Genomic DNA, 72,089 nt, shown 5'->3' with positions numbered 1-72,089 from the left:
TGGTAAAGTTCTTCAACATGTTAGCAAGATGATTTCCATGGGGTGTTGTGTGTATTTGTTTTCACTTTCCTGGACATTAAACCTAGACTTCTTCATTTTCTTTAACAGTGTACATTTCAGCTCCACTTTCACTAAGTACTTTGTACATTAGCATAATACCATGCTACTGCAGTTTGAGATGTCACTAAAAACAACAGAGGTGGATTGCATTTCTTAATGCCTTACTGTCATGGTGACTATGTGGCTCTCTATATGGCTGTTCCCTGTGGTCAATTGATATCACAGCTTGTTTCTGTATTTTGACTTGTACTGCTGAGACAGGTTGTAGCTCTATGCACACACAAACATGGTAAAAAGGTACGGAGAATATGTGGGTTGGGTGAAAAAATATATTATTTATATTCCCATATATAACATGTAGAATATTCCATCCATCCATCCATTTTCCAACCCGCTGAATCTTAACACAGGGTCACAGGGGTCTGCAGGAGCCAATCCCAGCCAACACAGGGCACAAGGCAGGAACCAATCCCAGGCAGGGTGCCAACCCACAGGACACACACAAACACACCCACACACCAAGCACACACTAGGGCCAATTTAGAATTGCCAATCCACCTAACCTGCATGTCTTTGGACTGTGGGAGGAAACTGGAGCGCCCGGAGGAAACCCACGCAGACACATGCAAACTCCACGCAGGGAGGACCCGGGAAGCGAACCCAGGTCCCCAGGTCTCCCAACTGCGAGGCAGCAGCGCTACCCACTGCGCCACCATGCCGCCATGTAGAATATTATACATATTTTATAAGCAAAGTATTCATTGATCATAATGTAAGTATAATGATTGCATTAAGAATACAAGGATTAATTCTACAACGTTCTCCGTCCCAAAATCTTGTCGTATTGTCTGGGAACCATACAGTGACTAAAAATCGAATGCCCACTTTATACATAGAGGAAATTACTTACAAAGAATGAAAAAGACAGGAAAGGGATATCATCATTAAGTGCAAGCCAGGTATTATCACAGAGAACATTCACAAACACACCCATAGTGTGAATAATTTATAAGCTTCAAATAACTTAAGATTCGTGTCTTTGAGGTCGGCATGGTGAAGCACTGGGTATGGCTGCCATTTCATGCCATAGATGGTTCAAATCTCAAAGCCTCGATTGTGTCCTTCTGGAGTCTGGATATTCTCGCTGTGTTTGCACTGTTTTTCCTCTGGGTACTGTGTTTTTCTCGTGTATATCCCTAAAGACATGTGCAAGGTGAACTGGCAACTCTGAATTGGTCTTGTGTGAATGCAAATCTGGGTATGTACGTAAGTGGGACCTGTAATGAACTAGCACCCTGTACTGCCAGAATAGGCTCTGACCATCCATGACCCTAATTTGGGCAAATCAGGTCTAAGAATGTTACACTGTGTATTATGTCTTTGTGAGAAGCACAATGGAATAGTGATTAGTGTGGCTGCCTCAAGGCTCTTGTGTGCTAGGTTTGAATACTATACCCAGTCGCTCCCAGTGTGAACTTTGCATGTTCTCACTGTGTGTGCATGGATTTTTCTCTGAGTACTCTGTGTTAGGTTGACTGGCAATTTCAAACTGGCCCTGTGTGAGAATAGGCACAGAACCTCTGCACTCCTGAACTGGATTAAGGAAATATGAGTATACTATGCTCCATAACTTTGGGATGTGGGTGAAAAGTAGAAGTACTTGGCAAAGAACCCAGGCAGACACAGAAAGAAAGTGTTAAACTCAACAAAAATGACTGGGCAGTGGTTGGAGCAGATGACGCTGTCAAGCAGCAGCACTACTATGAATAAAAAAAATAACACTTAATAAACAAATAACACACACTGCACTAAGCATAGAATGCAAAAATAAAGAGTTATAACTGTGCTCCCCATTCTTGGGTGGTCAGGAAATGTGAAGAATGCCTACTACCAAGTTCCAAATGAACAGATTCACACAGGCAACCTGCAATTAGGACCTGCATAATTTTAATATTAAGCAGTACAATAAAATACAGCAAATATTGTTAGTGTACTCACAAATCCCTTGCACACTAAGCAATCCAAACAAACAAAAAAAATCTTGTAGATGACTGTGGTCTTATAAGAAGTACTGCTTGTAAAGGCTTTCATTGTTTATTATTTTCCTCACCCACACTGCTTACTAAAACAAGGCATTTACCCAAAATATGACTGTGTCCACACAACAGTGAAAACAATGAGAGAACAACAGCAGACTGCTGCCCGCTGTTTACCCTTAACATATGCAAATAAGCTTGCAGAAAAGAAAGATATGCTGAGAAGCTGAAAGTCAGCCCATGCTTGAGGCAGGTTCACAAGTGACATTAACTATTAACTAAGGCAGTACTATCAAAGTTCACCAGAATGGAAGAAAAGAGTCATCCAAGATATAGGAGAATGGTGTCAGGCATGCCTGCTCCTTGCAAATCCTCTAAAACATGAAATCTGATAACTGATCGAATAAAGCACTAGGTTCAAAGGTCTGTCTCTTCTTGAGTAATCTGCAGGAAAACACCTTCACATAAAAGTTTCAGCTAATGAAAATCCTCAATACTTTTAATAATATAAACAAAAATGAAAAATGTAATAATAAATTAATTTTGAGATTAAGGAGGACTGAAGCATTGAGGTAAGGTATAAAACTTACGCTCTCTGATGCCATGCTTATTGATTAGTGTGTACAAGTAAAAATTTCAATGTACTCTTTAAATGTGACAATAATGACCCCATAAACTATTTGAACATTTCTCTACTTAAATAACTTTATTATGAAAATTTTTCAACATTTTAACTGCATGTCTTATAAAGCCATTGAGGTCTGTTGCAGCATGCAGCCTGTCATTTTTATTGCTCCCCTCTAGTGGATCACTAGCCTTGCGCTGATGCTTAGTGTAGAAATGGAAATCCAGAGTTAATCAGGGGCAGCTCAAGTAAATCATGGTGACCTAACCTTTACCTAGAGTGCCAAAGAAAGCAAATGGAACATGAGCAGATAAAAGAGGAGCTTACTGTAGAAAATGCTTAGAGAGAGAGAGAATTTGGCTAAAGTCAAAAACAAGCAGACACTGGTTTTAGGCTGGGTTTTCAACAAAGAGAGCCCAGAATTCTACTATGAAATTTAATAAAAAAAAAGGCCTCCAGGAATTCTCCAAGAGGATAGCAAGACTTAACTGCTTTTAATTTTAAAGTTAACAAAGAGAAAGTCAAAAGTCAGTAAACATACTGTATGGCATCTTATTCAGATTAAACCAGATGTGGCCTTCTACTACCTACACAGCAGAGAAAGAAAAAGCTTTAACATGAAGTAAGCTGATACTGAAATATCTAAAAAGACTTGCTACAGTTCAACATGCTCAATTACGTGAAGACAACATTAATAAATGTCGGATGGAGTCTAAAGAAATTTTGAACAGTCACTAATCAAATGTATGTTCTTACTTTTTAGTAAAATAGGATGTTGCTTATCAATACAAAATGGCATAAAGCATAAGTTATAACAATAGAGTGTTCCAGTAATGTCCCATTGGGTGTCTCCCTAAAGCGAGTTGCCAGAGGACTAAGGATTATTGTGACTCCAAGACTGTCTGAAAAACAAGCATTTTTTTCCCCCAATAAGGTCACAGCATGGGAAATTGTTTCTCATTTTATAGGTTCCTGCAGTAATTACAACTTAAAAGAGAATGACTACCATTTGCACCTTTGTCCTTTAAAGCAACTGGTTACAAAGTTCCACCTGTCACATGTGTAAAACTCAAAGTTTTGTAAAATGTTTCCTGTAGCGCTACACTAGTTAGATACCCACACTTAACAGTTTATGTACTTTAACCTAATGGGCTCCTGCTACTTTCTGCCAAGTTGTATTTTTTTTTCTTAAATGAGACATAACATTACAGTACCCAAAAAAATAGGATACTTAAAAAAATAAAGAAGTAACTTCCTTGAATATGTAAATGGTTACACCAGATACTGGTATAATGGATAAATAAGATCGTTCAACTTTCTTTCTCAAATTACTTTTTAATTAACTTCCTTAGTGTTTGCTTTACAAAAACCGCCTTTATGCTGATCACACAGTTAATACCAGGTACTGAAAGTCAAAGTTCACCTCTTCTGTAATTTATCTAAAATGACAAATCCTGACATCATGCAAACATAAGCATGCAAAGGGATATGTTAACACATGATGTCTCCTGTTGTGTCAGGTGATGAAGTTAAACAATAACACACAGTCCAACTGTGAATCCCTACTACTACTACTACTGCCAGTTCTGCTACTACTACTTATACCACCAGCCAGGCATGTTATGGAAGGAAACACACTGGATGTAGTTAACAAAAAAAGAACTTGTAGTTTTTTTTCCAATGCACTTAACTGTGATGGTCATCACTATGGATCACACTGACTGATATTAAGGGAAAATGTTTGGACCAAAACAACCTTCTTGTCTTATGTTCTCCAAGTGGTAACAAACCACAAAATGAATGCATCCTTTTGTGTGCAAGGTGCTCATTCTGCCAACATTTCAAGATCCTTAAGATGACAAATTCCTGTAAAGTAGTTAAGTAGTCTGAAAAGCAACACAATTTCAGGGAAATTACAAATTCCTAAGCAAAACAAAACAGCTTTGCACTTATAAACTATAAAACACTTAATGCAGTACAGTAGATGTGAAACCATAATTACAAACAAATAATGCTTACATAACACTTTAAATATAACACACCCAGGAGAACAGTCCTCACTAAGTCACGCACTAGGCCAGGTGTAAAGACTGGAAGTAACATCATTTGCATTTAAAGTCCATCTCCTCTTTCCACAGGCTTGATGGACTACTTTTAAAAGTTTTGTTAGAGGATGACTCATTCCCCCCCTATCTGCTGAGGTCCAAGTGAGTAGTGTCAGATTCACATGTACAGTATGCTTTATTATGCAGAGTGATATTTCGTGACTAGCTTGCATGGTGGAAAACAAATATGCTTTTGACCAACCAATCAATTGTCTCTTTATTTTTTTTAACAGTGAGATACTGTGTATTGGGTACTTCACAATGTGCCTCTCCCCTTTTTGGCCATTTAATTTATCTTTACTATTTGAAATGTTTACATGAAGTTGATAGTCACGAAAAGCTAAACATTCACAAATGTATCCAGTTTTCTCAAACCAATAACCAGTACTCAATCAAAAAGATTTTTCTGGTATGGGGATACAAGGCAGAAACCAACCCTTGAAAGAAAACAATAGTTCATTACATTCATTCATACCCTGTCAAGTTAATTTTATGTGTGCCTGTAACTTAAAAATATATGGAATCAAAAAAAGATGCAGTCAACCCATAAGAAATGTACTGCATTCTGACTACAAGATAAACAGCAGTTTCCATATAAACATATGAGAAATAAGAAAACTCCACAAAGAAGGCATGCTTGGCAGTAACTGCTATGAGGCAAAAAAGTTACTAGTTGCACCAAATCATAATTATTTTAACATTAATTATTGTATTATTATTTTTTGTTCCATTAATTATTTTACTATTAATTACTTTACATTTTAAAAGTTTCGGAAAAAAATGATAGTCTAGGTCACTCTGCATGTGAGGAATTAAATGACAACAACCACAAATTGTGGCTTCAAGATAATGAGTCCAAATCAAATATTAGCAGGTGTGTTGGAGTTAGTGAATTTATACAGTCTAACAAATACTGTATCTCACGTAGAAATAGTGGGGTGATGGAGGAAAGACTGAAAAAAATGAAGAGAATGCAGTGGGGTATGGGGCCAAAAGCTCACTTCCTAAATGAACACACTGCTGTGCAAGGTGACAAGATGACAATGGACGACAACAACGCACATCAGCGTGACAGAAATCGCCAGAGCTCACACTAGTTGGTCAAATGTAAATTCATGACAAATGGTGTGAAAAGTCAGCGCAGATCGATCGCGGAGAATGAGCTAGAAGCGACTCCACTCCGTTGTTTAACTTAATGCATTTATGTTAGTTGCAGAAGTTAAAATAGCATATTTCCATTTCCGGTTGAAACAGGGTCGCCTGAATGTTTTGATCTTTTAAAAACACACCAAACTTAGCGAAATATCACAAATGTCAAGCCTACTACTTGCTAACTTCAGATAAGACTGCGGGTCATTAACAAAAGAGGGTTGAGGTGCACAGGATTTGCTGGCAATGTCCTCAAGTGTAAGATCAAGAGATGTCAAAAAAATTAAAAAGCCTATTGCCACAACCCAAGTAATGCAGTTTTATGGCAGTTTAACGCAGGGACTTCTCGCTTCCGAGTTTTCCACCCATCTGACGTCTCAGCCCCCCCTCCAGCACCTTCTAAAACCAACCCAGTCCAACAGACCTACCGACTCTAAGGCTGTTGCTCACTCCCCCGGAACCTTTCCTCCTCTTCGGTTGGGATACCTCCTTCCAAGTCATGTATGCATTAGTTAAGGTAACTTCAAAAGGTTTGTTTTTCAGAAACAGCTGAGAAGTCAACACCAGGCTTTGTAGTTCCATCTTTCTATGTGCTTTCTGTGGCTGTCTTTGTGCGTAACGGAACCAACCCCGCCGATCTAAAACAAGCAGCAGGTGTTCCTTTCTTAGTTTCCGGTTTATTATCTTGTGCCCTTCATCCCAATGATTTTTTTCAGCGACGGGCAGCAGCGAGATGTCAACAATGAAATTGTTTCAGAGTGTTGCGAAGCTCCATTCCGAGTCAGCTGCAACAGACCGCTTAGCGGTTTTCTTTCCCATTACCAAGGGGACGCAACAGAGAGCGTGAGGGTGCGTCTTACGTCATTGCGTATGCAAATATTTCCCGGGAGGCTGTTGGATAATTATATCCGAGGGCTTGATCGGAGCGCAGAGGTCCTCGATTTGGTAGTCCTTTCTGTGACAGTATTTGTAAATATGTGAAGTTAGGAAATCAATGTATTTGAAGTTCAGATACGTCGTAGCTCAAAGCCCTTGTTATCCAGAATTGGATTAAGCAAAGTTTTGAAGGTTCTGTGTTTCTGTTAGATTTTGTTCCTTTAGTCGTGCAACATAGTGTATGTGAGTGTTTGCAGGCTTTTTAGTTTGAACTTTTACGCTTTTTTGAGTAATTCTACACAGATATGATTTGCTTAACAGACGTTTAGTGTGTCGTTGAGCAGTGCAGCGCTGCCGTCGTACGGACAGAGCGTCCTTGGTACGAATCTCGTTACCGGTTTGCCTTAGTCAAGTTCTCTCGTTATCCAAGTGTTATTAGTTAGCGTTCGTGTGTGTTGATTTCGTTGTAAATTCCAAATTGGTCCCTGTTTCAGTCTTTGTGAACGAAGCAGCAATGGACTGGCTAACGGAATAATTATAACAATGTATTTTATTTATATAGCAGGCTCCGACTCGGCACGACCCAGATTTGACAATGTCGTACAACTGAGTTAATAGAGTTATAGGTTTATTTTGATAATTTACTTATAGTATTATTTATGTATTATCCTAGTTAATATTCTATTAAATTTATCAGACTTAATATGTGATCGTGAAGGCGATGTGTCATGGTGGTGCATAATTTATTTAATATTAAAGTGACTCTCATAAATTATATGTATGCATCTAGCGTGAATGATAAAGAGATTTCATACAAAATGTATTCCTAATGTGAACACTCATGAAATTATAATACCCGGAGACTTTAATTGTGTTTTATATCCAGACCTGGATAGGTCTTCAGCTACAGCGGCAATAACATGTAATACTGGAAAAATAATTACACAGTTTGTAATGGATCAGAACTAATCAGACCCATGGAGGTTTTTAAGTCCTAACTTTAGAGCATATTCCTTCTTCTCACAAGTTCATCTTTGTTTCTCAAGAATTGATTATTCATTCATAGTCAATAATTTTTTGCCCATTATCAAATCTTTTAAGTACAAAGCTATTGCAATCTCCAACCACACCCCTCTGATCATGGAACTTTAATCACAATTCCCTGCACACTCATCTTGTAGCTGGCCTCTTAAACCCATCTTTAGCTGATGAGAACTGTGCAGAATTCCTATCCAAGCAAATTGATTATTTTCCGGGGACAGACACATCCCCAGAGGTCTCTTCAGGAATACTCTGGGAACCTCTGAAGGCACTTTTAAGAGGACAGATTATTTCATATCTTTCTCACAAAAATAAATTGGAAACTACTGTATAAAGGCATCTGAGTTAATAATTGGAATTACCAGAATAGATCTAGAATACACCAGGTCTCCAAATGAGTCACTTTATAGGAAAAGACAGGTTTTGCAATTTAACCTCTTGACTACTAAAAAAATGGAACAGCTCATCTTTAAATCGCAATTACATTATTATGAACACAGAGAGAAGGCCAATAAGATTTTAGCTCAACAAATCCACAAACAGGAAGTCTGGAAAGCAATAACAGCAATTGCCAACACAGATGGAGATAAAATCATAGACCATAGAAATATAAGCCACACATACAGAGTACTATAAATCCCTATATTCTACTCAGTCTAAGGAAGATAAGACGCAATCAAATGAGTTCTTTGGCTCATTTCAGATACCACAGCTAGATACTCTTAGTGCTGTGGAACTGGATAAACCTCTCAGAATTGCTGGATGTTATAAACTCACTTCAAAGTGAGAAAGCAGCTGGCACTGTGGAATTTTATAAAAATTTTCAAATAAGTTAGCTCCACTATTATTAGCAGTGTTTACAGAAGATAAAGACAACAAAATTTTACCTCAAACTTTTTGCCAAGCATTAATTTACGTATTTTCTAAGAAAAATAAAAACTTACTACAATGTACATCATACAGACCAATCTCACTCCTGAATAATGACATTAAGATACACTTTGATGTTCTGTCTAGAAGAATTGAGAAATTGCTTATTTCTGTAATATCACAAGACAAAACCAAATGTTTTAAAGGCAGACACTTAGCTTCAAATCTTTGATGTTTGTTTATTATAATATATTAACCTATTAATCTAGCACTTTCTTACTTTCTTTGGATGCAGAAAAAAAGCATTTGACATACCTGTAGTTGAATGGTATTACCTATTCACCACATTGAACAAATCTGAATTTAGCCCAAACATATGTGCATGGATCAAACTACAATATACCAGTCCAGAAGCCTCAGTAAGCATTAACAACATTACTTTGGACTACTTTATACTAGAACGCAGTACTTGGCAAGGATGTCCCCTATTACCATTGCTCTTTGCAACTGCTGTTAAGCCATTGGCTGTTTAATGTCCAAATGCATCAGAGATAAAGTGGATTCTCAGAGAAGGACTTGAACAGAAAATATCATTATATGCAGATGATATGGTACTACAGTATATATATATATCTGACCCACAAAATTCTGTGCCAGCAGTCCTAAAAGCACTAGCAGATTTTCAAAAGATATCTGGACTAAAAATTAATTTGAATAATAGTGTGCTTTTTCCTCTGAACTCTCTAGCGCACAGTACTTAACTGGACCCCTTCCCATTTATCTTAGCAGATCAGTTTAAATATCCACGGGTAAATATCACAAGTAATTATAAAGCTCTTTTAAAACAACATTTTGCTGTCTTTGTGGTAAAAATTAACCAACATATGAATATATGGTTCACCCTTCATCTCACATTAGCAGGTAGAATCAATACTGTTAGGATGAACGTCCATCCGAAGTTTCTTTTTCTATTTCAAACCACCCCCATATACATTAACAAATTCTTTTTTAAGAAATTAGATTCAATTATAACCTAAATTATTTGGAATTCTAAAATCCAAAGAGCAACTCTACAATGACCTAAAGCTGAAGGGGCATGCATTACCTAACTTAAAATTTTATTACTGGGTGGCAAATATACAGGCCATAAAGACCTGGGGCCTCATGTATAAACGGTGCGAACGCACAGAAATGTTGCGTACGAACATTTCCACGCTCAAATCACGATGTATAAAACCTAAACTTGGCGTAAAGCCACGCACATTTCCACAGTACCTCAAACCCTGGCGTACGCAATTTCTCCGCTCGGTTTTGCAGACTGGCGACACCCAGCGTCAAAGCAGTGCTACTGTTCCTGTGTGGTTACCCTTTCTTTCTTAGACCCACATTCCTGCCGCGGCTTTATAAATACACTGAAATTAACTGCATATTGTTTATTAGTGTAATGCATCTGATTGTAATTAACCTGTAGCAATATAATGGTCCAGGGAATAGCCATAGTATTCCAAATACCATAACTGCTTTAGCGTTGTTACTCTCAATGCATCATCTTCCTCTTTCAGCTGCTCCGGTTAAGGGTTGCCACAGCAGATCATCTTTTTCCATATTATTCTCACTGCACCACTCGGAGTATTTATATCACTGTATCTGAGTGGGGAATCACAGCAGCAGCTGATCGGAAAGAGAATTATCGGTATACAGTTTCAAGCACACACTACCTCAGCCACGGCAAAATGCGTCAAAGCCTTTCCTGTACAGACCTCGCGTTTCAGAAACAGTTTCATCCCAAGAACTATAAACGCACTCAATCAAGTGCTCCTTGTAGAACTGTTTGTACTTATAAGTACAATTACCCCACTGTAAACTTGCACTACAGTTATAATATTGCACAACCTGCGCCACTTTATAAAGCGCGGATGATGACAATATCATTTTTATGATGAAATGCAGCAAAATATGTTGCTTATAGTATACAGATAAAACTTTAACTTCATTTAAATAATCAGTATTGTTAATAATTAAACATGTGATGACACAGTGCCGCAGCGCTAGCTAGTTCACGGATAGCTCCTGCATTGCACTGTGTTATTGCTGGTGCTGACGCGACACTGGAAGGATAGACAGATAGAATAATTAAACATGTACTACGAAGATATTTCAATGTTCCTTAAAAGTTTTGAAGAATCAGCGTTCTAAGCTTACAGATGGCTTAACGTCTATTACAGAGCTGATTGTGTAGCGATTGGGTATTTGGAGAAAGAAAAGTAAGGACAGGAATTGGAGGTTAGTACGTTTGAAAGAGACAGTACTTCTGTAATAAATTATTTCATCAAAGGTCGCGCATGGCGCAGCAAGCCTCTTGCGTGAGATATGAACAATCACCGCGCCACCATGTTCCCATGTTTAATAACATGCTTTCATTCCTATCACCATGAACAAGATAACACGTATACATCTCAGTATTTTAATTATTCAGAGAGCTCTAATATCACGAATGTAATGGATTCTGTGTTCTGTCGGAGAAAGAGAAAGAACGGAAGCACGTAGTAATTCACACACATAGAGCACATAGAAGATCAAACACAGAACAAAGCATTTAACATGCCACTTTAGTTACGATGGGATTTGAGAAACTAGTAAAATAAACGATTTTAAGATGAAGTTTATGATGTTCTACTTTAATGACAAAATAAACTACGTGATTAAAGTGGAAATTTCGAGATTAAAGGTGACATTTCGTGCTTTTTTTCCCACTGTGTGCCTATTTTTTTTCTCTGTACCCTAATAAGCTTTCATATGACACTCAGATGGTCCGCTACGAGTCGCCTTTTCACGCCGACTTTAATATGTGACAACTTCTTTTTTATTTCAGGCACTGTGTGACTTTGTGAACTTGAGCTTTCGAGTTTCTCCGACACTCTGTCACTCGATCAACTTCCTTTTGTTGATTATACCACTGTTTAAACCAACAAATTGTACGTTTTTCCTTTGCCTCCACTTGGTATTCGCTGAAATTCTTATATTTTCCCCCGTGCTTTTCCCATTGTCTTTTCACAGAAGGCTATTTATATTGATTTGCATATTCAAAGAGGTGTAATTCTGGGAGGAGTTGGGGTGGGACAGAAGGAACGTGCACGTGCGTTACTTTTCACGCTGATCGGGATTTATGTAGCGGAAGAACGTGGAAGTTTGCGTACGTACAGATTCCTGCATCTGGATTTTTCTGTGCGTACGCACATTCCCACTTTTGTGCTTACGCCATGTTATAGTGTGAGTTCTACGCACGGCGTTATACATGAGGCCCCTGGACATCAACACAAATTGATGAATATACACAAGCATGGTCTGCAATAGAATTAAAATCTTGCAGTACTTCTTTATATTCCCAGCTCTGTGCCCCAGTAAATAGAAATTATCATCAAAATACTAAAAATCCAATTACCCTTTATTCTCTCAGAATATGGAATCAATTTAGGAAGCACTTTAAAACAGAGAAGCTCTTACCTGTTGTACCTCTAAATGATAACTAATCACTCTTTTCCATCCTCTCAAACATGCACAGTATTTAATACTTGGAAAATGTCTGGGATTAAAACATTTAGAGACCTGTACATAGATAAATGTTTTTCCATCCTACAAGCAATTAAGCTTCAAATTTAACTTCTCATCAACACAATTTTTCCACCACTTTCATGCTAGAAACTTTGTTAAATTAAACTTGCCCAATTTTCCTCACCTTCCTTGTATTTCTGTTCAAAAGAAATATTGATCAGTCTTGAAGACGCAGATAGTATTTCCACAATTTATAAAAACATTTTAAAGTTCTTTCCTTTCCAAGATCTCAGGGCACAATGGGGAAAGGGTCTTTCACTTAACATTTAAAAAAAGAGTGGAAGGCAGCCATGCACAGAATACTTTCTAGCTTCATATGTGCAAAACACTCAATTACTCAACTTAAAATCTTCTGTCAAGCACATTTATCTCAATTAAAACTATCCAAAATGTTTCCAGGGCAAGATTCAACATGTGGAAGTTGCAGTATAGCTCCAGCCTCATTGGGCCACATGTTTTGGGCATGCACCAAATTAACATAATTTTGGACCAAAAACTTTAAATGCCTCTGAGACAGCCTTGGTATCACAGTACCTCCTAACCCATTAACAGCTGTGTTTGGTATAGTCCCAGATGGCCTTAAAGTGAAGACAGACAAACAAACTGTAATTTAGATGTAGACATAGACTTATCTTGCTCAACTGAAAGAATCCCAACCTACCAACTTTAAGTCAGTGAGTAAAACTTGTTTAAATTATGGCAGGATCTAATCAATAACATTTTAGAATAATCTTCTATATCAGGGAAAAGGATACTCTTCCTTCATTGGTGCTTCAAAGATTTGCTTTGTTGGCTGGCTCTCATCTTTCTTTTGGGTGGGGGTTGAATTTTGGTTTTGTTAAGTTTCATGTGATTGTCTGAATTGTTATTTGCTTTTAATTAAAATCAGTAAAAATAAAAAATAATTTTATATTAAGTTCAATTCACAACTTTATGAAAGTCATGCTGTTTTTAACTGTTCCCAATTATAAAAATGAAAGCTTCATCTTATACAGTATCTTTCTACAGCGAACAACACTCCTAGCCACAACTGTTAGGACAACTATTTACATGTATGTTTTACATTTAAAGCACAGGCAAGCTCACTGACTTATTATGGATTAGTTTAGCACTCAGTTCCTTGACCCCAACAACACTCTCTTGTCCATTTATATTTATCCTTATGTTTTCTAATTGGCTTATGCAGTTCTCAATCACGGCAAGTCAGTGGCGGGTGGAGTATTGTTATATGCTATTTTGTGGTTACTGATCACGAATATGATAATTTTAATAATTTAATTCTTTATCGGTAGTCCTAGCCTTCTAAGAGCCACTCCTAGAAGGTTATAAATAACACATTTCAAACATAACCATGTGGGGGGTATTGTTGTAGACTTTTTCCAAGGACAGTGATTACAAATATGATGTTATTTTTGATCCTTTACAAGGGATCTAGCCCTTTATTCACCTCTATCAGAGAGTGAAACATGACAAATTTCTATTACAATCAAGAATATTTAGACTTTAATCATTTAAATTGAAGCATATATTTCAATATTTCAAATATTTGATAAAATATTCTTGTTTACTATGTATTTCTAGCTAATGAAGTAAATCATTACATTTCTTATGAACATTCTGATTTACAGAGATGTTTATGCAAATTCAGGCTTTTTTTAGAACTTTCATATGCATTTTTCACAAACAATCAGTAGCACCATTTTCTGTAATGTCTCTTTAAGTCAGGAAAAACAAGTCATTGTTGTTTAAAGTATGCTTACAGTATTTTCAGCATTTCATTTACCACCCTAGTGTGAAGCTTAGCCAGGGTGACTGTTTTGTGGAGTGGTCCTCACACTAGTGTCATCTAGGGCAGTGGTTTGGAGTGGTGGCTCTCTAGCTAAAGGATTTGTGTTGGCACTGTACACCAAGCTACTCTAGTCCTCTCAGTGTGTCTTTGGAGAGTACGTTGAAATATACCAAAATGATAAAATCCTGATGCAAGAAATTATATATGGTAAATAAAGTGAATTATCATCACCATTCTCAAGTTTAGTTTTGGAAGCTCCCTGTCAATGTATATTGTTATCTTAAACAATTTCTTCTTTTAATTGGACACCTGTTTTAATTAGGCAAGTGGTTATTTCCCAGTCTCTATATTTTTTTGTATCAGTCCAAGAATATAAAACTGATTATGCAATATTTTTACTGGATGAAGCGAGAATTTCTGTTTGTTAGATAACTATGAATTATGTTTCTAATGTTTTTTTTTTCTTTTTTATATTCTTGTTACACCATTTTTTACTAATAAGCACGAACATGAGTAACATGAAATAGCTGCCCTTTAGCATTCAGCATTGTTTGAAATGCGGTCTGTTCTGCTTGTTATTAACTTCAGTATTTGAATACAATTTTGAGAGCAAAGTCCATAGAAAAAGTGAATTAACAATAAAAATAAAAAAAAAACAGTTAAGCATTTAAGAATATGGTAAAAATAGATATTTATTAATTTATTCTAAATTTAAATCCCACACTACTGTACTTTTTTGAATGCAATATTAAAAAGGCCAGCTAATTACACAATGACATTAGAGGTTAAATAAATCACTGGTTGTGAAACTGGTTAGAACAAAAACCTGAAGCCACAGGGTTCCTCACAGGATTAAACTTGAGAACCACTGCTGCAGGGTCTTCAGTTCTATACCACAGTTCACAGATGTGGTCAGGTTCATTGGCAGTTCTAAAATGGTTTGGAGTGCATGCATAGGTGTGTCTTGTAGTGGACTAGCCTCCTAGGCAAGGATGGTTTCCACCTTCTGCCAGATGTTGCCTACTCTGACACATTTCAGACTGGTCACAGTGAGATGCATCCATACTTCTCAGCCTTTTTTTATGTATAATTCTGAACTAAGTATTTTATGGTGAGCAGCACTGTAATGGAGTGCTGTTGCCTCACACAAGTCCAGGGGTTTGGTTTGATTTCTGTTATAGCCACTGAATGTGTAGAATTTGCATGTTGTACCAGTGTCATCTTAGCCCTTGTCTAGAGACTTCAGTTTCCACCAGTGTTTTAAAGAAACCTTCCTAAGGTTAATTAGCATCTCAAAATAGTGTGAATGAGTGTGAGCACATGAGTAAGTCAGCCCTAAAAAAGACCGGTGCCCTCATTTGCTGGTTATTGCTTTACACCAGTGCACCCCAGGCAAGTTGAGAAATTGATTGGATGGATTTTGTAAACTTTCATTTTGAATAGTTTCGAAGTTTTATATCTGGGCTTGAGTCAATAAACAATTGGAGTGAAATTTAAAAATACATTTTAATTGTAATCATTACACTACAAGTGTGACACAAGTAAAAACAATATGACTCCACAACTCAAAAAGATACTGCAATGTCTTTGTTAACATAATAGAATATCAATGAAAATTGGCTTAAATACTGAACAGAATTACAGTTATTTCAGTTTTAGAAATGTGCACAAGTACTCAGAGTTATCGGCCATTAGAAAGTATACTTATTTATGTTACCTATTGGATGGAGCTATTTGTGACTCCAGCAAGTCCTTCACTTCAGTGGACAAAGTCCAATGTGAAAGAGCTCAAGTGAAGTAAACCTGTTACAAGTAAGCACCCATAGTCAGAATGATATAGTCAGAATGATATAGCCACTTAAAGGAAAGAAATATTCCTTAGCTTAGTGGGCACTTGCATTTAATTCTACATAATGATAAGACCAGAGCTAATGTCCTGAAAGGGTAACAACTCATGGCAGAAGTACGAGAAGTAAAAAATAAAACTAGAATGGCCTGCTCCTTGTATATTAGGTTCAAGCAGCTGTTCTAGTTGATGGAGTTTAAGAACCTCAAGGTTTAGTTTAGAGTAAGGTAGATGTGCTCAAGACATTGAGAAAACTGTGGCAACAAATGTAATGAATCTGTGCCAGGTGGCTTTGTGCAGAATTTGCAGTTTACCATTTGGTTCACATATCAGTCTTCACATATGCTCATAAGCTCTGGGTAATGAATGACAGTAAGCTTGCAAATATAATTTGACAATATTAAGTTTGCTGGGCTTACTGTTTGTGGTAGGGTTATAGGCTCTGCAATATGGGAGGATTTTAGAGTAAAACCATTGCCTCTCTGAATCAAAAACAAAAAACTTGATGTGGTTTGGGCATGTAGTTAGGATGCCCACAGGGTGCATATTTTAAGAAGTGCATCAGGCAGAACTCACTGGAAGAAGAACTGAGGCACACCAAGGATACATTGAGGGATTATATCTTGTAACTGGCCTTTTAGAATCTTAAAGTTCTCAGGATAAGGTGTTGGCTTGGTCTGTCCAGCTTGGAATAAAGCCATTGTAATCCTGTCTGGGAAAAGTAAAGTAAACATCATTGCAACACCTAAGACATGAAAAATGAAACAGAGACTAAGAACATTTTTTTTTAATTTTACATGGCATATTTACAGTTATACATAGTATTTATAAACAGAAGCATTAGACCAACAGACATTCAGCCAGTTGTGTGATCAATTATGAAGAATTAGTTTCAGTGTAAATAGTTTTATTATTTAAATTTGCTTAGTTTTTTTCCTAAAAATTAAATTAACATTCAGGTCGTCTTCACTTTAGGAAACATGTTAGTTGTTTTCTGCTTTCCACCCAGTTCCAGCCATCCACGCTGTTGAATTTAGTGGGTTTGTGTATGTTTGTCTTTTTCATTTTGCAGGTGTAGCTGCGTTTTTCCAAAATTGTCAAAGTTCAGCAGCTCTAACTTAAAAATGGGATTCAACAAAAGCCTGACACACCGAAATGATTCCACAGACAAAATATCTTCGTTTTTAAAAGTTTTAATTAAAATTCAAAGTAAAACAGTTCACACAAAAAGAATATTAAAATAGCAAAAAAAAAAGAGAAAAATTCTTGTTAAGAAAAGTTCTGTTCAAAGCTTAAATCTTGTTACATTTCAAATCGTTACTAATCACTTAACGTTTCTGAACCATTTCTAAATGGTCAGAAAACTGCATGCCTATCCCATCTCTGAGTTGAAAATGGGTCTTTCAAGTCCCAGCTTACTGACACAATTATCACACTGTATCTCAGTTATAGCAAGAAAGTTCTATTTCTTACTAGCTTACAGAGGGAAGACCAAACCATTGTCTATCACTATGAAAGGAATTTATATTCTACTCAAATTAAGCAAACACTAATATGAGTTTAACTGAAAGCTTTTAACGTTCTAAGATTGGCTCTTACAGCAGAGGTATGTTAATTGAAGTTGCTTCAAGTAAACTAAGCAACTCACAAATTTATTTCTAAACAAAATTTATCCAATGTAAATTTATAATAGTTTTTGATAATTTTGATTATATTTGTCCTGTCCTTTTTTTTCACTCTGTACACCACATACTATAAAAATAACACCAGGGGCCTCATGTATAAACGGTGCACACAAAAATGTTGCGTATGCCTGTTTTCACACTCACATCACGATGTATAAAAACTAAATTTGGCGTAAAGTCGTGCACATTTTCACACCAGCTCAAACATTGTGTACGCATGTTTTCAGCTTGGTTTTGCAAACTGGCAGCACCCAGCGACAAAGCAGTGCTACCTTTCCTGTGTGGTTTCCCTTTATTTTTTAAATTCACATCCCTCACGCGGCTTTATCAAATACACTGAAATTAACTGCTTATCGTTTATTAGTTTAAAGCATCTGATTGTAATCAACCTGTAATGGTCCACAGAATGACCAAACTATTCCAAATACCATAGCTGCTTTAGCATTGTTACTCTCGGTGCACCACTCCGAGTATTTTAACCCACTGTATCTGAGTGTGGAATCACAGCTCTACAGCAGATGATTGGAAAGCTCTACGGCAGATTGTGTCGAGAGCAGAGAGAATTATTGGGGTACAGCTTCTAGCACACGCTAACTCAGTCATGAGCACAGTCTGTTTCAGTCTATTTTAACTTCCTCCATTCGGCAAACACTTCAGAGCCTTTCCTGTAGGGACCTCCCGGTTCAGAAACAGTTTCATCCTAAGAGCTCTAAACACACTCAATCAGCCCATCAAGCACTCCCGGTAGAATTGTTTGCACTTAAAAGTACAATTACCTCACTGTAAACTTGCACTACAGTTTTAATATTGCACAACCTGGGCCATTTATGCGTTCATATTATATATTTTTCATTGCTTTTTATCGTATTATTATTATTATTGTTGTTGTTGTTATTGTTATGGTTATTTTACCATTTTATACGAAAATAAGTTTATGGATGATTTGCATATTGAATCTCATTGTACCATACAATAACAATAAAGGAATTTAATTCAATTCAATTGAAGAGAGCATGTATTTACAGAGGGCGGCACAGTGGCACAGTGGTAGCGCTGCTGCCTCGCAGTATGGCAACCTGGGTTCGCTTCCCATGTCCTCCCTGCGTGGAGTTTGCATGTTCTCCCCGTGTCTGCGTGGGTTTCCTCCCACAGTCCAAAGACATGCAGGTTAGGTGGACTGGCAATTCTAAATTGGCCCTAGTCTGTGCTTGGTGTGTGGGTGTGTGTGTGTCCTGTGGTGGGTTGGCACCCTGCCCGGGATTGGTTCCTGCCTTGCGCGCAGTGTTGGCTGGGATTGGCTCCAGCAGACTCCAGCAGCTCGGATTCAGTGGGTTGGATGGACGTATTTACAGATGATAACGACTGGCTTCTAAGTCCTTTCGGAGCTCTTGATATCTTTTTTAAGATGAAATGCAGTAAAGTGTATATATTAGATTATACAGTGTGATATGTGGCCGGCTTTTCATTCCGGCCAATACCCCCAGGCCGCCAGGTGGAGCCTTCCCTGCAGCATGGACATGCCCTGAGTTCCAGCAGGGACTCATGGACTATGTAGTTTTTATGCACAGCCCTGCTGGATGCCTTGGGGACCACCAGGAGTCGCTGTAGGGAAGCTCGTGGACTCTTACATGCCCCATAACCCAGAAGTGCGTCATAATCCCATGACAGGAAGAAACGGCGTGCTTCCGGGTTGAAGAAAAGGACTGTTGACCCTGACCCAGGAGGAATAAGGACTTGTGGGTTGTGGAACAGGAAACACTTCCGGGTCAGGGAATATAAAAGGACGATGGGAAATCCCAGACGTTGAGCTGAGCTGGGTGGAAGGGTGGCAACGTGTCTGGGAGTGGAGGATTGGTTATTGGTTTATTGATTTATATATGAGTATTGTGGAGAGAAGGGTGCTTAGTGCACATTATTATTGTAAAATAAATAATAATTGGATTTTTATTTGGTGTCTGACGTCTGATCAGAGGGTTCAAGGGGTCACGGAGACCTCAATCTATCACAGTGGCATAGTCTTGGCAGGATTCTCTGGCCGTCAGTTTTTGGCAGAGGACCTGAATTTACAAAAATTTCTGTGGACAGAGAACCCTAAGAAGGTAACGTTGGAGCACCCAAAGGTTGAAGAAACACTCCATTTCAAAAGCGCTGCAACAGTGAGCCTTATACAGACCATGATGGGGAAGAAATCGGGAAAGAAGAAGGGCAATCCCGACTGGGTAAAGAACATGACAGAAGCCGAGATGACCTGGACTTACCTGACTGGGAGTGAGGAGGACTGGGCACTGATAAAAGCCGAGCAAGCTCGAGTGGCCCAGCAGCAGGAACGCTATCGGCCATCGGCCGTGTTGGAATCCCAAAAAGGGTTGGGAACCCAGCTGCCAAGTGTGGAGGTATGTGCCGGGAAAACGCCCGAAGTTTCGGGTATATTTTTTTCCTATTTTTCAGAGACATGCTTCCAGAAAGCAGACGGTGCATCGGATGCCTGCGTCATACCTGGGCAAGATGGCCGCGATACCCAGAAGGCAGGCCAGGCTAGGAGTCGACAATCAACAAGCCCATTCGAGGATCATGACCACGTGACCTCGCGCGATGGATTGTGGGAAGGAGGTCAACTCCGGTCCATAGGTGAGGTCGTCGTTTCCCCAATGGAACAAAGCTCCCTGAGAGGGAAAGGGGAGGCAAACGAAGCAGCGCTAGCCATAAATAAAGGGAAAGAGGAGAGGGACGTGACTGAATGGGCTGCAGACAAATTTGAAAAGGCAGATCGCAGTCAGCCGCTGGAGGCTACCCGATCCTCTTCGGACTCCAACTCCCAAGAGTCTTCATGTGACACTGAGCACGTGCCGACAACGGACGTGCCCATTGGCTCTCGGCCGGTAGCAGCGCCCAGGCCATCTAAACTGCGAGACTCAAATGCCCAGAAGCCTCCGCGAAGCCCAGCAGAGCACGTGACAGGAGCGGACGTGCTCACTGGCTCCCGGCCGGCAGGTGAGACGAATGCGGAACCGAATTTACCTCCGGTCGAAATAAATAATATTTTGGACATACGGGATCTCGAGAAGTTGCTCGGGCCCGTGAGTCTGTTTTTGCAGGAATTGAAAGAGCTGAAAGAACGCCTGGAGGAGCTGGGAGCTACAGCCGAGGCGCCGCTAAAGGGACTGATGGAATACCTGCGGCGATTAGGCCGAGAAGCCCCGGACTCGCGTGATGCAGCGGTACAGGTAAGCCCAAGCCATACCGAATATAATAAAGGGACACAGTGCGATCCGGCACCGCGGTTAATAAGTAGCGGCTGCCAAAGCGATGTGTGCCTGACAGTTGAGCATGGCATGGTGACTGAGTGGACGGGTGAAGGTCTGATTGAACCGGGACAGCGGTACAAGACGGCTTACCGGAGCGTTACGGACCTCGAGACCCCGACCCGCGTGAAGAGGGAGTTGTCGCTAGTTAATGGAGGGGCGGAGGAAGTGGCAAGCAAACCGGGGCAGCTGAAAAGTGCTGTTACCCGGGGCGAGGGGGTACTAATGACGCCGCCTCCTATATTACATAGGACAACGGGCGTGCAAACAGCAAAGAGGCTGTCTCTTCTCCATAGAGAGCCTCACGCTGTACACAAGCCCCAGAGTAAGCAGGAGATCCACAAGCTGAAACACGGGTCTCCTGACAAGAGGGAGAAAAGGGTAGAGAGCAACGAGGCGACCATAAAACCCTCCTTGGCGGAGAAAGGGGCGGATACGGAGCCAGACGTTCCATTGCAGTTCCAGTCTCACGGAGGAAGGCGACCAGGAGGACGGCGGATTTGCTATAATTGTCGTCGGCCGGGACACCTATGGCGATGTTGTCCTCGGAGGACGGGATCAGAGGGATTCTCGTTATAACGTTCCCCCAAGGTTCTCCGGGGAGGCTAGACAACCATGCCAAGGACCGGCGTACGGATCCTCCTGGGGGAAAACGTCCCTCACGGGGCTGGACACTCAAAACCGTGTTTTTTTGCTGGGGGAAGCGTACTGTGATATGTGGCCAGCTTTTCATTCCGGCCAATACCCCCCAGGCCGCCAGGTGGAGCCTTCCCTGCAGCATGGACGTGCCCCGAGTTCCAGCAGGGACTCATGGACTATGTAGTTTTTATGCACAGCCCTGCTGGATGCCTTGGGGACCACCAGGAGTCGCTGTAGGGAAGCTCGTGGACTCTTACATGCCCCATAACCCGGAAGTGCGTCATAATCCCATGACAGGAAGAAACGGCGTGCTTCCGGGTTGAAGAAAAGGACTGTTGACCCTGACCCGGGAGGAATAAGGACTTGTGGGTTGTGGAACAGGAAACACTTCCGGGTCAGGGAATATAAAAGGACGATGGGAAATCCCAGACGTTGAGCTGAGCTGGGTGGAAGGGTGGCAACGTGTCTGGGAGTGGAGGATTGGTTATTGGTTTATTGATTATTGATTTATATATGAGTATTGTGGAGAGAAGGGTGCTTAGTGCACATTATTATTGTAAAATAAATAATAATTGGATTTTTATTTGGTGTCTGACGTCTGATCAGAGGGTTCAAGGGGTCACGGAGACCTCAATCTATCACAACAGATAAGTTATAACATCATTTAAATAATGTATACTGTTAATAATTAAATGTGTGGACACATTGGACAGTGGTAGCGGTGAGTTGGCGCTCCATTCAGGGATTGTCCCTGCCTCTCGCTATATGCTTGCTGGGACTGTCACGACCCTGGATGGCTAGATGGATGGAATAATTAAACATGTACTACAAAGATATTTCAATGTTCCTTAAATGTTTTGAAGAATCATCGTACTAAGCTTTCAGATGACTTGACATTTATTAAAGAGACGACTGTGTGGCAATTAGTTACTTGGAGAAAGAAAAGGAAGGACAGTAATTGGGGGTTAGTACGTTTGAAAGAGACAGTACTGCTACAATAAATTATTTTATCGAGGGTCACGCACAATACAGCAAGAATCTTGTGGGAGGCAGGAACAATCTCTGGATGGGGCGCCAGCTTGTCACTACCACTGCGCCACCGTGCCCACATGTTTAATACGTGCTTTAATTCCTGTCATCATGAAAATGATATCAAGTATACATCTTAGCATTTAAATTGTTCAAAGAGCTATAATATCATGAATATAATGTATTCTGTGTCCTGTTGGCGTAAGAGAAAGCCCGTTTAAGAAGCATGTAGTGATTCACACACATAGAGTATATAGAAGAACACATAGAATACACAGCATTTAACATGCTACTTTAGTTACGATGGGATTTGAGAAACTAGTAAAATAATTGATTTCAAGATTAAATTTATGACGTTCTACTTTAATGACAAAATACACTATGTAATTAAAATGGAAATTTTTACCTTTTTTCCACTCTATCCCTGTTTATTTTCTTTTCTCTGTACCCTAATATGCTTCCATATGACACTCAGACGGTGGGCTACAATTCACCTTTTCACAGCGACTTTGATATCTGACCTCTTCTTTTTTATTTCTGAACTTGAACTTTCGAGTTTCTCCACTACCCTATGTCACTCGATCATCTTCCATTTGTTGTTTATATCACTGCTTAAAGCAACAAATGGTACATTTTTCCTTGCCTCCACTTGGTATTCTCTGAAATTCTTCTTTTTTCCTTGTGCTTTTGCCATTGTCTTTTCACAGAATGCTGAACTTAAGGGCTATTTATATTGATTTGTATATTCAAAGAGGCATAATTCTGGGAGGAGTTGGGGTGGGGCGGAAGGTGTGTGTGTTACTTTTCACGGATTTATGTAGCGGAAGAACATGGAAGTTGGCTTATGCACAGATTTATGCATCTGGATTTTTATGTGCGTAGGCACATTTCTGTATGCCATGCTTTAGTGTGAATTCCACATATGGCATTATACATGAGGCCCCAGGTCATGTAACTTACAGAAATTCTCAGATGATTCTGCACTTATGGGGTGTACTGATAAGGGGGATGAAACAGAGTATAGGAGTCAGGAGGAGAACTTTGTTTCTTGGTGCAAAGAGAATTGTCTGCATCTTAACATCAGCAAAACCAACAAACTAGTTATTGACTTTCGCTGCACCAAAGATCTTCAATGTCCAGTCATTATTCAAGGAATGGATGTGGAGGAGGTCGTCTCCTACATATACTTGGGTGTCCACATTAATGACAGGTTGGACTGGTCTCAGAGCACAGAGGAACTATATAAGAAAGAGCAGAGGAAGCTCTTTTTCCTTAAGAGATTGCATTTCTTTATTGTGAGAGATCTTTTCTGTATTCTATAACTCTGTGATTGATGGTCAGTGTGATTTTCTCCTCTATAGTGTGCTGGGCTGGCAACATCACTTGAAGAAATGCCCACCAAATCACAAGATAATTAAACAGGCAGACTCAGTTAATAACAAGGACCCTAGACCCCTGTAGGAAGTAGCAATGGAAAGAATTAAAACAAAACTGAGTGCAATTATGAGAAATGCTGCACATCTTCTCTCTGACACACTAACACTGAGTACTATCAGACAACAAATTTTTCAACGGAAGTGTGTCAAGAAACACTATCTATCTATCTATCTATCTATCTATCTATCTATCTATCTATCTATCTATCTATCTATCTATCTATCTATCTATCTATCTATCTATCTATCTATCTATCTATCTATCTATCTATCTATCTATTTGTATTTAGTACTGCTAATGAAAGCAGGAAAAGCCTAGAGTGCTGTCTTAGTACTTATACAATCCATTTCTGTTTGGCCATCCATCCATTGTCAAATCTGCATAATTTAATTTAACATCCATCTGGACAGGTTGCCGGGACATCAAGGGACACAATCACAAACATCAACAAATTCTAAGCCAATTTACAGTTATCTATTAACCTCTTTAGCATTATGTTTCACCCTGGAAAACAGGTCAAAAGTGGTGAATTTGTTTCAGCAAGAAAAAATGTTATTACATGGAACAAAAAAACAAAATATCAACATAAATACAGTTTGAAAGGTTTCTCTAGTGTTCACAACTATAGTGATGCAGATTTAGTATACATACTTGGTATAATATGTTTTGAGACAGTCACCAAGGCACAGCCCATTGTTACAATCAGTACATACACTCATAAGTTTTTGACCTATAGGAATAAAGAACTCTAACAGTGCATATTAATAATCAGAAAACTCTGGGGATTAAAGAGTTCTCCATCTGTTGCTCATGAGCCTTGGGATATGCAGCCTGATGCCAACAAACAAATTTTAGAAGACAGAAGAAGGCAACTGTCTGACAGAACTGAGTTGGCTGCCTTTCTGATTTTTTTGTGATACAAAGCAGCATGAGAGGATTGCTGCAAACCAGTAATTATGCTACTAATTTTGAAAGTGTTGTTAAAACATTTTGTTTTTCTTAATAATAAGGTTCCCAAACCAGCATATAGAAGCAAATGTGATCTTAAATAACTAATTTAAGTTTTCTTTCCCAGATGGTTATTCTTGTAGGTAACTTAATATGCACATTGATGATCCATCGTTTAACCTGACAAATGCATTCCTATGCCTACTGGACTATTTTGACTTGGTGCAGCATGTTGGATTTTTGTACCCACTATGGTGGTCACATATTAGAACTGGTCTGTATCTGTTGGCAACATTCACAGCACTGATTTGGGTCTCTCTGACCACAAAGTAGTATTTTTCACAGCCTCAATGCCTCTTTCCGCTCTTAAATCTAAACATCGTATTTCCTTCCGAAACCTTAAAAATATCTGTCCCTATATCTTTACTGGATCCATTTCAGATCTACTTCTATCTTCCCCTACTCCATCCACATTAGATACTCTTGCTGACTATTGTAACTTGGCCCTTCATTCAACACTAGATAAAATAGCTCATTTAAAACACAAGGATGTTTCCTTTAAGATTTCAGCTCCATGGTATAATTCAACATTACCATCTATGACAGCAGCTGGTCAATGCCTTGAAAGAGTGTCACTTAAGACTGGCCTCACTGTGCACATCTTAGCTCTCTCTGACATTCAGAGAGCTTGCAGAGATGGCACAGCAGCCAAGAATACACACCATGGCACAATAACAGAGAGTAGCCATGGTTTAATTCTCTGTGGTTATTAAACTACTTCACCCTGCATCTGGCTCTATCACCTCTTCCACTGAAGACTGTGAAAAATTCCTTCACTTTTTCTGTGATAAAATAAAAAATCTTAGTCATTTAACTAATGCAAATACTTCCTCCTTTTATATTTTTCCATATCTTTCTTATCCCTCCAACTCCTGTTCATTGTTTTTCATATTTTCACCATGAGTTACAGTATATGAATTAATGACTTAGTTTGTAAGATGAAGCCTGCTGCTTGTGTACTGGAGCCCATCTCCACCACACTTCTCAAATCCTGCCTAATGTTATAATCCCAACAGTTACGACACCAGTAAATACTTCCCTTGACACAGGCTGTATGCCAGCTCCTTTGAAAATCGCTTCTATATCCCAACATTAAAGTCTGGTGTTGATGTTGACAATCTCAACAATTTTTGTCCTGTCTCTCAATTACCTTTTCTGTCTAAAATTCTTTAGTATTGTGGCCTCCAAACTCACCAGTTACTTAACTTGTAATAAGCCAATTAAACCCTTTCAGTCTGGTTTCAGAGCCCAAGACAGCTGTGATGCCACTCCGCTTCAAGTAACTAATTATTTGCTTATGGCAGCAGACTCTGAGCTAACCAGCAAATTAATTCTGTTAGACCTCAGTGCAGCATTTGACACTGTCAGACATGACATTCTACTGTCCAGAATGGAGAACATTCTGGTTATCCCTGGCACTGCCCTCCAGTGGTTTAAGTCCTATCTGACTGATAGGCAAGAGTTTGTTAGTCTTAGCTACAGCAGGTCCAGGGAGTCTTTTGTAAACTTCCCTGTGATGTTGTGATCTGTGAAAATGGCTGTATGAAATAAAGTATGCTTTGTTCATTGAATGTCTGCTGAAAAACGAATAGGACCTGAACCATGATAGTGTTATGCAGTATATAGTTCTTTATAAACAGACAACAATATACATGAATAAATTGTAAAGAAACTACAGTCATGGATGGAGTCCTGGTCAAACTATGGCAGTTTTTAGGCATACCTGTGTGTGTGTTTTTAATTCTTACTTCAATCTGAATTACAAGACTAAAAAGTGAATAGGCGTTACATTTGGATTTGACATTGGGTAAACACATTATTTTTACTGTAATGTTAATTGATACACAGAACATAATGTTATTAATCCAGTGTTCCATTTAAGAAAATCTGCACTTGATTTTGTTCCAATGTAGGTGTTGATAAAGATTGTGCTGGAATTCCATTGATGTTATCAAGCGGGTGCCTACCATCCGCAATGTTCGCTAATTGGTTCACATCGCCTCAGGTAGATTCAGCAGTAAGGTCTGGTGCCCCAGACCCACCCCTGTCAATGCAAGTGCAGCCCTCTTATTTACATGCCAGAATGGAACAATTATGCTTGATCCATAGCCACTGACTGCTTCTCTCTGCAACCTCCAACATTTTCTTGATTGTTTGGTGCAGGACTTGACCACTGATCCCCAGGTCCTTTAGAAGTCATGTCATGCATGTTGCCACAAAGTCTCTACAGCTGACTTTAACTGGATATATCTTAATTCTCTGCTTCCTTCAATTCAATGTATCACAGCTTCTTCTGCTCAAAAGCTTCCTCCAAAGCATCTTCCCCGGGGACTGTAAGTTCCACGGAAAATACAGTGTATAGTAATTTGAACCATAGCACCAAATCACATCTGAAGCTGGTTATGGCTATTACAGTATAAGCAGCTGACCTATACCCCATGCACTTCTCAATCATGAGCTGTATCTAGTTGACCAGACCCGGTCCTTGGCAGACGCTTGTGCTTGTGCAGACTTTGTACCCCCTCTTGGATAGAAAACATTTGCTGGGTTGGGCTGGGTGTTCTTAGCAGCAGGGGATTTGTAGGTTTTCTTTTAGATATGATAGTGATGACCAGGCTTTGTGTAACGTCCTTGGAAGAGTTTCACCTTACAGTCAGTGAGGATGTGTCTAAGTGTTCCTGATGTTGAACATAAAAGGAGCATGATGGATCTTCTCCCAGCCATTAGTTGAGATTGTTGGAAGTAGGAAGAACATCATAGGTTGCTTGTATATGGAAGATAATCCTACTTGATTCCTTCTCCAAAATGTTCTTTCAACTGATCCTCCTTTTCTCCACATTCTCCCATCTCACAAGCTGAGCCTATGATATCGCCTTGGCACACTGATGGCAAACCACAACCATCCTTCACAGTTCTGATACAGATGCTGTATTCCAGGGTGGTTGTGTTTTGCTAAGACCCTCCCTTCCATGATGTACTTTTCCAACAGTGCCATTGTGGCAAAGATCTAATATAGCCTGCTCTATCGTGTTCTTAACATGCTATTTGCTTATGATTTTTTGGGGTTGGAGCAGCCACTTGAAATACTGTGTTTCTGCACTGATGCCCTCATCCAAGACGACTTACAGCATGTAAGATATGATTGGTTGCATTTCTTTAGTTTTTCCAATTGGAGCACAGGCAGGTGAAGTGTGTTGCACATAATAATAACAGTAATAATAATAGGTTACATTTATTGAGCGCCTTTCACAAACCCAAGGTTGCTTTACATACAGAGTAAAAAAAAAATTACACAGATGACAAAAGTTCATAGAAGAGGAAAGTTTTCAGCTGCAATTTAAAAGTGCAGAAACGGGAACAATCTTGGAGAGACTGAGGAAGAGAGTTCCAGAGTTGAGGTGCTATAGCACTGAAGGACCTGCCTCCCAAGGTGGAGAGTCTAGTGCATGGGACAGTAAGGAGATTACTGCTCGAGGATCTGAGAGAGCAACAAGGAGTGTAAGGAGCTAGCAGCTGAGTGAGGTAGAGGGGGGCAAGGTTATGTAGGGCTTTGAAGGTGAGAAGCAGAATCTTGAATTTAATCCTTGATGGAACTGGTAACCAGGGAAGCTGGGAGAGAACAGGGGAGATGTGAGCAAAACGCTTTGTGTGGTTGAGGACTCTGGCTGCAGAGTTCCGAATATACTGTAGCTTCTGTATAGATTTTGCAGGGAGGCCAATGAAGATGGAATTACAGTAATCAATAAGAGACATTATGAAACAATGAACCAGAGTTTGTGCATCAGACAAGGACAGAATTGGACGGAGGCGGGCAATGTTACGGAGATGATAGAATGAAATTTTGGAAAGTTAAGTGATGAATCAAACAAAACACCAAGATTTCTGACAACAGGAATAGATTTGGCAAGTGTACCATCAACAGAAACAGAGAAACTGAATGCCTTAGAAAGTAGGGAGTTTGGGCCTACCAGTAACATTTCAGTTTTATTGGCATTAAGTTTGAGAAGTTATTTTCCATCCATAGCTTAAGATCAGTGATGCATTCCTTGAGTGTGCTGGGAGGTTAATCTGTAGGGGAGTCTGTACTAAGATATAACTGTATATCGTCTGCATAACAGTGGAAGTTAAGGCCATGTCTGTGAATAATCTGACCCAAAAGAAGGATATAAAGTAGAAAAAGTAATGGCCCAAGGACTGAACCCTGAGGGACACCACGCGACACAGGTGGAGGATTTATATCGGCCGAGTGTGACAAACTGTTGCCTATTAGAAAGATATGATGTGAGCCATTGAAAGGCTAAGCCAGAGATGCCTACAGCAGAGAGATGTGACAGGAGGATTTCATGGTTAACAGGGTCAAATGCTGCACATAAGTCAAGAAGGAGGAGAATATTAAGGGAACCACAATCTGCAAACCGGAGAAGATCATTGACTACACGGAGAAGAGCTGTCTCAGTGCTGTGCTGTGCACGAAAGCCAGACTGAAAAGGCTCATAGAGTTTATTATCTAGAAGAAAAGCATGGAGTTGTGTAGCAACCACATGTTCCATCACCTTAGCCAAAAAAGGGAGATTAGAGATAAGCCTGTAACTGGAGAGAGAAGAAGGGATCCAGGTCAGGTTTTTTAAGGATTGGGGTAACTGCAGCAGTTTCGAGGGCAGTAGGGACAGAACCTGAAACAAAACAGAGACAAAGACAGAAGGGAAGCAGCAAACAAATCAGAATTAACAGACCTAATGTTGCGATAGGAGACAGACTTTTCTTGACAGATGTAGTGGTCACACAGTGTCAGTAGCAGGGGTTGAACTGATAAGCTCAGGGGTTGAAGTCTAAAACTTTAACTACTAAGTCACACTGCCTTCCAAATATAACTGTTGCATCTTTTAAAGTGCTTAATTTTTGACATTGAGCACTTAGTTTTTGGAACATTTTCATCCTTTTTCAGAACATAAAAAGGGGCTTTCTCAAGCACCTAGCCTTTACTTAAGAACAGAGGGGATGTGGAGTAATTATAAAACATAAAAGAAAAAGTAAAGTTATTTGTCATTCAATAGCAGCAGTAGTACACTTCATAAGAATTGATTCACTAGCCTAGGACTCTGGGAGGTTAATTACAACCTCTCCTTTTTTAAATTTGTTGTACATATTGGAAAGATAACAAAAGTGTTGTTCAAAAGTATTTAAATTGTTTTTAAAACATATTCCCTATACTTCAGCTATGTACTTCTACACTTCTCACATTCAGGTCATTTATTCATCCTAACCCTCATAATTCAAGTACCGGTTAATGTTGAGCTGGAGCTTGTTAAAATAAAATGCATGCATTTTAAAACAAAAAATGAAATGTTGGCTATATCCCATAATCAGAAACTCATGAAGGAATCTAAGTAGCCAGTTTCATGGAGTACTATCAGTTAGAGCTGATTATCAATTTGAATTATTGAATATACTGTAGCTGTCATTTTGAATGAATGCATTGTCAGCAATAGTTGCCTTAGGATGACTATTCTTATGCTGCTAATTCTGATTTCACAATTCCCCAGCTGCTGACAAGTGTATAAAACATTTTGAAATATTTGAGAATGCAGCAGTATAGCAAGCAGATGTTCTCACTGTACCATTTACTGGCACCAGATGAACAAAAGCTGTAATTTTCTTAGTTATATTTTTTCAAAATGTGTGTCTTAGATATACCTGCTGTTATGGTATTAAATGTGTTTGTGTTGTTACTTTTATGTATTTTCTGTTATGTTTATTATTATATTATTTTCTTTTAAATGGTCTTATGTCCTTTGTTTTTGGCAGGTGGGACCCCAACAGGGGGGGCAACCATGACATCACCCTCTGGCTGTTTAGAGCAAAACCAAAGGAAAGCTCAGACATGGCACATTAAAGTCTATTGGAGTTATTGTAAGTACTGTGTTTCTTTTGGACTTTCTGGATTTTTTGATTATTTTTTGCCCTTTCACTGGATTATTCTTTGGATTGTGTATTGGTACTACTTGTAGTGTTTTGCTTTTTAGGCAAGTCCTTTTTGCTTCTTTTGAAGCCTTTATGACATTTTTGCTTTTCCAATTATTTTTTCTTTATTTACAAAGATTTCTCATTTAGTTGGTCACTTCAAATAAAGGTTTTCAGGATTTCCTTTCCTTGAGAGGCACTTTTGATTTTTGGAACATTTAAGTATATTTTTCAGGCTTTAAACTCCTTTGGGGCCAGTTAGGACTGAAGCAGACCTGTTGGGTTAGATGTCAAACTCATCTGGGGAGAGCCTAATCCAGGCAGACATAGGAGGAGGTTTGGTTTGTGTAGGCTTTTGGAGGCCTCACATCCTTTTTTTTTTACAGATTTCACTCTAGTTTATAACACCTGCATACACCAGGAGGATCAGCAGAATATAAAAAAAAAGTCTTTCAAATAAGGCCTGTGTTATGTTTCAGTTTAAATTAATGTATATTATTTTTCTTGTCATTAAAATATTGCAGTATTTTTCATATTTTTGGTGGTGTGTGTAATTATGTACTGTCTTTTTAAATGTGTTTTATGGGTGGAGCTTCTGGAGGTGATGTCACCCTTATGTCACCAACCCTGAGCTCTCCCTTGGGCTATTTAGGCCAGAGTAGACTCACCTCAAATTAGGAGACCATTGCATTTGAAATGATTGGGTAGTTTTTATCTGATTTTGTGATCATTTTGCTTTTGTTATTGGAATCTGTTTCTGTATTAGAATTTTGCGACTTACTTGCATTTGGATTGTCCTTTAGGAAACTCCTGGTTCCCTCTTTTTTACTCTTCTAAGCAGTTTCACATTGTCTACTTTTGTTAATACACGCTTCATTTATAAAGATTGTTTGTTTACACCTCTGTGTACTAATTAGAGATTTACCTCCCTCTTGTGGGGATTTTGACATATTTTGCAACTTTCAGAATATTTAGGTAGCTCACCTGCTACGCCTGGGGCCTGCTAGGGCAGAAGCCAGCAAGTAGTAGTTCTGAATAAGTAGGGCTGGCCTCCTCTGCGCTGGTCAGTGAAGTTCCATATGCATTTTGTTACGTCTGAGATTCTCACAATAGCCTGACTATACAATAAGTATTTTATCAACAACAAAACAATTAGCCCATGTCAATTTTCCTCTCTCTTATTTCATTTCACCTTTTGGTTCTGTAATCTGTTTACTCCGGACACGAGTACCCATTTATATGTCATTCTAGCAGACACATCTTCTTATTGCCAGATACTTTTCTAGGAGTCTTATGTTAGCCAAGAACCTCTTTAGGCTACTTCATAATTTCACTTCCTCATGGACCCTTGTTAACCACACCAAACCACATGCACTTCACAACAGGTAAATCACCAGAAGCTAAACATGTTCGGGCCCAGCCAGTTCTTTGATGATAAACCAACCAGGAAAAGCTTGGGTTGCTGCTGGAAGAGGTGTTGGCGTGCTCAGCAGGGGGCGCATACACTGTGGTCTATGTGTGGATCTCATTGCCCCACTGTGCTGTAAAAACTGCGGCATCCTTTGGGTGAGATGTAAAATCGAGATTCTGACTCCCTGTGGTCTTACAAGATGCATGGGCGTACTTCGCAAACAATGGGGGTATATCTTTATGTCCTTCCTAAATTGCCCACCATGAGGAAGTCATTCTGACTCCCTAATCATTCCCTGTCTCTGACTGGCTCATTATTCATACCTTCGCACCCTAACAGCAATGTACGGTGAGTGTACTGGCACAAAAATGGCTGCTATCACATCATCTAGATGGATGCTACACATTAGCGGTGGCTGAAGTGGTGGCTTAGTTTGTGAAGCACTTTGAGGGGTGAGAAAAGCACTATATACAGTGACATGCAATTGTCTTGCACTGGCCTTGAATGTCATCATTTTCAACATGACAAAATATTTGTACACATATTTATCAATTCAGTATTTTAATGTGATGTCTTACGCTGTACCAATTCATTTCCAAAATCTAAATAAACCATTTTCAATAGATATTTAACTGACGAAGAAAAACTCAAAAGTTAGTGTTTGCACTATTTAAACCTCTGTATTTTGGAAGCTCCAGGTTTACACAAATGACAAATGAATCACAAATGATACAAAGATGACTGTCATTTGACCATAATTAATCATAATTATGTACTACTTGTGAGTCCTTTATTTCTCTCTGGATATAAAAAGCACCCTTTGTAAGGGCCATAGTTTTACATAGTCATAGATAAAGGAGCATTCTGCTGATGTGAGAAACAAATTCATTGAAATGTACAAGGCAGATATTGGCTACAAAAAAAGTATTGAAGAGTTGGAATGTCCCATTAAGCACTGTTGGATCCATCATCAGAAATTGGAAGGAAGGTTCTTCACAGCACCCAGACTAGAACAGTCCTTCAAAACTAAACATCAGAGGACGACGTCAACTGGTGAGGGAGGCTACTAAAAATCCAACTGTCACTCTGAGAAGTCTGCAGTGATCTTTTGTTCAAAGTGGAGTAAAGGTACATGGGGCCACAATTTCAAGAACTCTCCATGAAACAGGCCTCTATGGGAGGGTAGCAAGAAAGAAGCCATTTCTTAGGAAGGTTCACATAAAACCACATATGGCATTTGCTACAAAGCATTAGAAAGAGCCTTGATGAAAATAATAATTCAATGCACATATAGCTTATAGGAGCGGCATGGTGGCGCAGTGGGTAGCGCTGCTGCCTCGCAGTTAGGAGACCCTGGTTCACTTCCCAGGTCCTCCCTGTGTGGAGTTTGCATGTTCTCCCCGTGTCTGCGTGGGTTTTCTCCTGGTGCTCTGGTTTCCTCCCACAGTCCAAAGACATGCAGGTTAGGTGCATTGGCGATTCTAAATTGTCCGTGTGTGTGTGTGTGCCCTGTGGTGGGCTGGCGCCCTGCCCGGGGTTTGTTTCTTGCCTTGCGCCCTGTGTTGGCTGGGATTGGCTCCAGCAGACCCCCATGACCCTGTAGTTAGGATATAGCGGGTTGGATAATGGATGGATGGATATAGCTTATAGGAATAGACTAAAATATAGCCATGAGAAAGCCATGTTAAAATAATAGGTTTATAGTAGCGTTTTTAAAATGCTCCACCATATTAGCCTGGTGAATTTCTATCGGTAAAATGTTCCAGATTTTAGGTGCATAACAGCAGAAGGCCGCCTCACCACTTCTTTTAAGTTTCACTCTTGGAATTATAAGCAGACACTCATTTGAAGATCTAAGGTTACGACTTGGGAGTGTAAGGTGACAGGCATTCCAAAATATGGTACGGAGCAAGATTATTTAAGGCTTTTTAAACCATAAGCAGTATTCTAAATGACACAGGTAACCAATGTAGTGACATCAAAACTGGAGAGATGTGCTCAGAAGATTTCTTATAGGCAAACTGTTACCAGAGAACAAAAAATATAAAGTTAAATGTTACATATGATCTCTATTTCTAATTCAAGTGTACTGGTACAAATGTCAGGATGTCCTAGTTAAATAGACAGTTTCAAGCATTTCTTTTGTGGTTTTCCTCCATTTTGTTTTCTCAGAACAACTAAGCAATCACAGTTTTTAACATCATCGTAAAAGACACCAGATTTATCCTAAATTTTGATCTGTAAAGAGATGTCATTAAATATAGTTAAATTCTCTTGACATAAAGACAAGCATATTATGAATATCTATTGCTGCTACGAGCAAGTCTTGCTGCCACCTAGAAATATAATTGTAATCATTGTTAAAGAACAGTGGTTTGGTATCAAAGGTTGTACCCTAGTGTGTAATCAGTCTTTTCCTTCTGTAACAGGGTGGCCATGGCTGTTAACTTAGGCTGATATACCAAGTCCCATACCACCCTTTGGCCAAACCTGGATAAACACTGCATCCAAGGTAGGTAGATAGATAGATAGATAGATAGATAGATAGATAGATAGATAGATAGATAGATAGATAGATAGATAGATAGATAGATAGATAGATAGATAGATAGATAGATAGATAGATAGATAGATAGATAGATAGATAGATAGATAGATACTTTATTAATCCCAATGGGAAATTCACATTCTCCAGCAGCAGCATACTGATACAATAAACAATATTAAATTAAAGAATGATAATAATGCAGATAAAAAAAAAAAACAGACAATAACTTTGTATAATGTTAAATGTTAACGTTTACCCCCCGGGTGGAATTGAAGAGTCGCATAGTTTGGGGGAGGAACAATCTTCTCGGTCTGTCAGTGGAGCAGGACATTGACAGCAGTCTGTCGCTGAAGCTGCTCTTCTGTCTGGAGATGACACTGTTTAGTGGATGCAGTGGATTCTCCATAATTGATAGGAGCCTGCTGAGCGCCCGTCGCTCTGTCACAGATGTCAAACTGTCCAGCTCCATGCTAACAATAGAGCCTGCCTTCCTTACCAGTTTGGCCCAAAAATACATAATATTATTTGTTCAGTATTTCCACAAACAGCTGTTACTTTAAACGTTTTCTCCATCCATAGTAACAAAGTAACAAAGTTAAACATTTTGTTCTTAAGTGTCCCTATTAACAAAGCCCTTAATTATATTCCATTCCATAAGTTTATTACCATTCTTCTTAGTTAACAAACTTTCCTGAATGTTAAGGCAAAAATGTACTGGCCTGTAAGCCAGTTTTCTCTGCTTACAGATTTTAAACATTTCCAACTGTTGTTTTTCCTGTCTCTGCACTCTGTATATAATTTTTAAAAGTTTAATTATTGCCTTTATTCTTACCCAACTTTGTGGTTTATTCCTACCAACCTACTTTAATACAAACAATCGGTTTTATTAATATTTAATTTATTCTGAAATGTTGCCAAAAGCTTTGGTGTATATTATCAGTTGTCCCTTCTCCTTCCTATCTCGGATAAGAATTGTTGTTTTGTTCATATAACAAAGAACTTTGGCTTTATGCCCTCCATTTCCTAGGATTTCCAGTCTGTGTACTTTTTGATTTTTTTTTTTTTGTTTATTTTTTGTTTGCTAATGGTTCAATGCAACACAAAAGGGTTTAAGCTGGTAATAGGCACTCTTATCTTACATCATTTCTTCTTTTTTTTGCTTTCATTATGCTGTTAACACCTGTTTTACTTTCCATTTTTGATTAACTGCTTGTACCCAGTCTTTGATTTTCACTCTAGAGTCTTCCAATTATATACACAATATGCCTTATGTTACCACAGACCTTGTCTGTGTTTACAAATGCTGAAGTCCATTATTTTTTCTCTCAGTTTTCTTGTATCTTGTACTATACACATGCACGCACAATTTATATGTATTTCTTCCTGGGATTGCACACACTTGGCCCTGATTAATTATTACATTTATTCTGCTGGCCAACACCCTTGCTTAAATTTTGTAGTTGTGACACAAAAGGGTCAATGATCTCTACTGTAGTTGTATTGATCTCTACTGTAGTTGTATTTCTTTTCCTATCTGTCTTTTTATAGCTATAAATTTCTTATGCCTAGTTTCCCTGATAGCCCATTTCCTTGTAATCTTGTGACTAACCTCTGCTCACAAAGTAATATGGTTGAATGTTTGACTTCCTCCAGTAGTCTTAATAGATTCAAATTTCACCAAGACAATCTAGACCTGAGAGGGACATGCTCCTCAGGTGGCTGCCGGCAGTCACGAGTGGTGAGGCTATGTGGAGAAACCAGCTGTTAAATCCGCTTGCAGAAGCTGCTAAGATAGCCACACAGACACAGCACTTACAGAGCACTTTGACTGTGTATCACCACTGCTAAACACCATACTGGGTATTTGGCCATTGGTGACCCTCAAACGGGCTCAGGTGAGCTGGCAGGATGTGCACACAGGTATTGGGACGAAGCAGTCAGGGGTGCGTGTAGGAGCAGCCCTGGAAGGCGGCAGCAGGTTCAGCTGCTGAAGAAGTGTTTAGAATGCTAAATCCATTTCTCTGTCTTCCCAACCCCAAGGCTGGTACTGTATTTATTAATTGTTAATTCAGAATGAATGCACTATATGTTGAATATCTATTATTGTAATTAGGAAGCATAGCCAGTTAGGCAAAAATACAAACTTAAAATAGGAAAAAGGGCCAGGATGCATTTTACTCCATACCTAATATATAAACATTGAATAATTCACACAAAAGAAAACAACGAATACTGCTGTTTCTATTCCCTCTTCTGATGTTCCAGTAATGTGTTAAATGGATGAATGAGAATTTACACTGCAGTAGCCCTATCTGTTCTATATGCTTTCTTTTCTGATCCTTGCTCCCTTATTGTTTTAAGTACCACGACCAAAAAGCAGGGATAGGATAGGGGTTTGGTTTCAGCGATATGACTGGGAGCTGCGGGTTGACATAGCCAAATGGATAACTAAGATGAGAGTCAGTAGTCAACAGCAAAAAGCAGCGCTTGCCACTGGGCTTACATCTTCTTTAAGCTCAGCTGAACTTTCTTTTTCTATGTTACATGAACATATTTTTTCCTGTCTAAGACACCGCCCTGTCCTCAGTCATCCAACCATCGTATTGGCTGTGCTGCTGTTTGGTCCATCAATCAGTGTCCTTCATTTGCATAAAGCACACTCTCAGCACTGCGCAGGGCATGTAAGTTATCATAATATTAATTAAAATCGACAAATAAAAAATGTATCAACAATTTTTTTTATTTTTCATGCCCCAAATATATAGACAGTTATTCTTTTGGAAAGATGCAATTAAATAAGTTTGTCTGTACATCTGGTAGCCGGAATAGTGCTGTGCTAGTGCTGACCTTTCAATGAATGTTAGAAGTCCAGCCAAATCATATCCTGATGTTAAACTGAATTCACTTGCCCAGAATCTGCAGCCATGACACCTAAATGTATGGATACTGTAGTCATGCTCTCTGCTCTCATTGTGATTAACTTTTATTTCATGGAGGACATGCCCAGTGAGGTCAATGTAACTACTCAGGAGGTTACCAATCCAAAAAAAGGTCTCTACAAAAATATCGAGGACCACTTCTGGTCAGTTGATTTCTGGCATACCATTTGAAAAGTACTCAGAAGTGCCAGTCACCTTCAACGCTTTAAAAGAGAAGAATTCTTCATTGTTAAAGGGGTCCCATCACTGTCAAACTGGGGAAGAAGAAGAGGTTATAGTGGACTAGAAAAGACTTGAAGTTCCCCTTTGTGAACTGGTTTGTTTGTAAGGACTTCTTGGAATTAATAGGATAAAAATAAGAATAGGACTCTGAATAACAACTAGAGAGAGTGACTTCTTTTTTATCTGTGGTTTGTCCAGCCATCAAGGCCATCTCCATCTTACAGAGAAAGAAAAGGTATTTGGAAAGTTTGTGTGCTGTTTGGTGAGTCCTCAGAAATGTTATAAGTCTATACAGTATAATCAATCACTTTATAAGTTTTTATCTACATTCAGCACCAAAAGAATGTTATGTAATTAGCAATGAAAAATTAAACACAGTACAATAGTGACTTTGCAGGTCATAAGTTTGCATTATGCCTTTCGGGTGCCAGGGCCTTCTCTAAAGACTCCACAATTATTTCATATTCCAAAAACTTGCTGTAAGCATGATTATAGTGTGTCTGTGTGAATTAATTTATGTGTGCCCTACAGACTGCTTGATCCTTTCTTTCTGGGCAAGCGCTTACTATGCCTGTGCCAGTTGTTTCTTGGATAAGCTGTGGCTTGCTCATATCTCTGTGTAGGATGAAGTGGCTAAAATACACACAATGAAAGTGAACTGAGGCCTAGATAATGTGAAATGCAATAAAACAGGGGATTCAATTAAACTTTACTATCACTGGTTATCATCTTCACAAAAATGAAAGTGTGAAGTTATAGGAACCACTCCTAATAAGAAAGTAACTTATAAAATATTTGGAATAAAGCATCATAGAGCCATGCACAAATATGATATTCTTTAGTTTTGACCTCAATGTTTTTATTGTGACAAAATGTTTGACTTCTAGATTCTTCAAGGTAAATTGCATCATTACATAAATACACAGTTATACATCATTATATAAAATAACCCCTCCAACACAGGCAGTGGTCCTAAGGAATCCGCCAAATTGACATTTTCATGGATTAGTTCCATTTACTATTTATTGTGTTGTTGTTAAATCTAAATGTTTTATCTCCTTGCTGTTTGTAGTAAATTGTCACATTTAGTTGCAGAACATTAGGAGAGCTATAAAGAGAAGTAAAAAAAAAGTCATTCAGCCCAATAAGCTCTATTCAAAATAACATCATGTTGATATTTAAATTTACTCTCCATCACGTTACTTGGTAATTTGTTCCATGTGTTTATAGTCCTTTGTGAGAAGAAAAACTTTCAAACCTACATGTGAAATCTGCCATTAAAACGTTTCTAACTGTGTCCCTTTGTTCTTGTTTAATAACAGTCTTGATCCACTGTACTAATTCCCTTCATACTTTTAAACACTTCAATCATGTCCTCTCTTAATCTCTGTTTGCTTTATCTGCTCAGGTTCAGCTCTTTCAGCCTCTCCTCATAGCTCATACCTCTTAGTCCTGGAATCGGCCTATTTACCTTTTCTCTAGCGCTACTGTGTCTGTTGTGCTGCCCAAAGACCAAAACTGCATGCAGTAGTCCAGATGAGGCCTCACCAGTGTGTTATCAATCTTAATCATAATGACATTTTCATGGATTAGTGAAAACTTAAGTTAATCTCCTTTGACTTGTACCCTACAAACCATGACATATACTGTATAACATAACACCCAATTAGTCAAACCTGTCCAACCCTGTATGATGTCCAGGGCCCTCTGAAACAGCTTAGCTGAGTCTACATTAATTGCCCTTCCACTTAGTTTGGTATCATCTTGAAAGTTAAGCAGCTTATTGGTTATACTAGCTGTGCTACCTGTAATTATCCAAGTAATTAACGTAGATCTCAATGTTAACGTTTGCAGTGCACCATGCAATGCACATGTTTCTGTTATATGCCATCTGGTTTGTGATTTATAAAAGCAATGTTAAATTTTGTGATGTGTCATCTACTGGAATGACAAATGCAATACATTTTATAAAAATGTAATGTGCCATCATTTAGAATGACAGAAACTTAGCGACTCGGTGGACAGACAGACAGACACTTATGCTTTTATTCAGGTGGAGGACTTGTTTAGATAATTTACAGTATGTAAATTAAAAACAGCAGCAGCCCCAGCATTGATCCAAAAGAAACACCACTTTAAATCTCACTTAACTTTGAAAAGGTTCTCCTCATCATAACCCTTTGCTTCCTGTGTTTGAGCCTATTTGTACCCACCAACACACTGCCCCTTGAATTTCTTCTTCTTTTAGTTTGAGTTCTCACTTGTTTTGTGTTGAAAGAAATTACTATCAGAACGTATCATCCATGCTCGCATTTTTATTCACTGTCATGGTGACTTATAGGGTAATTGAATTGTTACCTGTACATCCTGTAGGTATGTCTGTCTTCTCTGACACACAATACATCCATCATAGCTTAAGTTTTCTGCTATTCTCAGTGTAATACACTGGCACAGTGCTGCATAAGTACTGAAACATGATTCTCTCCACGTATGATGAGGCCTCCTCACTGAACATGGGACCTTTGCAGTTGCTTACCTAGAAAGTGGGCCTCATCATATAATACGTTTGCTGTTTTGTATTTTTCAGAAATATGTTTTGTTAAAAATTAAGGATAAAGATTGGTTTTCTGCTTACATTTGAATTCTGATTTAGAAGGAACCTTGTGAAAAACAATATGGCAAGACATTGTGGGTGAAATAAGCTTCATTCTTAGTTTAGATGACAGACTGCGAAGCCTTCTGGCTAAAAATAATACAAAGAACCGTGGAGGTATTCACATACTATGAAAACGTGAATCCCATTTTGTGAATGTCATGGAAATGTACCTTACACAATATAAGATATTTTTATCCTGTGCACAGACTGTCTACTTAAAGTTCAATAAAGTCTGACATATTCATTCACAACATACAAGGAGCTGCTAAGCCGACTTACCATTTTTTTCTCAAAAATGGCACAGGGTTTTTTTAAAACAGTAAGATGATCCCGGCTATTGCACAGGCACATAGTTGAGGGCAAAGCAAGTTAAAGACCTCCTACAATAATAAGAGTATGTTTTCTATGTGACCTGTGGAAAGCAAGATATCAAAAAGCAAAAGCAGCAATGCAGAAATAAAATTTAAATGCAATGAAAATGACTGGCCACACATGGAATACTCCTCCAATTGCTTCCAGCATCTAATGATTATGGAAGAAAACTTTGATGAAAGTGGTGTCACTTTTTCCCTCTTATTGGTTCTTCTTGTGTAATTATTAGGGAAAAATTACGACAATATTGCATAAGAAATAAAATCACACCACAAAAATCATTTGAACCTGACATAATGAAACAAAAAAAATGCTCTGATTTTAAAATGACTTGCAATGTTAGTCATAAAACATCAAAAGGCTGTTTTTTTACGTTTGTTTTAATATCTTTTGATTTAAGGGAAATTGAATTTTAATAGTCATGTTTTTACTGAAACAAATGACATTTAAGCTAGAAAATGTGTTCTCAATAGATTTATTACATCTGTTTGTTTAGAGAACCTCAAGCAATGTAAACAGTAAAAACTTTTGATCAAATTTCATGTATTTATTATATTATAACACTGAGAATACAGATACAATTTCCCTTTAGAGCTTTTATTTATTACTACCAATATTTGTATTCTCTACTGTTATGATATTCAGTAACATATGTTGTGTTTAATAAAATAAGAAATTCATCAGTATTAATGGGTTTTTCACATATTTGTAGTTGAAAATCTGCCTTCTTTTGTATTGATTGAAATAATAACCCTGAAGTCAATAGGGAAATTACAGGAACATATTGAAAAATTAAATGTTCTCATCTAGTATAATATTACCTAGTGGGAACAAATCTAAGTACTGTAATTTTTCATTATTACTTATACTATGCTTTTGGCATGTTTACCTTGACCTTAATGGAAACTTTATAGCTGTACCTGTATCTGCACCAGTTCATTACACTTTGATATAAATCTTTCAATACACAATTTTTCAATAGTTAAAATGCTACTGTTTAGTTAATGCAGAATAACCTACAACTTCAGAAAATGCATATTAAATTGATGTTTTCAATATAGTTCAATTGCACAGATTGACACAGAAATTATCCAAAAAAAAAGGTTGTGTGTTTAAAGCTAAGTAGCAACAGAAGAGGAAAAAATCTCAGTGTGACATGAAATTTGGAAAAATGAATATGCAGTTGTGGCAGACCCCTTCACTATATGTTCAGGGGGAGTGGACTGTGCAATACCTCCCCCTGGACGCTAGATGGCAGCCCTGCTGGGTTGGAGCAGTGCCTCAGTTTCCCACAGAGCTCCATGGAAATTGGAGTTGGGTGCAGCCCTGTTGGGTCCCACAGGCACCACCAGGGGGTGCTGCAGCTGGGACTCCTGAGCCCTTATGGGCAGTGTTTTTGCCACACCCGGAAGTGCAGCCTAAGTCGGGAGGAGGAGGACGAGGTTGCCTGGGAGGAGTGGTGGAAGAAGAATAGTGTGCCTTTTGTTGTTGTTTTGTGCTTTGTGGGTCTGTGCTGTGCCTGTGGGACACAGGGAAGACGTGTCCCACAGGTGAAGACAATAAATCTTTGTTTTATTTTTACATGTGCCTCCTTGTGTCTTGTCCCAGCTCAATGCAGTTTTTTGTGATGAATACAGTTTTCAGAACTTGGAAGTCCTAAAAAGAAACATTATCTGGTGCATGCTGATGATGGCACTACATAAAATAAAGACTGCATTTTTATTTATTACCTACACAACAAGAGATTTTTGTGGACTTTTTTCTAAACCATCCTGGTGGAGTCCTTTTAAGGGTTCCCATTATGAAGCCATTCCATTCTCCATTGCTAGTGCATTAATTCCACCAGTTAAAGTAGATATCATTTCTGCATATCACTGCAGGGAATTAGGTTTTCACATTAATATTGTGATGGCTTTCAGAATATGGCTTTAGTTTTTGGATTCATAGACATTAGACCTAGCTATGATACAGTAACAGGTAAAAGCAAGTACTTTTCTTTTTTTTTAGACCAAAATGGATTGTGAAAATCAAACTTAAGTTTACTGAGAACTTTTCAGGAGACAATTTGGAAGTTTAAGTTAGGCCTGTCTAATGATTTCAGTTACAAAACAGTGGAGACTTGGTAATAAAGTAGACAGAAATGGTGATGTATTCTTAAGCTGCGCCTAAGTAGCATGCTTTTGAGGAACAAGCAATGAATAATTGTTTAGACTATACCACAAAATATGAATTATGTGTTTCTGCTAGTCCATATACAGTATCTTTGCTGACAGTAAAACTGTAGTATTTAAAAGGTATTTACATATAAAAAAATCACTCTTTGTTGCTCATATTTACATTTAACATTCATTTGTCTGGAGGAACATTGTCTTTTAGTAGCATCTTCTGATTTAATCTATGAATCACTTCCGAGAGTACTGCAGTTTGATATGCTGGCCATCTACTGTACGTTCTGGTTTATATTGATGACATTTTAGTATTTTCAAACAAGTTTGAGGCTCACATTGGTCATGTAAACACAAATTTTGTCACATTTATGTAGCAAATCATTTGTTTGCAAAACATGAAAATTGGGAATTTCTTAGGACCTTTGTACTTTTTATGAATTGTCAAATTTCTCAGTTAGGTCTGAACAATAATAAAACTAAAGTAAAGGCCATTCAGGAATGGAAGGAAGCAAATTCTTTCAAACAGGTTCAATGATGTGTGGGCTTCTCAAATTATTATAGTCATTTAATCAGAAACTTTAGTATCATCATAGTTCCTATAATGGTTAAAACCAAGAAAAAAGTTGATTTGGTCAAAAGAAGCTCAAAGCTTATTTATGTTCTTTGTTTTTAGTAGGGCATCCATCCTAAAACCTCCAGAGTACATTTCTCCTTTTATGGAGGATGTTGACACCTCCAGTGTCTAGTGTTGGAGCTGTTTCATGTCAAAATTTTACTGATACTAGAAAAGTACACCCATGTGCACTTACTTCCTAAAAATCTAACCATTATTAAGCAAAATAATGACGTTTGAAATAGGGAGCTTGTAGTGATTATATTGGCTGTTAAGGAGTGAATGCATTGGTTGAGGGGTGCCAAACGCCTGTGTGTAATCTGTATGGCATATAGAAATGTAATGAACCGGATGTCAGCTACATTTTTTAAAACTATAGGCAAGACAGAAAGCTTTTATTGTTATATTGTATTTATTTCATGATTTTGTTATCCTGTAACAGATACAAATAAAAATGATGATGCTTTTAGATAGGCTTTAGATTATGATATTTTCTGTTGTATTTGACTATGCACTGAGCTTATGACTTGTGAGTAGAAACTGTCCCTGAATCTATTGATGAAAGTACCAATTGCCCTGTGCCGTTTGCCAGAAGGGAGGAGTGAGAAAAGTAGCTTTGCAGGATGGCTGAAGTCTGTATTTATACTGTTCACCTTCTTAAGGCATATAGTGTTGGGTATGTCCTGAACAGAAGGCAGCTGGGTGCCAATAATATTCTCTGTCCCTTTTGTCACCCTCTGCTCTACTATGCACCTGTAGATTTTCATATGAAGAGAGGTGCTGGTGCACCTTCTTGACAAGAGATGAAATATATTGTTCACACCAAGAAATTTAAAGTTGGTCACTCTTCAAGAGCAGTGTGGTCTGATTTCTTTTTCTGTCTAAACCTTCTCATCATTGTTGGTAATCAGATCTATGATCGTGGAATCACCAGCAAACTTAATGGTGGAGATAGAGTTGTATCTGGCCACAGTGTCGGAGACAAACAAGGAGTACAAAGGGTCACTCAGCACACTACCCTCCAGAATGCTTGTGTTGAGGATGTGCGACTGACAATCCTAATGTGATGTTGGAGACCTTCCATGACACGACCCTGAAGAAAGGTTATTATAGTTTTGCCTTTTTATATTAGTTTTTATTTCTATACTTTTTCTGACCTTACTTGCCAAATTTCATCCATCTATCTAGTTGCTTTTTTTGATATATCGTGTTTATACACACACACACACACACACACACACGCACACACACACACACACACACACACACACACACACACACACACACACACACAGACATAATTCCAAAAAATGATATTTTTGGACTCGGGGAGCATAAACGTCAAGATTCATCAAAATGTCGAGGTGGAATTTTTTTAATGATTACTATACTTTCTCTATTCTTTGTATGCTTCGAGTGCGAAGTGGCAGGCATCTGAGAAATAAACTGAAACGTTACTCACTCGTGATTTTTTCTGTCCATACAGTAAAGGTTTTGTTGAGCAGCACATTCTGATTTCAGGCATTTGAATTGCATCTTGATTTACAACAAGTGCAAAGAAAGGCGACACGTAAATCTCTTTCTATTCCATATGCTTTACCCGCTTATTCAGCTTGCTCTGTCACTGCAAATGCTGTGTGAACAGCCACCTTCCTTCACCAGCCGCTGTTCACTGGAGGATGGCTTTCAGTTTTACAGTTAAATGTTATAAGGGTTAAAAACTAACAGCAAGAAAATTAATTCAAAAATGAAAACTAAAATTATGTTCAGTAAATTATTATTTTATTTCAGTTAGTCTTTCCAGCTACTTCAATAGTTTCATTTAGTTTTAGTTTTTCATTTCAGTTTTGTTAATTATTTTATTTCAGTTTACGAAAATGTTTTTTTAATAATAGTTTCAGTTTTGATTTTAGTTTTCATTAACTATAATAACCTTGCCCTGAAGGTTGCTGAGGGTTGTGTTGATGAAAAAACAGAAATCTTAGTGATTGGCAAAAATGGATATAATGAGGATATTAGAAATAAACTTGATCCATTAGGCTTAAAAGTCAAGGCAGAGGTAAAGAATTTAGGGGTGATTATTGACTCTGACCTAAATTTTAAATCACATATTAATCAGATCAGTAGGACAGCATTTTTCATCTGCCCTGATTGAACATGACATCATTACTGACCCAGGAGTCATTGTCAGAGAACGCCCATACTCGCTTCCCGAGGGAAAGAAAGCGGAAGTGGAGTGGAAATTAGACGTATGTTGGATCAAGAGGTAATTGAGGACAGCTACAGCCCCTGGTCCAGTCCTATTGTCTTAGTTCTAAAACCAGACAAGTTGTGGAGGTTTTGTAACGACTTTCATCATCTCAATCAGGTCTCCAAGTTTGATGCATATCCGATGCCTCAAGTTCATGATCTTCTTGAATGGCTAGGTAATGCTCAATTCCTAACTACCCTTGACATGACAAAAGGGTACTGGCAAATTCCCTTAATGGATTCTGCCAAGGAAAAAAACGTTTTTAGTACCCTAGTGGAAACTGGCAATATATGGTCCTTCCATTTGGTTTGCACGGGGCACAAGCGACCTTCCAGCATCTGGTAGATACACTATTAAGGCACCACAATTCCTATAGTGCCACCTACTTGGATGACATAGTTATCTATTCCGGCACCTGAAAGGAACATATATCACAGGTTACAGCTGTTCTAAATAATAATAATAATAATTCTTTGCATTTATATAGCGCTTTCTCACTACTCAAAGCACTTAGCAATTGCAGGTTAAGGGCCTTGCTCAAGGGCCCAACAGAGCAGAGTCCCTTTTGGCATTTTATGGGATTTGAACCAGCAATTAACACAAGATGGTCTTCGAATTAATCCGAAGAAATGTTTCTTTGGGTTGAAAGAAGTCCAAATATTTGGGCTACCTTGTGCGAAGGGGTACAGTTAAGCCGAAGTGTTCCAAAATTGATGACATTCTCAATTGGCCCTGTCCAATAAATAAGCAGCAGGTACAGGCTTTCATAGGACTAGCTGGTTATTACCACAGTTTGTACCTCATTTTTCTGAGAGAGCTTCGCCCTTAACTAACCTAACAAAGAAAAGGGCACCCTTAAAAGTTGTTTGGGACGATAAGATTGAATCTACATTTTGTGACTTGAAGACTGCCCTTACATCAGTACCCCTGTTGAAAACACCTACTTTTGCTTTCTCTTTTATTCTCCAGACTGATGCATCGGACACAGGACTGGGAGCCATGTTGAGCCAGTGCATCGATGGTGCTGAATACTCCGTTATGTACCTTAGTTGGGAACTGCAAGATAGAGAGACCAGGGGCATCATGCATAACGGCGTGCATAGAATTCACACTAAAACATGACGTACAGACAAAAGCGGAAACGTGCGTATGCACAAAAAAATCCAGATGCATAAATCTGTGCGAACGTCAACTTCCACGTTCTTCTGCTCCATAAATCCCAGTCAGCGTGAAAAGTAATGCACGTGCATGCACCTGCTGCCCCACCTCAACTCCTCCCAGAATTATGCCTCTTTGAATATGCAAATCAATATAAATAGCCCTTAAGCTCAGCATTCTGTGAAAAGGCAATGGCAAAACCACATGGGAAAATAGAAGAATTTCAGCGAATACCAAGTGGAGGCAAGGAAAAACGTACTATTTGTTGGTTTAAACAGTGGTAAAGGAAGTTGATCGAGTGATATAGAGTATTGGAGAAACGCGAAAGCTCAGCTTCACAAAGTCGCACAACTAACAACTAAAAAAGAAGTTGTCAGATATCAAAGTCGCTGTGAAAAGGCAAGTCTTAGCCCACTATCTGAGTGTTACATGAAAGCTTATTAGAGTACAGAGAAAAGAAAAAAAATAGGGACACAGTGAGAAAAAAGCTTGAAATGTCAAGTTTAATCTCAAAAATTCCACTTTAATCACATAGTTTATTTGGTCATTAAAGTAGAACATCATAAACTTCATCTTTAAATCATTTAATTTACTTGTTTCTCAAATACCATCGTAACTAAAGTAGCACATTAAATGTTTTGTTTTGTTTGTGTTCTTCTATGTGCTCTATGTGTGTGATTCACTACGTGCTTCTTAAACGGGCTTTCTCTTCCTCTGAAAGGACACAGAATCCATTGCATTCGTGATATTACAGCTCTCTGAATAATTTAAATACTGAGATGCATACTTGATATCATTTTCATGATTGAAAGCATGTTATTGAACACGGGAACACGGTGGCGCAGTGATAGTGACGAGCTGGCGCCCTGTCCAGAGATTGTTCCTGCTTCCTGCAAGATGCTTGCTGCACCGTGCACGACCTTTGATGAAATAATTTATTGCAGCAGTACTGTCTCTTTCAAACGTACTAACCTCCAATTCCTGTCCTTCCTTTACTTTCTCCAAGTAACCAATCGCCACACAATCAGCTCTGTAACATGTTAAACCATCTGTAACTTAGAATGCCAATTCTTCAAAACTTTTAAGGAACACTGAAATATGTTCGTAGTACATGTTTAATTATTCTATCCATGTATCCTTCCAGTGTCGCGCCAGCCCCAGCAATAATATAGCACGAGGCAGGAACAATCCCTGAACTAGCTAGCGCTGCGACACCATGTCCTCACATGTTAAATTATTAACAATTTTGACTATTTAAATGATGTTAACATTTTATCTGTATAATGTAAAAAACATATTTTGCTGCATTTCATCTTAAAAATGATATCGTCATAGTATGTAAATACGCGCTTTATAAAGTGGCTCAGGTTGTGCAATATTATAACTATCGCAAGTTTACAGTGAGGTAATTGTACTAATAAGTACAAACAGTTTTACAAGGAGCACTTGATGGACTGATTGAATGCATTTATAGTTCTTGGGATGAAACTGTTTCTGAATCGCAAGGTCCATACAGGAAAGGCTCTGAAGCATTTGTCGTATGAGAGCAGTTCAAATAGCGCATGGCTGAGGCAGCATGTGCTTGATACTGTATACTGATAATTCTCTTTCCGATCAGCAGCAGTAGAGCTGTGATTCCACACTCAGATACAGTGGGATAAATAGTCTGAGTGGCGCATTGAGAGAAACAACGCTAAAGCAGCTATGGTATTTAGAATAGTTTGGACGCTGGGTGCTGCCAGTTTGCAAAACCGAATGGAGAACTTGTGTGCGCCAAGCATTTAGCTGCTGTGAAAGTGTGTGTGGCTTTACGCCAAGTTTAGGTTTTATACATCGCAATTTGAGCGTGGAAATGGGAGTACACAACATTTTTGTGCGTACGCACCATTTATACATGAGGCCCCAGGTATGCAGCAGTGGAGTGAGAGGCTCTGGCGATAAAGTGGGCTGTGACTCAGTTAAGATATTACCTTTTGGGATGGGAGTTCACTTTGATCATGGACCATGCTGCTTTGCAGTGGATGGCTGTGCATCTGGAGTCGAATCCTCATGTCACTAGGTGGTTTCTAGATCTTCAACCCTACAGATTCCAGGTCATTTATCGTAGAGATTCTCTGCATTCCAACGCTGATGCCCTGCCTCGTATCTATGACCTCTTGGCTCAGGACGCCTGACCTGGTGGGTCTGGGCTGAGGGGGGGGGTTCATGTCACACACGTGCGCTTAGGAGGCAGCCAACAAGCTCTAAGATTAGTGATACTACAAGGGATAAGGGTTGATTAAACGTACTAATGCCTCTCTCTCTTCATCAACAGAACTAAAGAAGACAAACAATAACTCACCATCCATATTTCCGGTCACTCAAAATGGCTTCCACACAATAATCCCGGCTTCGTATTCCAGCGATGATGTCACTTCCGGTTCTCCTGAGAAGACGGCACTTCCAGCTCCACCATGATGATGTCACTTCCGTCCATCTGCTTGTGATGTAATTTCCTGTCAACCTAATTTCCTGCCACCATTTTGTATAAAAACCCAATGTATTCAAGTCTCAACTGTCAAATGTTCTTACTTTTGATCCTTTTTTGCCATTTTTAAACTAATTTTTGTCCCAGGACATTATACGGGGTCATTCCCCAACTCTTTGTGAGACTTTGTGAGTCTTTATTTCTATCACACCTGATATTCTGTATATGCATTTAATTATCATTTTTATCATTGCTCCATGATCCGTACTAAGACCCACTTTCTCTGCTGTTCTGTTTCCGGTTTTCTGTGGTGACGATCTGCGCCACCACCACCTGATCAAGGCACCATGCAGTCCTTACATTGATGGATCAAAGGCCAGATGTCCACATGACCATCATCATCTAATTCTTCCATGTGAAACCTGAAAACTATGAGGACTACATTTTTCATTTATCTGAAAAACAAAATAATCCTTCTTTCATCTCCTGGTTTCATTTATTTCAGCTGTTTCCTTTGAGCAGCTTGATCTTTCCTTACAAAATCTTTACAAAGAATCTCTTATTCTTGAAGGTAGTGTAACTGTTTTGATGCAACAGATGTGTTATGCAGTACTGAGAATTAAGGGACTACCTTTGTCAGGAGTGGGCTCTCCAGACAGAAGTCAGGGTCAATTTAACAAAGAGTTCCATACAGTGACTTTCTCTAATTGTTTGGATGGAGGAAAGACTGCAAATTTAAATAAAAGTATAGAAAGTATAAAAGAGAGACAGAACAATTACTACAAGGAAACTGGATAATTGTTTAACTATTTTACCTAATTTGAAATTTTTCTTTTTATATGTGGACATTCTATCCAACAGAAAGTGCTTAATGATGATTCTGATTGGTATCATGATGTTCATAACTACTTACAGTTGGCCAATAGGTTGGCACTTTAAAAAGCTAAGGTTTTCATTTGACAAATCATGCAAGGCAGTGTAATCAGTTAATTCAGATTTATTGTTAAATGTGCAGAGTATGATGAAATTCTTATTAGCATGCTTGACCAACACACAACACACACCACTTTCTAAGCGCCACAATCTCTCAGTCTTTAGGTTAAGTAAAATATAATAATATAGGATACTATGAGACTGTCATATGACTATACAGTGTATGCTTTGAATTTATGTGAATACTGAATTTTCAGAGCTACATGTGAGAATCACCCTAAGAACTATGGAAGTAGAAGTGTAGAAGGGAAGAGTTTACTAAAATAATTTGCAGTTATTGATGGGATGCAGTAAGGACAAAGACAAAGAGGCAACATTGAAGGAATAGTTACAAATTAGAATGATCAAAGACTTGAGGATACACTTCCAAGAAGCTATTCTGTGTTCTTTAACTGGCATCTCCTACAAATTTAGGCATGCTGGAGCCATGCTTCCAAAAATCCAATATCAACCTTGGCCTTGCTTCTAAAATTTAGATAGTAAATTAGATAGAAAAAACTTAAATGTAAGTTACAGCAATTTCAGTAGTTGTTCAATACCTACTGAACGTCTCTGAGTACCTGTATTTGCTGTTAAAAATATTCTCATAAGCTGCCTGCTGAATGTGTCTTTCATTTTACTGAACTCACCTTTGCACCTGTCTGCTTTTCTTGCTGACTGCATTTCTTTCTTCATTCCTTTTTATTCTGACACCACTATCCTGAAAACTTGTTCAGATATTTCTTCTCCGAATGTGCTCTTTACCCTCTCATCCAGCTTGTATTTTGTGCAACTAATTTAAATAGGATACTATGTCTTTTCTTTCATTCTTTCCTTTCTGATAAACTTGCTTACTTGTGGTCTGTAAATGTCAAGAATACATATTAAATATTTAAATACTGTCCAACTGCTTCTGTTTAATTCAGCTTTTGTTTTTACTGTGCTGCACTTCTCCAGAGTCCAGCTTCAGATCCAAGTGTAGCTGGTTTGCTCCTGAGCAGATGAAAAAAACAGCAAAAACCTTCTTAAGGGAAAAAAAAAAGATTTGCCATATGGATTCTTAGTGGCAAACAAGAACAAAATTTTAGGAGTCAATGAAGAACAGTAATTAAACTTGCACCAGAAATTAGACAAATACAATTACATAAATTACACAAATATAACACATAGCTCTTGGCTCATCAGTACACAGTCAAAAGTCTTGTCAGCACATCCTCAGCAGTAGAACAAATAATCCAAATATTCACAATTATAAATTTGTAAATTTGTTTTTAGAAATAAGCAATTACTATTGCTGGTCTATAAATAAACTTTGACAGAAGTGTCTTCTGAGCATCCTACTACACTGTAAGGTTAAAGAGGGAAAGGCTGCCAATGCATGCGTCACCCCATTATCTCCTATCCCTATTTTTTAACTGGACAGAGCCTTCAAAATTGTCCATGGGCTTGCATTCTTGACACTCTATCTAAATGTTTATTTGGGGTACATGGGTATTGTTCCTACCTGCTATCTGTTATCCCATCCTCACATCCTGTGTACTATTACTGTCTCTGTAGAGTCTGCACATTCTTTACTTGCTGATGGATTCATTTTGGCTATTTTCCTATAGGAAAGTAACTTGAATTTAATTTGATTATAGGTCATTTTAAAAATAACTTTAAATCATTTAATACAATAACATTTATATCAATATGATTTAGTAAAATGTTATAATAATATTTTAATTATTTTATTTAGTCCTTACCCAGTTTATAGAATTTTAATTTTAAACCTATAAGATATGTTATTAAAATAAACATACAGATTTTATCTCAAAAAATTACAAAAGTGACACCATAAAAGACGAATGAGCTGGGGAATTCTGTCTTCAAACAAGTCATGCCTCCAGTGGATAGAATGCTTATTCACTCAGCTGTCATCTGCTGTTCACATGTTTACATCTTTCATTCTTTGATGGACCTTTGTGACTAATATTTCCATCCTGACAGGCAGCTTCCAGCCAGACTCCTCTTTTCAGACTGACAGAAAGTACTGGACCATCAAGACACTGTTTCTGCTGTCATGCACATCTGAAGTCAGGAAACATTCAACATGTCCAGCCTAAAGCTCTACTAGAGACTAAAAACAGCTCCAGGTTCTCAGATGAATGGCACAGAATATTTTGCAACCTGTTTGATTATACGTCATATTAAAATTCATTTTACTATTTGGATTTTATATTTTAAATTTATATTTGTAAAGTTTGGGTAGGTGAGTAGTTCCCTACAGTTCAAAAAATGATTACTGAGGATAGCAAAAGGAGGAAAATAAATTACACATCAAGCAGCATTTTGGAAGATTTTGCACACATTTTGATTCCACATTACCTCCTGACTCCAGAGTCATCTCCGAGAGGAAGGGACGGGAAGTCCCTTTAAGGGATAACTCAGGAGTACTTCTGGTGCTCAGATTGTTGAGGATTTTTCCAGTCAACCCAAGAGACAGGTGGTCAAAAAAAGCAAGTCTCAGTTTCTACTGTGAAGAAGAGACTTTGTCCAGTCAGTATTTCAAGGTGCTATTTTGTTCTTTAAGGAATGGCTTTCTTACTGCCACTCGCCCTGTCAGACCTGCAGCACAAAGTCTCCTCTTCGCAGTAGAAACTGAGACTTGCTTTTTCAACCATTGTTCTTGAAGCTGTTGTGCTGTGAGGCGCCTATTACGCAGGCTGGTGACCCTCAAAAATGTCTTCTGATTGGGTTGTGACTTTGGTTCTGCCAGATCTCTTCATATCAGAATTTCTTCAGTTTCCAAATGCCTTTTGATTGTGTAGGATGCCATACTCACTGAGACTTTGATGTTTTTTACAATTTTTCTAAATGATAGGCATGCACTTCTAAAGGTAATAATGATCTGTCTCGTTTCATTTGTTAATTGCTGTTTTCTTGCCATTATCACTGGAATAATGTTCAAGTAGTACTTCAGAGGATGTAGTAACATAGTCTGTTCCAACTCTCCTTTAAGACACAGGGTTTTTAAGTAATCAGCAGGATTTGGGACACCTGTGCAAACTGTTTTCTTCAACTTGCAAGGCTTAATTTACTTTAATTGCTGCAGAATATATGTAGATTGTAACCTATTAGTTATTCACTGAAGAAGGTCAATTTGTAATATTCTGGAATTTCCCTTTTTTTAGTTTTTGCTAACCTAAACTTTAAATTTAAACCTCTGACTGTTTACTGCTTACCTTTTTGCCATTTTAGGTCATTCATTGCATTTCACCTGATTAAATTTGAAGAAAAACTGGAAAACCTGAGGTGTTCTAAAACTTTTGCCCAGTAGTGTGTACATACTGTATATATTGTGAGACACCGGCACCCCCAACTGCAATGTTAAAAAAATGACGTTAAAACAGGTAAGAGTTGGTTGTCTAGTAACAGGTTAGCTACAAATTTGTAGGCTCACTGTGTAACGTGTCTGTCGCCCGATGGTTGATGGGGGGAACAATTAAAACCAGCTGCTGACCTGACCTTGCTCTCACTTTCTGTTTTTTCTCTAAGTAAGGCTTTCTTTTAATCTGAGGAAGGGAGCTAATGCAAGATTACGTCAATGTCACTGCTTACTGGCTGAAGTGACAGGTCCCATTTGAAAATGCTTTCGATTGTTTGCTGACTTCACAACAATAAAGCTGACTCTTTTGGAAACATGGACTCACCTCCTTCTTTCTTTTGCAAGTCTGTAACTCACACATCACAAGTGGTACCAGAAATGAGGACTTGCACAGATGGATCCCTGACAGCCACAGTACAAGGTGCAAGCAGAGGTTATGGTCTCTTGCTGTCCCAGGGGTGTTCTTGAGAAGATAGCTCCTTTTGATGACCCTTAGTGTTTTCTGTTTTGTTTTGAATGAACGCCTTCATTGATGCTCTGGTACAGACAAGACTGGGCTGCCATCCTGACCCCCTTTTTGATGACGGATGCTCTGCAGGTTATGCAAAATTTCCTTTTTTAGAAATTTGACAATTATGATATTCTGAAACATTAAGTTCTTCTTTGTACTAGTAAGAGCTCCTTGGCTAGGGGTTGCAAGATCTGGCTGTGGCAAATTATTCCTGATCATCCTATCCAGGGACAAGTGCAGGACTTAATTGACCTTATCCAAAACTGGTTCCGTGGAGACACCTTCAAGTGCATTGTAGAAAAGCCCACTATTGATGCCATGTTGTCTGAGAGAAGCAATGACCTCTGTGATGAAACATTCCAAAGCGATGTCAAAAATCTGATGGATTTGACCTGGAGACTTGAAGGGGCTCAAGCCATTTGGAGGAAGAGGGGCTACCCTAGTCTGGTTCCTACTCCTGTACAACCATCACATCCCTATGCCACTGAGGAGGTCCCTCTGGCAAGTGCTCCGCGTAGAAGACGCCATTGAGGAAATTTTGCAGCTGTGACCAACCGCTGGTGCTTTTGCTGTGACAAGTTTGGACATCTGGTTAGGGAGTGTTGCCTCCCACCTGCTCAGTTCCTGAAGATCAGCTTGGCTGAGATTTGTTGTTCTCAGGCCAATTTCTTTGAAAAGGATAACTTTAAGATCTCAGTTGGCTTAGCTGGGCACAAGGTCCCAGCCCTGCTGGACTCTGGTAGTGACCTCTGTGTCATACGATGCAACTTGCTCTGGCATATACCCAGCACAAGCCTGGAGCGTATAAACATTTGCTGTGTTCATGGGGATGTGAAGGAGTATGAGACTGTACTACTCCTGCTGAAATATAAGGGGAGGAACTTCCAAGTTTGGACTGCAGTGTCGGGCTCTTCCCCTTGGCCTCTCTTAGTTGGGTAGTGGAATGCCCTATTCCTGCGGGTCTTGGCTACCTGCAAAGCACCTCTTTCTTTAATGGAAAGAGAGGGACTCGCCACTTACAGGGTGGGTCATGAAGCTGGCTTGGAGATTGTTGCTGCAACAGTTGCTTAGTGAAAAGAGCAGTATTACCTGTATACATGGGGAGACGTGGAAAAATGGCACAGCGGCCTGTGTCATTAGTGTCGGGAACATCCTCTGCACCTTTCTGATGGCCATCATGCCTGATCCACAGTTTCCTGTGATAATGGGTCGCGACTGGTCTAAAATGAAAAACGGTAGCCACTCAGCCGCTGACAACGTTGGGCTTAATCACGGACGGTGACAAACTGCCCCAGGCTGCCTCAATGCGTGTTTATTGCTGACAACTAAAAGTAACGTAGTGGTCCAGGCTGATGTGGCCTCTGGCGCGATGCCCTTGATGTCGTCATCAGATGGCAACGCGGCATCACATTCTAAGACCACGCCTCTTAAGGTCAGCCCCAACCCAATTTAGATTAATGCCAGGCTCCTTTAAATGGGAGTAATGGAATAACAAGTTTTTGAAAAATGCTATCATTTCCGTTAATAGCCAACCCATGAAGCATCCCATGCCACAGGGGCCGCACTTTGTTATTAACAATGACCTCCTCTGTCGGGTGGCAGAACATGGGTGGCAGTCCCTACTCCTAGTCCCACAGACCTTCCGGCGGGAGGTTTGCGAGCTACTGCACACCCAACTCCTGGGTGCCAATCTGGGGACCGAGAAAACCTTGGAGTGCATTAAGCTTTGTTTCTGTTGGCCCTGGATCAATGAGGGTCGCTGTTTTTGTAGCTCACGCCCTGGGTGTCAACTGCGACAAATTCCCAGATAGGACCAAGCTCCTCTTGTTCTCCTTCCCTTAATCAACATCCCCTTTGAACGTGTTGGGGTCGACCTGGTGGGATCCCAAGAACAGTCAGCAGGAGGACACAAATATATTCTGGTCCTTGTCAACTATGCCACCTGGCCTCAGCCAATTCTAAAACAACTTGAGAACTTGAGTCGATATCCCCAAAGAGGTCCTAACCAACCAGGGGACACCTTTTACTTCGGAAATGGAAGTTCAAGGAGGTTGTGAAGTTACTGATAATAAAGCGTCTATAAACCATCCCCAAACCGATGGCTTAGTGGAAAGGTTTAACCATACTCTCAAGTAGATGCTGCACAAGGTGGGCAGCGAGGACAGAATAGGCTGGGATCAGTTGCTTCCCTTCGTATTGCTTGCCTACAGAGAGGTCCTACAAGCCGCCACAGGCTTCTCCCCGTTTGAGTTATTATACCAATGTCAGCCCCGTGGAATATTGGACATCATTAAGGAATTTCTGGGAGGAAGAGGCCCTCCAATCCTCAAATATATTGGAAAATATTGCACAATTATGTGATAGATTAGAGAAAATCAGGTCAGTACTAAAAGAACACATGGAGAAAGCTCAATCAGCACAGGCCTGTTGCTACGGGTCATAGAGCAAAAGGGCTTGGTTGACTATCTGGTAATGTAACCGAATCATTGACCGGACGAACAGATCTATCATGTAAATCTGCTGAAACCGTGAAAGGAAAGATGTCCCGATCCCTCCTCCGGATAGCACCGTTCCCTTTTCATCCAGAAAACTGACCTCAATTTCGGCTTAAGTTTAACATCCCAACAATGGCGGGAGCTTGAATTAGCTATCCTGTCAGTCCCAAAAGTGGTAAGTGAGATATCTGGCTGGACCTCTCTGGTTGAGCACGACATTATGACGAAACCCAGGGTGATAATCAGGGAACGCCCTTACCACCTTCCTGAGTCCAAATGAACGGAGGTTGAATTGGCGATCAGGTGTATGCTGGACCTTGGAGTAAGTGAGGAGCATCACAGCCCATGGTTCAGTTCTATTGTACTGGTCCCTACGCCGGATGAAAATTGGCACTTCTGCAACGACTTCCGACGGCTTAATCAGGTCTCCCAGTTTGTTGCATACCCAGTGCCATGAGTGGATGACCTCCTCAAACAGCTAGGGAAGACACAATACTTTACCACCGTTGATATGACTAAAGGGTACTGGCAAATTCCTTTAACAGAATCTGCAAAAGTAAGGACCGCATTTGGCACCCCTAGTGGACACTACCAGTATCGTGTCCTCCCATTCGGCTTTCATGGGGCTCCTGCAACCTCCCAACATCTGGTGGACAAAGTGTTAAGGCCCCACAATGCCTTTAATGCTGCCTACCTGGATGACATTGTCATCTATTCCAGCAAATGGGAAAAACACCTACTGTACGTCAAGGTGGTACTCCAAACACTGGCAGAGGCCAGCCTACAGATTAATCTTAAGAAATGTTTTTTTGGGTTCACTGAAACCAAGTATTTAGGCTACCTAGTAGGCAGGGATACTGTCAGACCTCAGTGTTCAAAAATCCATACCATACTAAACTGGCCCTGTTGGAAAACAAAATGGCAAGTTCAAGCATTTATGGGTCTAGCGAGCTACTACTGCTGGTTTGTACCTCGCTTCTCCAAGAGGGCTGCAACTTTGAAAACCTGACAAAGAAGCGAGCCCCTAATCAAGTGAAATGGGATGATAAAACGGAAACTGCATTTCGTGACTTAAAGAGGCCCTTATGTCAGCACCTGTCCTAAGGGCACCAGATATTTCCTTGCCTTTTATTCTCTAGACGGATGCTTCGGACACAGGACTTGGAGCTGTGTTGAGCCAAAGCATTGACAGTGCTGAACATCCCATCATGTTCCTGAGCCAGAAACTACTGGATCGGGAAACCAGGTGCACTGTGGTCGATAGGGAAGCCTTTGCTATCAAATGGGCAGTGACACAACTGAGGTACTATCTGCTGGGATGGAAGTTCACCCTCATTACAGACCGTGCTGCTACCCTGTGGATGGCCCTCCACAGGGAGACAAACCCCTGGGTCACCACGTGGTTATTAGACCTTCAGCCCTACCGCTTCACTGTAGTTTATTGTGAGGGCTCTATCCAGGCCAATGTGGATGCCCTCGCCTGAGTTCACAACCTCTTGGGGAGGCAGTCTAAGGGCTTAACTGGGAGTAAGATACCGAGCCAGGGGTTGATGAACAGCACTAACATCTTTTTTCCCCTCTTCCATAGACCACCAAAAGGAAAAACCAGTTAAGACTCCACACACTTCCACCTCTTCATCACGCCCTCCTGCAGACCTCATTTCTGTTTAAGATCCCACCCCTTCCTGTTTTCCTCCTGTAGAAACCCAAGCTTTCATTCTGTTAGCCAGTTAGATTTTGGCTCTGTCTTATATGGTTACTCTATTGTTTGTTGAAGTTGCTATCACAGTATACGGGGTGGATTCCCCAACCCTTTACAGTTGTTCTCTTGTCTATTTTTTCACAAGTTATATAGTCACACACATGGACATGGGAGACAGCTTAAGGGCTTTGATGATGGCAATTACTTGCCAGACCAGTGATAGGCACTATGTTCTAATGGTTTCTCTTCTCTTCCCTCTGCAGAACCGAAGACTGACAACCACACTATCACTGCCATCACTTCCATTGTCCATCCACCTGTACCTGGAGCAATGGTAGAGAGAAGTTGTGAAGATACAAATTCTGTGTTTCTGTGGAAAGATCAAATCAATGGCATATCACATAAGTGCTAAATAACACTAAAACCAAAATAATTCTTTAGTACCTCTGTATTTAACTCACCAGTCTGTCATGTAGCTTACAGTGCTGACTGCCCTAAAATAATGACAAAGTTCTACATAATATAAGAGTAATGATTACCCCTACCCATTATTTCAGTTTCCCAAATCTTTGTTAATGTAGGCAAAAATTTTTTAACATTCCAGGAGCAAAGGTGAAAGTAGAGTAGTGTTTTCCAACCTTTTTTCTGTGTGGTGGCACACTTCTTGTAACTCATAATATCCCAAGTCACCCCACAATTCTACCAAAAACATTAAATCTCTTAGAGGACAGCATAAAAGTAGCTTGGAGATTGATGTTCGCAGATATACAGTAGCACTTAGTGAGCTATGTATTAATTTTATAATTACATGTTTTAATATTAGATGCAATTGATTGTGATTAATTATATACATTTAGTCGGATGTTGAAACCTGAAAAATCAATCATGAAATCAGTCCCTGACTTATACGCCCGTTCAAAAATACGACACTTAATTTTTTTTTCTTACATCTTGTTGCTTCCTCCAATCTCAAACCAGTTTCTCACACATTGAATTTTGTTGCAGCAGCGCAGTTACCAATTTCTTTCACCACTTTAATGAGTTTTGATTTAAAACCAGTGTAAAAAAGCTGCTATATAGGCGCCTGACCCAGCACAGAAGGACACAGAGGCATGTATAAAACAAGGACTTTTTATTTTTCTTCTTCACCCGTGGGCGCACATTTTCCCCGTGACCCATAGGCAATACACAGTCCCAAAAGCACTCTTTTCCACACAACAATCTTTTCTTCTCTCCCACCACTCCTCCGCAAGCATAGTCCTCCTCCTCCCGACCATGGCTCTCTGAGTGGTGGTGGCTGGCCCTTTTTATAACCCACCCGGAAGCATTCCAGGTGCTTGACCACCTGGTTCTAATTGCACTTCCGGGTGGAGCTGAAGATTCGGCCAGCCGGGCTGCAGACTCCATGCAGTTCCCCCTAGCGGCCATCCGAGCCCCCAACCAGGCTGTGGAGGACTCTATCTCCCCCGGAGCCATGCGCTAGGCTGGGGGATCACCGTCCGCCAGGGAGGCTGCCACCAAGTGTCCCGGGGGAGGTATTGAGCTGCCCATGGTGGCTCCCCCGGAGCAGGTGCAGCAGGGGCGTCCCTGCCGGGCATGGGACCTGGCTGTCCTTCACACCAGCTTCATATTTTCTTCCGATCAATTGTAGATAAGGGATGCTCTTACGATAAAGATGTATGAGTGTGTGAGATAGAAAAAAACACAAAACAGTGCAAATGCCACTTCAGAATAGTTTGAGTATTACCGTGTGGTCATGTAGGCACAATACATAGAAAAAAAAGGCAGTGTGCTCCGTGGTTACTCTCTCATGTGGGCGTTAGCATATCATAATCCCTTGGACCAATAGCGTGAGTTTTCTGCATTCGACTTATACGACCGACATTATAAAATACCAGAAATTATGCAGTAAAATCAAGCCCCGACTTATGTATGTGAGTAATCAATTCCCAACCCTAATACACTGTACATATTTTAAATATACATATATACAGTATTGTAGGAGGCGCACAAGATGGACGAGTGGTCTGGCCAGGAGGCACCAAATAAATAGACAGGTGTCCCAGCTGGACATGGACTTTATACCTTCCCTGGCCACAACAGAACAAGACAGGGAAGGAATGTCCTGGGGGATGTTTATTCCCTCTAGGTGCTAGATGGCAGCAGCTCTCCGTATCAGCGCCCATTCAGGAACCAGCAGGGAATGCTTGGAGTTGTAGTCTGCCAGCACAGCCCTGCTGGGGTCCATGGGTGCCACAAGGGGGCGCTGCAGGGAGGTGTGCTCCATGCAACCTGGAAGTGCTTCCATCAGGCAGTGGCCCTGGTACTGGAAGTTCTCCCAGGTCCTTAATTAAAGGGACCGCACTCGCGAGTCACAGCTGGGAGGACATGGAGCAACACTCAACTGGAGGAAGGCAGTGTGGTGGAGAAAAATAAGAGAGTATTTTGAGAACAGAGAATCTGTTATTTGTGCTTGTGTTTTGCAACTTTGGTTAAACTTCCCATTATTTTGAACCTGGGACTCTTTGTGTGTTTGGGATTTGGGGCTCACTGATGGCCTGAATTCTATTACAATATATACACACACACACATACACACACATATATATATATATATATATATATATATATATATATATATATATATATATATATATATATGTATAGTGTCATGTATGGCTGGGGCTTTTGGCTCTTGCCTGGCCGGGACGCCTCCACTCTGGAAGGATACACTTGTAAGTGCTGCTGGAAGTGGAACAACAAGCACCTGGAGCACTTCTGGGTGCCTTATAAAAGGAGCCTGCAGCCATTACTCTGGGAACCAGAGTTTGGTGGGAGAAGACAAAGCTTACAAGGAGTAGTGGAGGAGAAAAGAGAGAGAAAGAAGAAGAGATTGGTATTGTGCTTTGTGCTGTGACTGTGCTGGTCTGTGGTGTGCTTGTGGGAAACGAGGGAAGGCGTTTCCCATGAGGAAAAATAAAAACCATGTCTGCCTTGAACTTGTGTTCTGTGTCTACATGTGTCCTGTGTATATATATTGTGACGTGTGAGTCACTGTCTTGCACCTTTATTAATCAACTTAAACAGGAACAGCAAGTGTATTTATTGAAGCAGGAGCTACCACTCCATTACACACAGGCACAGCAAACAAGCAGTGACTTCATTCTGCCTCAGCTCCCTCCTTCAGTTCAGGCACTGATAATTCGCCTCGTCAGGTTGGTCCCAGGGCTATGGATCCATGACCTGCAGAAAAGGGGACAAAGAGAAAGTGGGCCGGGGCATTGTCCAAATTAAAATACTCTGCAGATCGGCAATCGATGTATGGCTGACGGCACATTGCGTAGGAGCTGCAAACTCATTGTTGAAGCAGTGAGTCTTCTATGGCTGATGGATGCATTGCGTGGCGGGGCTGCAAACTGGTTGTTGAGGTGGGAAGCGTTGCATGGTGGACTCGTTGTTGAGGCAGTGAGCCTGCTGTTGTCTAGCGGGCACATCACAATATATACACACACACACATACAGTATATATATATATATATACTGTGGGTATACTGCCTTGTGCCCTGTGTTGGCTGGGATTGGCTCCAGCAGACCCCCGTGACCCTGTGTTCGGATTTAGCGGGTTGGAAAATGGTTGGATGGATATATATATATATATATGCAGCTGGAGATCCACGAAGGGAGAAAAAAATGAATCACGTATCAAAAAATAGTTTTTTTTTTTTTTTTTTTTTTATTCCTGAGCTTTCAACCCCTATCAGGGGTCTTCATCAGAGGATAATGCTTAGACTTACAAGAATCAAAGGCAATATATAGCAGCACATTCAGTTTGGGAAGGGTGGGGGCGGGGTGGAGGTGACTAAGTCAGTATGATCATGGGGGGGGGGGGGTTGTATAGTTTAATTATTGTGTACATGTCCTTCTTAAGTTGGCATATGCTGGATTTATGTCCAAGTGTCTGTTGATGGCGTTTTCATCTGATAGCCAAGACTCGGCCAACTCTCTGGCACTTTTAGTACTGGCCTTAAATTTTACTTTTACGTTGTCCCAGTTGAATGTGTGTCCTGTCGATTTAGTATGTGCATATATCAAAGATAGTGCGTCCTTTCTTCTGACGGCGTTGCGATGTTCCTGTACACGTGTTGAGATTCTTTTTGACGTTTGTCCTATGTATACCGCTGAGCAAGAATTGCATGGAATACTATAAACTGTGTTTCGGCTGTCGATTTCTTGTTTTTAGCATTAAACAGGACCATGCGCAGATTGTTCGTGGATTTATGTGCTATTCTGATGCCCCACTTGGTCAGGGTGCGTGCAGTGCCTTCATCCTCTGATGAAGACCCCTGATAGGGGTTGAAAGCTCAGGAATAAAAAAACTATTTTTTGATATGTGATTCGTTTTTTCTCCCTTCGTGGATCTCCAGCTGCAAATATGCAAACCGTATCACAGACCTTCTCTTCCATATTTATATATACATATATATATATATATATATATGTGTGTGTACATGATTCATTTCAAACATTTATGCAATTCATTCATTTTTAATTGATTTTCAGCTCTAACAGAAACAGTAATTAAACTGAAAAAATCAAAGTTCTAAAATGTAAATGTTGCTAATTGTGTAAACATCCTTCTAAAAAATAACTTAGAATTTGCAAGCAAATTTGATTGAAATCTTATTAATGATGGATTTATTGTCATCCATTCGCATTTGTTTATTCACTAGGTTGTTCAAAATGAATTTATTTGGTACCAGAATGGAATCATTCCAAAATTTTCATTCTTTCTATCTCTGGACTCACCCTCAGCACTGCTGTTTCAAAGAACAGAATTACTATTTGTGCCACCAAAATATCTGCTCCTAAGATTTATGGGTTCTCTGTGGGGCCAAGTAGAACTCATGTGTCTGGCAGGGGGCTGACTTTATTTCACAGGAGTATTTTTTAACATCTGGATTTCCTCTACTGTGACTGTCTTAAGGTTACACATAGTAGCTATCTAATCCTTCAGTGTCCCATGCTCTGCCCCTGGCAGTAGCTACACACCAAAGATATGATGGAAGTGGTGACTACCAGGGCTTCAACAGGGATTGGCTTGATCTCACAGTGGAGGCAGAGGCTATTCAGAGAAATCTGATGGTGAAAGTTGCCAGTGTCTGAATTATACAACACCTTTAGTAGTGGCTCTAAGCAAACTTGGGCCTTGTGGGTTTTTTGTGACACCACTGACATTTTGAGCTCTTTCTGGAGGCAGTCTGGTTTCTTTCTGGGAAATGCATCGTGTTCTCACTGTGACCTATAGGGGGCATTGCAGCACCCTGAACCCTAGACATAACAGCACAAACACAAGTTTTGGGTTCAAATGCAAGCTGTAATATAGTAAAGTACCTTACACAGTTTAAAGGCAATGGTACAGAAAGATCACAGTGCGGTACACACTACAGTTTGGACATCATGGTTCAGTACAACTTTGGTACAATGAGATTTAAACAAAAAAAAAATCAAAAGCATAAATCTAGGTTTCTTTTCATTTATTTTGAACAGACTGCAGTAAAAGTTTCCATCCACCAACCCCTGAGGTAGTCTAGTTGATAGCCTACAGGCTGTAGTATATTAAGCAATAAATGCATAACACACACTCTTGCATATATTTTTTATCTATGGCTGATAAAAAACAAAAGGCAAGTTACAAACTGAAACATCTCTTGTGTTATTAAAAGAAAACACCTTTACTATTAGAGAGAAATAGCATTGAAATAACAGGTACAGTCAGGCATCATTTTTCCAACTGTCAACTTTGGTTAATTCTTTATAAAAATAAGGAACCTTAAAAGTTTTCATGTATTATGTAGTGTAAACAGCAAACAAACACACACTGAACATACATATACATTTATATTTATATACATATATTCATTTATATACATATACAGTACATATACAAAAATTACAAAGTAAATAGCAAAAGTGAGCTGAGTAACAAAATTAAATACCTTTGCCTTTAAGAGCAACGAATACCTTTATGACAGATTACTGTATCAGTCCATTGTACACATCTGAATGGTGCTCAAGCTTCATTATACTTCTACGTTTTTCTTCAAAAAAATGAGTTTGTCCACATTGTCAGTAGTGAGGTAAGATCGATTGGCAGCAACTGTGTCACCAGCTGTCAAGAAAACCCCCTCAATGGGTACTGAGGTGGCAGATGCAGCCACTGTGCCAATAGCTTCTGTAATTTTTAGGCATCCAGAGGCTGCTTAAAAACAGCGGGGATCTGGTGATTGGAAAAACTGGGTGATACTGTTGAATATGCACTAGCATGTTTGATGTGTTTCTACACAATGTTGACACACCATTGTTGCCCAATCTACCAGTCACTCTCCATTGCTATCATAATTCACTGAGAACCCAAAATATTCCCACACAGCTGATTTAAAAGAGGCAGGCAGGTCTTCCAGCTCATCTGTGGGTTTACACTCGCCATAGTGTAACTGATTTTGTGCAACGCCAATCAGCTTCTGGCTAAACTTGCTAAAGGCTTAGAGTTTAAGGTTTCTGTGTAGAATTCACGCTTGTAAATTTGGTTACACATTACGTTAATCAATCTTCGCACATTCACAGCATATACTCTGTATGACTACATGTACTGAACTATGACACTCATACAGTGATGGTTTTGTACAAATACACTTACCATTACAGCCCAATTATACACGCAGAATTCACTCTTCTTTTTCTCTCCTTCCACTCCTCCATGCAAGCTTTGGTCACATTCTATACCCAACTCCAAATCGCCCGGGTGAGGCAGAGCGACTTCTTTAATCCGAAACCTGGGAGTACTTCTGGTGCTAGGTCATAGCAGGTTGGAAGCACTTCCAAGTCAAGTGGAAGTCCCCGAAAGAAGGGATTACAAATCTCCGTAGCACTCTGATGGTGGCATCAATGGAACCCAAAATAGCAACTCCATGGCACTACAGTTCCCAGCATGCCCTGCGGATGTCGATTTGGGTACCAAGGCCAAGGTAGGCTGCCACCTAGCGTACGGCTCCCTTCCCAATCACTCCATTATGTTGTCCTGCCAGCTAGGTAAGGGTCCTATTTTCACCCCTGCCGGGATGCCGACACCCTCCTGAAATTGTTGGCTTCTCATGCTAACCTCATGGCAAAGACAGAAAGTGTCCTGCCTTTTTTTCAGCTGGCCTTCTAGTCACGTAATGTACTGGAACCCATCCTCACCAGGATGTCAGCCCAGGTGTGCCATGCATGACAAAACCTAGTGCTGGCAGGGGTTGTGAGGTTCACCAGGTGGACACAAGGTGCCTTCAGCCCTCTCTGCTTCCAAAAGAGCTTTGCTTAAACATATAGGTACTGCCAGGTAGATGTGCTGTTGGACCTTCAGTGACTGTGGCTCTGGTGGGTCCAGCTTTATATAGACTCCCCTACAGCTGATGCTAAAGTTGTTCCGTTTGAATAATGGTCTGCCAGCTCAGACTGTTATCATTACTAGCTCTAACGAAGCTCATACTCATAGAGTTAAGCGCTGTTACAATATTATTAGGATTGTGTTTTTTATTGAAGAAACATGGCAAGATGTTTAAATATTAATATACTGTATGCTGTTGTTTTTCAGCTAGCTAGATTATTGTAATGCAGAAAACTGCTAAACTTGATGCAGCTTTTTTAAACTAAGGAAAGAAAATCTAAACACTCTTCATCTGTATTATACATTGGCAGCCTGTGTCTTTTGGTATTGATTTTAAAATACTCTGTCTATAAGGCTCTAAACAATATTGCACCTTCCTATATTTCAGAATGTTTCCACACCTCCCTAACTGTAATCTCAAATTTTCAAACATGACTCAATGTTCCTAGAGTGAAGCAAAAACGATCTGGTGAGGTGGCCTTTTATGCACCAAAACACTGGAATATTTTACCAATAGAGATACATCAGGTTAGTGCTGTTGATTTTTGAAGTTTAAGTTGAAGTTTACGGTCATGTGTGTTTAGTACAATGAAACAATGTATATTTAAAAACCAACATCTGTCTGTCTGTCTGCTTTTCACAAGAGAACTACTTAATGGATTTTAGATTAGTTTTTTTTTTCTATACAGTAATCCCTCGCTATATCGCGCTTCGACTTTCGCGGCTTCACTCTATTGCGGATTTTATATGTAAGCATATCTAAATATATAACGTGGATTTTTCGCTGCTTCGCGGGTTTCTGCGGACAATGGGTCTTTTTACTTCTGGTACATGCTTCCTCAGTTGGTTTGCCTAGTTGATTTCATACAAGAGATGCTATTGGCGGATGGCTGAGAAGCTACCCAATTAGAGCACGCAGTTAAGTTTCTGTGTGCTGCTGATTGGCTCAGCGACGGAGTGCTGTATTAACCAGGAAGTCTCAATTCACTCATTCAGCATTAACGTGCTCCTGCTGCTGCTTCAGGGGCCGTGTCCAAGAGCCAACAGAAGATGCAAATGATTGCAGAAAAGGTAAAGTTTTGGATATGTTGAAGGAAGGGAACAGCTACACCGCTGCAGTACACCATTACGGCATCAATGAGTCTTTTTATTTAAAAAGGAGGAAAAGCATATAAGAACTACGGCCGCAGTGTCCTTTAACTAGGGCGCAAAACGAGTTGCAAGTGGACGTGATAAGGCAGTAGTCTGGATGGAATCTGCTTTAGGGATTTGGATTGAAGAGTGCTGGAAGAAGAACAACGGCGGTGCTACACAGTCGCCTGAAGAGGCTCCTTTAGAAGAGCTGTAACGCTATCCTTTGTTGTGCAGTAAAATTAAACTCATCGTTATCGGACAAGTCGTCGTTTCATTGTTGGTGAGTAACCATAATTAATTATCTACGTACAGTACTTATTACATGTACATAGTTTAGTGTCACTGTACACACATTTTACTGTACACAATTTTTCTTGCATTGTACGTATTTATTGCTGGTGGCCTGTCTGTCGTAATGGCTGTAACATATGTGATATCGGAGACGCTTGATATCTTTAAAATAATATTTAGGTTTTACTGTATATAAACTGTGTTTACATACATAATTTCAACGAATCTTACCTAATATCTAAGAGAATACAAAGGGTTTATGCTGTATAATTGTGCGGGAAACGTTTATAATAGTGTGGGAGAGTTTATAAGGGCTTAAAATATATAAAAATAACCATATGAACATATGGTTTCTACTTCGCGGATTATAACCTTTCGCGGGGGGTTCTGGAACGCAACCCCTGCGATGGAGGAGGGATTACTGTAATTTACTTGAACTTTCTGGTTGATTTTGCGACTTCTCTCATCATGCTAAATATTATAGTTTAGTTGCGGCACCAATTTATTCACGCAAATCCGAGAGACAGGCTGCGGGCCGGGAGGAGGGGGAGGCAAGACCTCAGGAGTAGGGAGCAGGACAGGGCCATCCTCACTCACATGCCAGCCTCCATTTGAGTTGGTCTACCTCTCCCATGTGCTGGAGCATACCTTACCTCTGCTTAGCTAGTGATACCTGTTTGTTCAGCAGACATTATCATCTATAGATTGTTAAAGAGTAACATTTGACATTTTTGAGAGAGATCACAGCTATGTGTGTTTTAGTTGGTATCACGGCCATGTGCTCTTCTCCCCACATGGAGGACACTCTCCCGTCAGAGCTGAACACGATCAGATACAGTGCCAACATTTGACGTTGGAGTGTACCTACCTTCCACTTGGCCAGAGATACCTTGCCAACTTTTTACATTTTTGGCAAAGAGATCACAGCTACATTCTCGCCCCAATAGCTAAACCAAACATATTATATATCAAGAGTCCCTCAGATACAAAATCTATCAATAAAAATTCTTCCCAATACAAATTATTACATTTTTAAAGATGTTTTTATTGATTTTTAATGTTTGTCATGTTTCACAGCTACACGGGCAGAGCCATGGAGGTCAGCTAGTTATTTATATAAGAAATTATATATTATATACTGTAAAAGAGTAAACAAGCAAAAAAATGAGAGTTGGGGTCTTGGACGATGAAATGTGAGCATAATTGTGATAAGAAAAATTGGCATGTGCCATTTTAGACGTGTTCTCTTCCATGGTATGGAGCTTCAGTGCCCTTAGAAAACAGTCTGTGTATGAACACAAGACTTCTGGTGATCTGTTGATTTAAATATTGTTGAGACTGAAAGGGACAGGTTCTCCTATGAAGCGGATGTGACCTCAGTGATCCTCCATTGGTTTCTAGTCCTTCACTATTAGAAAAAACAGACGGAAAAAAAATCTAGAGGCGAAATCACATTGAATTCCTTACTTATATTTGTGCAGCACAAACCCATAAACTGCACCAGATGCTTTAATGCTAGACACTATATACATGTACATATACACATATACTGTACATACGCATACATGTATAGTATTTTTTATTGTCATTATTTTCATGCAGTTATTGTAACAGATTAAAACTACTACTACATAATTACACATATTAAGCTTTACACTTTTCCTAGGAGGCGTGTATGGCTGTCTTCATTAAAAACAACTATTGACAGTTTTTATCATTCATATTAATTTTTTATTGTTACTAATTTTATGTTTGTTTCCTCCACCATCCAGCCTAAGTATGGTGCAACTGCCTTTGTTGCTAGAAAGAATTTAGGAGACCCTGCAAAACTGAATCTTTTAGGATGTTTCATCATAGATATTAATACTGTGCAGTGCCCAGATCTCATTCAACCTTGGAACCCCTAAAGGTTTTTTTTCCTATAATTTACTCTCACCGCTATTACAGATGTTTCTATTTTTACTTTGTATTTAATTTTTATTTGTAATTTTCCTTTATTACTGGTAAAGCACTTTGGCCTACTCTCTCTGTATGAAAATGTGCTATAGAAATAAACTCTGTTGTTGTTGTTTATATTCTTTTGCTTTGAAAGAATTACAATTTAAACATGGAAAAAAGAGTTACATGTGCCAGATATAGGGACCAACAACTTAAGTGGATTGCCCCTAAACAGGTCTAAGGGTAAGAAAATTTTAGTGAAGGTATAATTTTGGTTTATAAAGACTTGATCATTTGGCTTTAAAAACAAATTAACAGCATATTACCAGAATACTGCTATACTGTAGATATGACTACAAAGCCTAATTACATGTCTTTACAAAACATAATCCAATCCTGAATCTACTGGCCAAGATAGGAGTGAGATCAATGTTTTTATGATAGTTATTAAGAAAAATGTTTTCAAAAGTTAACCAACTCTTTATATGAGTTTTAAGATATTGTGTATTCCCTCTTGATTTAATGCTGAAGCATACGTTTTCTTTAATTGATCTTATTGTAGCAAAAGCACTGTCAAATAAATAATTATTTGTTCAAGATATAATTCTTTAAGAGAGTTATTATCAAATTATGAATTGCCTATTAATTTATACCAAGTTTAAATCTTGAAATCTTAAAATGTACTTATTTTAATTAAAACTTTAATTATCTGAATTGTATGTATTACTGTTATTTTTTGAGTGGAACAGAAGGTAAATAAGTAGTTACAACTGGTTCCAAATGAAGAATAATTAAACAAAAATAAAAACAAAACAAAAACTCTCCCTTTATGGTGCCCACTCGACTACCAACCAGCCCTGTGAGGACAAAGTCACAAAAAATGATAGGACCAAAAATAAAATGCTAGAAGTGTCAGAATTTCCTCCCAGCTGAGTGCCAAATACCCATTTTTAATATTGGAGCTGGGTGATATATTAATCCGTTGCGCAAAAAGCTCAAGGAATGTATACATTTTAAAATATAACATTTGTGTCAAATCTACACTAAAAAGAATGCCATTAATGCAAATTGTATTATAAATGGGCTGACACTCTGTTTTGGGATTGTTCCTGCCTTGATGCTTGGATAATCTCCAGCTTCCCCGTGACCATGCTCTGGATAAACAGACTTGGAAAATGAATGGACGGATGGATGGATTAATCCGTTATTCATCTTTTTCTAGATGTACGATTTTTTTTTTCCATTTTCTTACTTGTAATTCTTTATGAATCGGATAAACACATTTTTCTTTTATTGTGCTTTAAGAAAAAATGTTGTTTTTTGGTTTCTATAAAAATTACAGTCCTCCTAACTAGTCTGTCTCTTTTTATTTTACAGTTTGGCATATTCCTGTAATCCTGACACAGATCAAGCGAGTTTAAGAAAATAATACGTACCTTTTATTTTCCATTTAAATTCGCTGCTGCGCAAGTAGTCACCAATGTATTCTAAATAAATAAAAAAAATTGGTTTCCAATACAGTATTAATCGCTGTTGTGATGGTTTGCACAAAAGCTTCTTTATTCAGTTATTGAATTTTAAAGCAAAATACTTTTAAGAATGAAATATGAACTAGGTCCAGCTTGATTTTTATGACGTTTTGGTTAAACTGTTTACTCGTTTTCAACAAAAAATGTATTTTTTACCTCACTGCAACCATTAATCACATCCTCGACGTCAAAGAATGAGCTTTACTACTTCATGTAAATTGTCTTTAGCAGAGCGCATCGACAGAAGCACTGCCTGGAACTGTGGAGTTTTGTGACATCCCCTACTACGGTGAATTGACAAACTTTTATAAAATCTCTCTTTTTTTTTTAAAGGTTTGAAATTTTTTGCATTAACCGCACATTTACAAAACCACATTGTTGCAGCCATCTCTTAGTCGGCCTGTAAATCTACGCTATTAAGAACTTTGTATCTGACAATAACAACTCACTTTAAGTGATGGCATCACTATGCGTCACCAAACTGATGACGTTTCCCACCGTCCCAGTGCATGTTGAAATCCTCACTTTTAATTGGGCACGGCCCGATTGGCTAACGAAACAGCCAATAGGAACGGTGCTTCTTAGGCAAGTGTTTAGGCAACATGGCTGCTTACTGAGTTTAGTAGAAAGAGAATATGAGTAAATAAACACAGGGTAGATGTAAGTGGGGTTCTTACTACCGGCTGCTTCATTTTAATGTAGTCGTCGGGGAACAAGGAAGAAACAAAACATGTCAAACGACGGCAGCAGAAAGCAGTTTTGGAAAAGAAATGCCTCCAAAGTCCCCGGAAGGTGCGTGATTCTGTTGAATTACTAATATCGCAGTAAATTAAGGGAAGGTGTAAAGTG

General features: G+C 39.3%; 2 protein-coding genes and 1 long non-coding RNA gene across 3 annotated transcripts in view; 2 read left to right on the top strand and 1 right to left on the bottom strand.

Moving 5' to 3' along the window:
- The window catches only part of cerk (ceramide kinase), a 191,243-nt gene extending 184,423 nt beyond the window's left edge, over positions 1 to 6,820 (bottom strand). Inside the window, exon 1 of the mRNA XM_051935160.1 lies at positions 6,404 to 6,820. Within this exon, the coding sequence (XP_051791120.1) occupies positions 6,404 to 6,557 (154 nt within the window). The 5' untranslated portion in view covers positions 6,558 to 6,820. The remainder of the gene's footprint in view (positions 1 to 6,403) is intronic.
- A 24,113-nt stretch (positions 6,821 to 30,933) lies between these two features.
- Positions 30,934 to 50,052, top strand: LOC114643183 (uncharacterized). The gene is made up of 2 exons (XR_003714698.2): positions 30,934 to 31,019; positions 49,723 to 50,052. It is a non-coding gene; the product is annotated as an uncharacterized LOC114643183 (long non-coding RNA).
- Positions 50,053 to 71,812: 21,760 nt separating this feature from the next.
- tbc1d22a (TBC1 domain family, member 22a) overlaps positions 71,813 to 72,089 on the top strand; it is a 328,538-nt gene continuing 328,261 nt past the window's right edge. Inside the window, 1 exon segment of the mRNA XM_051928637.1 lies at positions 71,813 to 72,032. Within this exon segment, the coding sequence (XP_051784597.1) occupies positions 71,971 to 72,032 (62 nt within the window). The 5' untranslated portion in view covers positions 71,813 to 71,970.

This window comes from Erpetoichthys calabaricus, chromosome 1 (genome assembly GCF_900747795.2).
Source record: "Erpetoichthys calabaricus chromosome 1, fErpCal1.3, whole genome shotgun sequence".
NCBI lineage: Eukaryota > Metazoa > Chordata > Cladistia > Polypteriformes > Polypteridae > Erpetoichthys > Erpetoichthys calabaricus.
Note: the sequence above shows the minus strand (reverse complement) of the source record. Positions and strands in the feature narration are given on the sequence as shown.